Here is a 67,692-nt window from a genome sequence, read left to right as displayed (position 1 = left end):
CCTCCCCCTTTTCTGATGAAGGGTCTAGGCCCGAAACGTCAGCCTTTTTGCTCCTATGATGCTGCTTGGCCTGCTGTGTTCATCCAGCCCTGCACCTTGTTGTCTCGGATTCTCCAGCATCTGCAGTTCCTACTATCTCTGATTCACCAGGATGTTGCCTGGGCTGGAGCAATTCAGTAATGAAGCGACACTAGATAGGTTGGAGTTGTTACAATGCAGACAAGACTGAAGGGGCATCCGAGGTGTATAACTTGAATATACATTACAATAAAATCAAATTCTCATTTTCATTCTAAACAGATTTGATAGGTAGAGCAGTTAATAGCCAGCAATACAGATTTAGGGTAAGAAGCAGGAGGTTTAGAAGGGATTTGAGGAAAAATATTTTCACCCAGAGAGTGGTAGGTATGTGGATCTCACTGCCTAAAAAGGTGGTAGTGTCGGAACTCTCAAAGCATGAAGAAATATTTACGTGAGCACTTGAAGTGCCATGGCATACCAGGGTACAGGGCAAGTGCCGGAAAATGGGATTAGAATAGGTGGATACTTGATGACCAGTGCCGACACGATGGGCCAAAGGGCCTATTTCTTTCCTGTAAAAACTCTATGACTCTAAGACTGGAAGTGAATAAGAGAGAAAAGGAGGGAAGTATATCTCTCTTGATTTTGATGAAATGGAATGCCAAATTGCTGCTGTATGTTTAACAGAATCATTCAAAATCAAATTACCTCCAATGAATATTTTTGCACATGGACATTGCATATTAGTAAAACACTTGTGTCACTATATGATGTAAATATGAACAGGATCAGTACATTGACCCTGTTGCTCCTTCCAACTAGGTCATGACTAATCTGCATGTAACTTCATCTACTCATCTTCATTCTGTAACCCTTCATATCTTCATCTCACAAAAATCTACCAATTTCCTTTCTGAAGTCTTCGATCTACTTAGTTTCAATTTGTGTTTTTTTAGGGGAAAGAGTTTCAGATTTCCAGCAGCTTGTGTGTGAAAAGTTGCTTCTAATAACATCCCTGGAAGCCTGAGCTCCGGTGTTCAGGTTTTTGTTCAGACATTATCACAAAAATAGGTCACTTTAGTGTGGCCAGCTGACTTACAGATGCCAGGTATCCTTTTCTTTGGTTCAGGGCTATCATCAGCCGTTCCTTCCTTACCTTTTGACAGCATTTCATTCAGTGAGGTCTCATTTAAATTGGACACATGCCTGTAACATGGACCACATTTATTTTAACTTTGTAAAACTTCTTCAAAGAGGAGATTATTACTCCATATCCGAGGATGCCCTTGCACTGCCTAATGGAAAGCATTTGCCTGGGATTTCAGTATTGTCTGATTATATTATCTTCCCTGTGGCACAGGATGCTGAATACTAGTTAGATGCATAAATGTAATCTGATTTAAATGAATTTGCATAGCTTATATGAGCCCAAAGGAATGCTGATTTCATTTATGCTTCCATAAGGTAATACTATAAGACCCAAAATTTCTGTGGTTTCTTGGGCCTACCCCATTAGTTGATTTTTTGGAGGCAGGGGAGGTGCTAGAGCCCTCTTCATTTACAATCCATTCATATCTTGCACTGTATTCCTTTGAAAATGAGGAACGTTAAAGGGGCTCCTGCCCTGGCCAAGGTGCAGCCATGCAAATGATAGATTTATGGAGACATCATCTGTGTTCAGATCCATCATCACTGCTGTAGGATCATCCGTCAAATTCACGATGCAGTAAAACAATGGACCTAGGCTGCTGCAGGGAATTACATGTGAAATACAGATTCTAACAACTAGCCTCTTCTCATGTCACTTAGGTCTCAAGCCCTCCTTCCCACTGGTCTTCTGACCCCAAAGTTATGACCCCAAACTAAAACTGCATTGGATAATAAACACTATAAAGAAATTAGAGTTATTTGCTCTCAAGTTCAGACCATGTCAACATGAGCAAACAAAGAAGTATATTAAACTTCCTTCAATATCAAATACTTCAATTACTGTGGAAACTGTTTTTCAGATTTGTTCTAAGAGTATTATATGCAAATTCAAAAATCAAGCTGTAGTGGGTACAGAATAAAAATAGGAACATAAAAATAAATAACCAAATTTCTGAACAATGAAGTGTAATTAACCGAAGAATATAAATTGCTGTGGAGTCCCACGTTGTAAGAACATAAATTAACTGTTACAGAGCAATCTGCAGGTTTTTCCAAGTCACTAGCAATGTTCTTAAGTTAGCAAGTGAATCTTGCATTGAAAACTACCTTAAGGCAAAATTTCATCTTTATTTTTCAAAATCAGAGATGTACTTTGAAAGAATTGAGCTGGAATATTAGCCTCTCTAGTGGCATTTTCAGGGTTAATTCTGTTTGGCTTGTGATATAAGGGTTCAAAATTGGATAATTTAGGTTTCTAAGGGGGGGTTGTTTGCAGTGGAAGCCAATATGTCCTAAAATATCGCAGCTTACCTAAGGAGGGTATTAAAAACTATGGACATTCATTATACCTTTTACACAGTGGGGCAGGAGCATTGTGTTCATGCTACTTGCCATCCAGAGGCCTCTTTTTGTGGTCTGAAAGCATAAGTTCAAATCTTGCCAGAGCAGCCAGGGAATTAAAATCCAGTTCATTAATAATATTATTCTGGTTAATGGTCATTATCATAAAAACACATCTGGTTTACCTGGTTTACCTCCTCCTATCGCCCCTTGATCATGGCCCCACCCCCGATCACCAAAACATCATCTCCCAAACCATCCACAACCTCATCACTTCAGGGGACCTCCCACCCACAGCCTCCAACCTCATCATTCCCCAACCCCGCACCACCTGTTTCTATCTCCTTCCCAAAATCCACAAACCTGACTGCCCTGGTCGACCCATTGTCTCCGCCTGCTCCTGCCCCACCAACCTCATCTCCACATATCTCGACTCCATTTTCTCCTCCTTGGTCCAGGAATTCCCCACCTGTCCGTGACACCACCCACGCCCTTCACCTCCTCCAAAACTTCCGATTCCCTGGTCCCAAACACCTCATCTTTACCATGGACGTCCAGTCCCTATACACTTGCATTCCACATGCAGATGGCCTAAAGGTCCTCCGCTTCTTCCTGTCCCGCAGGCCCAACCAGTCCCCCTCCACTGACACCCTCATCCACTTAGCTGAACTCGTCCTCACCCTTAACAACTTCTCCTTCAATTCCTCTACTTCCTACAGACAAAGGGGGTGGCCATGGGTACCCGCATGGGCCCAAGCTATGCCTGCCTCTTTGTAGGATACATGGAACAATCCCTCTTCCGAAGCTATCCCCCACCTCTTCCTCTGTTACATCGATGACTGTATTGGCGCCGCCTTGTGCTCCCACGAGGAGCTCAAACAGATCATCCACTTCACTAACACCTTCCACCCCAACCTTAAGTTCACCTGGACCATCTCTAATACCTCTCTCTCCTTCCTGGACCTCTCTGTCTCCATCTCTGGCAACCACCTAGAAACCGATATCCATTTCAAGCCCACCGACTCCCACAGCTACCTAGAATACACCCCCTCCCATCACCTTCATGCAAAATTGCCATCTCCTATTCCCAATTCCTTTGCCTCCACCGCAGCTGCTCCCGAGATGAGGCATTCCACTCCCGGACATTCCAGATGTCCTCGTTTTTCAAGGACCGCAACTTCCCCTCCACAGTGGTCGAAAACGCCCTCGACCACGTCTCTCGCATTTCCCGCAACTCATCCCTCACACCCCCTCCCCGCAATAACAACCAAAACAGAATCCCCCTCGTCCTCACGTACCACCCCACCAACCTCCGATCCAACGCATCATCCTCCAGCACTTCCACTATCTGCAATCTGACCCCGCTACCAAAGACATTTTTCCCTCCCCACCCTTATCTGCTTTCCAGAGGGACCACTATCTCCGTGACTGCCTTGTCCGCTCCACACTCCCCTCCAGCCCCACCACACCCGGCACTTTTCCCTGCAACCGCAGGAAGTGCTACACCTGCCCCTACACATCCCCCCTCACCCCCATCCCAGGCCCCAAGATCTGTACCTGCACATTTGCTAATGTGGTATACTGTATCCGTTGTTCCCGTTGTGGCCTCCTCTACATCGGGGAAACCAAGCGGCGGCTTGGGGGCAGCTTTGTGGAACACCTACACTTGGTTCGCGACAAACGACTGCACCTCCCAGTCACGAACCATTTCAACTCCCCCTCCCACTCCTTGGACGACATGTCCATCCTGGGCCTCCTGCAGTGCCACAACGATGCCACCCGAAGGTTGCAGGAACAGCGCCTCATATTTCGCTTGGGAACACTGTAGCCCAATGGTATCAATACGGACTCCACAAGCTTCAAAATCTCCCCTCCCCCAGCCGCATCACAAAACCAGCCCAGCTCATCCCTGCCTCCCTAACCTGTCCTTCCTCCCACCTATCCCCTCCTCCCACCTCAAGCCCCACCTCCATTTCCTACCTATTAGCCTCATCCCGCTTCCTTGACCTGTCCTTCCTCCCTGGGCTGACCTATCCCCTCCCTAACTCCCCACCTACACTCACCTTTACTGGCTCCAACCCTGCCTCTTTGACCTGTCTGTCTCCTCTCCACCTATCTTCTCCTTTATCCATCTTCTATCCGCCTCCTCCTCTCTCCCTATTTATTTCAGAATCCCCTTCCCCGCCCCCATTTCTGAAGAAGGGTCTAGACCCGAAACGTCAGCTTTCCTGCTCCTCTGATGCTGCTTGGCCTGCTGTGTTCATCCAGCTCTACACCTTGTTATCTCAGATTCTCCAGCATCTGTAGTTCCTACTATCTCTGGTTTACCAGTGTTTTTTCGGGGAGCAAACCAGCCTCCAGGTATCTCTCGATCCACAGTGATACCTTAGATTCATCATTGCCCTCTGAAATGGCATAACTCACTTGTATCAAACCGCTACAGAAAAGAAATACTGTGACTGTGTCTGCAGCACATTCCTGGTCGGAATGGTAGGTTTCTCATTGTCTTTGAAAAGACTCTGCAGTAGTCTGTGTGCATTTTAACAATTACCTTTTATTTACACACCGACAATGTACACAGTCACAGGTTTACACATGCTCAGAGTGTCTCCTCAATGAATTCTCTCTCCAGCTCTCTCTTGGTGATACATCAGCATTGCTTCCTGATCTTGAAGGTGCATGTTGTAGACTTAATATTCCACACAGACTGCAGAAGTTCAGGAAGATAGCTTATTGCCACCCTCTCGAGAGTAATCATAGAGAAGCAAGAAAGCTTATCCTAAGCTCGCCTCACCAGTGTTGCTCACACCCCAAAAGATGATTTATTTTTAAATCCTGGACTGAGGTGATGGAGATTTTGAATAAGAAACACATGGTTGTCAAAATGCCACATTAAATATATATCCTCAAGTGCCCATTGTAGTGAAGTTACTAACCAGTAAAAACTAAATTAAAGAAAACCCCATGACTGTAGATACTCCAAAGGGCCAGAAGTGAAAGTTCCTGATGAGAACTTATATTGGGAGCAGAAGTCTGTGACTTTTTGTGCCAACCGTGCTGAGAATGCACTACAGGGTCAAGCACTGAAAAAATCTTCTCCTGTACCAGAGACATTCTATGACTCTTTGGAATGTACATATGATCAAAATGTTCTAGAACAGATGCTGTACCAATCCATGTTAGTACCCAAGCTCTGTACAGTTCTTGTGTGTTTTTAACTGCACACAACAAAAAAAAATTGGTCTGTTTGTTTCAGCTTCCAGCTCCCAGTGCTCCGTGTTGTTTATGAAACATATAACATAGAAAAACATGGAACAGTACAGCACAGTACAGGCCCTTTGGCCCACAATGTTGTGCCGACCTATTATCCTACTCTAAGATCAAACTACTCTGCATACCCTACATTTTACTATCATCAATGTGCCTATCTAAGGGTCGCTTAAATGTCACTAATGTACCAGGATTATCCCTATTCCTTTTCTTGAACAAGGGAATGACATTTGCCACCCTCCAATCATCTGGTACTACTCCAGTGGAAAGTGAGGATGCAAAGATCATCGCCAAAGGTGCATTAGTCTCTTCCCTTGCTTTCTGTAGGAACCTTGGGTATATCCACCTGGCCCAGGGGACTTATCTATCCTCATGTTTTTCAAAAGTTCTAGCACATCCTCCTTCCTGACATCAACTTGTTTGAGCATATCAGCCTACTTCACACTGTCTTCACAAACTACAAGGTCCCTCTCACTGGTGAGTACTGAAGCAAAGTATTCATTAAGGACATCCCTACCTCCTCCAACTCCACGCACAAGTTCCCTCCGCTATCCCTGATTGGCCCTACCCTCACTCTGGCCATCCTCTTGTTCCTCACATAAGTATAGAACGCCTTGGGGTTTTCCTTAATCCTACCTGCCAAGGTTTCTTCATATCCCCTTCTAGCTCTCCTAAGTCCATTCTTCAGTTCCTTCCTGGCTACCTTGGAACCCTCTAGAGCCCTGTCCGATCCTTGCTTCTTCAATCTTAAGTAAGCTTCCTTTTATGATGGGGAAGACTCCTGATTAAGGCAGAAACACAAAAGCAGCTGTACAGATGGAAACCTTGTCTATGCTCCTGGTTTCCAAAGCCATAGTTAGGATTATCAGTTCCTGGTTTCTGACCTAAGCTGGAGTCAGAGGAAGGTATACAGGAAGCTGCATAGCCCTGACTTTGATGTAATGTAAATGAGATGCATCAATATCTCTGGCAATATCTCAACAAGTGGAGCTTCTGCCATACTGCTGGAAGTAGCCAGTGGTTACAGAAGGTGCTGTCTGACGGTGACACACATCTGCACAGGTAGAAAATTCACATCTGCAATTACTGGCCTTGTTGCAGAGATAAACGCTGCTACATGTTACTGGGACTACTAAACATTAGCTCAATTATATCATAGCACTGCGATGAATAGCATCAGCCATTAGTCACATTGTACATATATGGTCAGTTGGTCAGCAACATTTATTCTTAATAAGAGAATAATTATTCAGAAGATGCAGTATGATTGGCTAGTCAAGCTGGTTTCTCTGGAAATACTTAAAGCACTCATATAATCTCAACTACTGCAGCTCAATAAGTTGTTAGACATAACATTTCAACTTTTTTTAGTGGAATAAAGACTTGAATTGATTAGAAGGCAATTAAGTGTATGAAAAATGAGGGACAAATCTATTTTTGTTTACAGATATGCATAAATCATTGGGAATTGCATCATTATTGTCATTTGTAAATGATAATATTATGAAAAAAGCGATACTTGGCCCTTTGATTTTTCACTCACTAAGGTTGAAAGGCTTTTTCAAACCATTGCATAAAAACGTTAAGGACAAAATCCTTGACCTTTCTGGTACATTGGAATTAGAGAATGATACAACACAGAAGGAGCTAATTCAGCCCATCCTGCTTACACTCGCTGGTGGAAAAAGCTATTTGATTACTCCCCTTCCCCATCAAATTTTAACCAGTTCCCTTTTGAATGTTTTAATTGAATCTTCTTCCAACCTCTATCCAGATTGTAACAACGATTTTTCCTTCACGTTGCCTTTGGTTCTTTTGGAAATAACATTAAATTTGTTTTTCACAATGCCCTTCAGCCTCTGAAATCAGTTACTCCTTAGTTACTCTATCAACTCCCGTTCATGATTTGAACACCTCTAACAAATCTCCCTTAACATCCTCTGCTCGATGGAGCATGGACGCATCTTCAATAGCTACATAAATATCATATTCTAGTAAATCTCCTCTGCGCCATCTCTAAGGTCGTGCAATCCTTCCTAAAGTCAGGTGCTAAATATTGTCTACAATACACCAGTTGGGGCCTAGCCAGTTTTTCCCTGTATATAAAAGTTTGATTTATCTTATTTGCTTTAGTTTATGTTTCAAATTATAAATCCAAGGATTCCTTTTGTGTTTTTTTAAACAGCTTTTTCAACATGAAAACTTCAAAAGGCAAATTCTTAGTCTCCTAGATCTCTTTTCATCCCCTTTAAAATGATACACTTAACTTGCATTGTCTCCAGGCATCCTTCTTACTAAAATGAATCTCTTCACAGTTCTCCATATCAAATCTTATCTGTCGTATCACTCCATTTTCATCATATTATTCTCCTCACTACTTACTAGCTTTAAAACTTTTAAGATTGCAGTTTTTCAATGTTAAAAACCAAAAGAACTGCAGATGCTGTCAGTCAGAAACAGAAACAGAAATTGTGGAAAAGCCTAATATGTCTGGCAGCATCTGTGGAGAGAAATCTATGATGTTGTCAGATTGGCTGAGCTTTTACAGCAATTTCTGTTTCTCCAATGTTTTTTAAAGTCCCTTCTAGAATTTAAACTTTGTATTACAGCAATACTGATATAACACAGTGTGGAGCTGGAAGAACACAACAGGCCAGGCAGCATCATAGGAACAGGAAAATAACACAGTGTGGAGCTGGAGGAACACAACAGGCCAGGCAGCATCAGAGGAGCAGGAAAATCTGAAGAAGGGTCCAGACCCGAAACGTCAACTTTCCTGTTCCTCTGATGCTGCCTGGCCTGTTGTGTTCTTCCAGCTCCACACTGTGTTATCTCTAACTCCAGCATCTGCAGTTCTTACTATTTCATTATAGCGATACTGTCTTGTTTTCCTCTAATATAGTTTCATTTCTGTTTAAAGCAATCCTGTACCCCTCCACCTCTTGCTGGGGGTTGCAAAGTGTGATTGCTGTGGGCGTGCTCCTGCTTTTTGTATCATCAAGATGGTGGTTCCCTACCTTCTGCAGGCAAATGAAAGATTTCCTGGTTTTTCCAGCCAAGATGTTGTTTTCCCACTTCTTCTCCAGTATAAAGGATTCTTTCCCATCTTTCATGGCCTAATATTTTAAGAATGTCCCTGTTCTCAGCTTCCAATTAGAGTTCTGTGGCTATGGCAAAATAAATCTTCCCACAAAATGCACGGTTTAAAAGACATTTCTGCTGATGTTATGAAAGTCTTAAAATTCTTCCAGTTTCCTTCTTTTGGTAGATCCCATCTTCTAAATCTTTTGAATTGCCACTTTATTGACCTAAACCTGCTCCTGATGCTGCAGGCTCAGTATAAATTAATTTAATGGTCTTTTAATCTGCTACTTGCAGCCGTGCTGAGTGGTGTGCGTTCGCTGTGGTGTTGACTATCTCCTTTTTGCCTCTATCCCTCCCAGCTTAGTCCTGTGCAACATTAATTTAAAGATTTTACCCTATGCCTCCGGCATCCTCTCCAAAGCAGTTGTTTCCCAGTCAAACCTCAAATCAGGAATGCCACCTCAGACCCTGCTTCTCAATTGAACTCTTGCTGTCAAGTATGACCATTTGTTTATTTTTCTAGCCCCATATTGTCTTTCCTAGACCACTTGCCAGCTCACAAGCTTTTTTCCTGCTCTTTTATCCACAAATTCTGTAAACTGCTTTTCTGTTCAAAAACTTACAGTTACTGTCTGAGCCTTCTTAAAATGCTAATGCTCTTAAAGTGAAAAACTCACTTAACTTCTGAATTTACAAGGAGCAGCGTGTGATTGGGGTAGAGTGCTGTTGCCAATCCCTCTTTATAGAGAAAAACCGAAAGAATTGCAGATGCCCGAAATCAGAAATTGTTGGGGGAATTGTTGGGAGAATTGCTGAGGGAAGGGTGACTGAACCTGCAACATTCACTCTGATAAAAACCAAAAGAACTGCGGATGCTGTAAATCAGGAGCAAAAACAAAGTTGCTGGAAAAGCTCAGCAAATCTGGCAGCATCTGTGAAGGAGAAAACTGAGTTAACGTTTCGGATCCGGTTCTGAGGAAGGGTCACTGGACCTGAAATGTTAACTCTGTTTTCTCCTTCACAGATGCTGCCAGACCTACTGAGCTTTTCCAGCAACTTTGTTTTTGTTCCTAACATTCACTCTGATTTCGATCGACGGATGCTGCCAGGCCTGCTGAGAAATTTCTGTTTTTGCTTCTTTATGGACATTTTTGTTCAGAGATGTTAGGTCACGCCTCTGGAGCAGGTGGGACTTGAACCTGGGTCTCCTGGCCCAAAAGTGAGGGCACTACCAATGCACCACAAGTGCCTGAAACCTCCCTATATGTACTGGTCTCACGGTGTGTTCGGTTAACTCTATCAGAGGATGACGCTCTAGTGAGTTTTAAAAACAGAAGACACTCATCTTAAAAAGATGCAATGTGTTATATGATGGCAATAGTTACAAGTTGCATTGGTCAGTAGACATAATTATTCAGGCTATCAACAGCTAGAAATGCTACATCGTGATCTAAAGGTGGACTCCCTGATTTTCCGCCATGGACTATGTGATATCACTAATGCAATCTCCAGCATTAACTATTTCAGAACCATTTTTTTTTCCTGATTGAGCTCACCTTGGAGTTCAGATCTAGGTTGTGGCCCTAAGATGTTAAAATCCTATTTATTCAGCTTCCTCCATATATAAAAAAAGAGTCCTAGGAGGCATTGCAGCTAGATTTCTGAATGAATTTGGTGTGGGGGCTGATGAAGGACTTCTCGATCTGCCTACTGTATTGTGGGTGGCATGTGTCTTAGTTAGGGAAGGATAAAGCCCAGCCTATTGCATTTCTGATAATTGTTCATGGGATGGGAGTATCACTGGCTAGTCCAGTATTTATTGCCTGTCCCTAACTCCCTTGAGAAAATGGTGCTGATCTGACTTCTTGAGGCACTGCAGTTCTTGGGGCATGGATAGATCAGTGTTTTAGGAGAGGAGTTCCATTGTCCTAGCTATATATAATTCTGAGTCAGGACATTGTGTGACTTGGTGGGAACTTATAGGTGGTGTTCCTATGTATTTAAATGGGCTGATGCTCCCACCAACAATCTCATTGATGTCTGTTCCAAAAATTACCATTGGGCAAATCCCAGAATTTATGAAAAGCTTAAAATTGCATGGCGTTACAGGGCTAGTGTTTCTTTAAATCAATTGGCTATGCTACTTGTTTTTAACTGCTGTATGCCAAGATTTTACATGCTGGAGCACTCATTGTAGCCATTTTAGGAAATTGTGATTAACTAGAGAATAATGATGTCAACAAAATCCTTTAGCTTGCACACAGACAAATTATAAAAGAGAGACAGGCAGAGCGCAAATAAACTGAGGAGAGCCAGCTGACACACACGGGTTCCTTTAACCAGCCAAAAGCAAATACAAAATAAGATCACAATTGAAGCTTGAAAAGTGATTCAAAGAGTGTAAAAATGTGCAGAAAGGGTCAAAGTTAATAGAGTGCATGGACGAAACTGCCCTTGGGAGCTGAGCTCAGCTTTTATATGAGAAAATGGGATGCAATTGTGTGCTGAACCAAAATAAAGGATGCTATACTTAAACTCTGCACAGAATTAAATGTATTCAAGGTCTTCATTTTCAAAAACAGTTTTATCAATAGTGCTGATGCTTATAAGTATAGGGGGAGGCTCCAAATTCAACGATGGTGTTATAATGGAAGATAGTCTAGCTATCAAACATCTAAGAAAATATAACTTCAACAACACGTCTGGCAGCATGTGTGGAGAGAGAAACAGAGTTAAATATTTTGAGTCCTCGGATCCTGCATCAAAACGGTGAAGGGCCACTGGACTCGAAACATTAACACTGTTTTTCACTCTCTACAAATACTGCCAGACCTGCTGAATTTCTCTAGCACTTTCTGTTTTTGTTTCGGATTTCCAGCATCTGCAGTTCTTTATTTTACTTTCAACACATTCTTTAAAATAAACTGATGGTGCTGAACTCTCAGTTAATTTGTTATTGTACTGCTTATACTCTGCCTTATTGCAGCACCATCTTGTTGCTTTGTCTGAGCAGAATAATGGCAACTGTCACTGTCCAGCATTTCAACAAACTGCAAAATGCTTCTCTGGATGTGTAGCCAAATCAGTATCAGCTAATTAACAAAATTAAAGATGCCTTTGTTATTTCTTCTGAAAAAAACATTGCTGCTCAGCTCTGAGTAAGGAAGGGTATTATGGAAATAATGTTGTCAGTGCACTCTGCCAGTGCTTACCTCATCTAGCAATCATAATGCAACAAAACAGGCAATTTACTCTTTACATCAATATAGCCCCATCAGATATGGCTGTCCTGTGCTATATCCTCCTTGTTTTTGTAGTTTTTTTGGAAAATGCCTTTAATGTAAATTTACACGAGTGCAATTACTTGGATCACCATTTAACTCAATCTCAACCCTAACTTGCTTTGCTAATGGAAAGAAGATGAGAATTACAAAAGTAAATCTCATGGGGATTCAGCATGGGATCTGATAGAATACAACTGAGCCATGTAGATCAGAGGCTGGATTTTGCTGTGAGCTCAGGAAGACATGATGTATTCAATTATATTCCTTCTGAAATTCACACAAACTCCTGTATCAGTGTGCCTGGGATATTGTTTGAAATAACTCCACAGGTGCCAGTATCCCATCACCAAGTCACCCTTTATTTACAAATGGAGAGTCCCTGACCCTGTTCCTGCTCCCCCAGAGCCAGCTCTCAGAGTGAACGGGATATCTGACACTCCTGTTCTTATCTGTCAGCCAGGGCTCCCTGATTGAACCAGATTAACAGCCCCAATCAGGGAACTCATATTCTATGAGGTCCACCTGGCAGACCTCATTATAATCATTACATTGTCGTTTCACACAATGGTCAGGTTAGGAGTTCAGCTTGTGAGCTGTGATGGAATGTGTGAAGAGTGTGAGTATGGTGAGCTGGTTAGAAAGCCCACCTCATTCTCCAACACAGCAGCCATGGTTCTAACAACATTTAAGGGACCCCTAAATCTTGTCCGTTTCCCCCCACCAGCACTCTCATATCGCCCCATGCTGCCTTACTCCATCCAACCTCATTCCACCCCATTCTCCCTGAAATCACAAATGCCACTCTCAACACCCCTTCACTCTATCTACACCTATGCCCCCTAAAAACAGCCTTGATGCCTTAATGCTGAACATGTGCTCCCTATTATCACTCAATTGCTATCCACTATATGGAGTCCTCAAATTCAACTGCTAACAATCTAAAATAAAATTCTACTGAAATTATATAATTCAAACCAACTATCACTGATATTGAAAAAACTACTCCAGTGTTAAAAGGATAATACTTTAAGTGTGCATTTGTAAATAAACAAGAAATAATATAAAATGCATATTCTATTTCACTACTTCTTACAAGGGTCAGTCATTCAGAATCCCTACAGTGTGGAAACAGGCCCTTAGACCCAACAAGTCCAAACCAACCCTTAAGACATCCCACCCAGACCCATCCCCTGTATAACCCACCTAATCTACACATCCCTGAACACTGTGGGAAAATTAGCATGGTCAATCCACTTAGCCTACACATCTTTGGACCGTGGCAGGAAACCCACACAGACAATGTGCAAACTCCACACAGACAGTCACCTGAGGGTGGAATTGAACCCAAGTCCCTGGTGATGTGAGGCAGCAGTGCTAACCACTCAGCCACCATGCCATCAAAATTTCTTCCTCAATTCTTTCTATCAATGCTGAGCTGAAGTCATTAACAGCTTTTGAAATTCACCGAGTATTTGTACTGGTTACAGCTACCGCAACATGTACATTACCTGAAATTGATGGAACAGAGTGGTATCTTACTTCCATTTCTAAGTATTAATCAATAGAAAGGAACAGGTGCAGAGTCGGTTTTCAAATTTCAACAGAAGTGTTATTTTTTAAACAGACAGAGCTATCAAATTTAAGCCACAACTCAAAACATGACACAAGTGGCAGACAGGACTTGTGTTTTACATTTTAATGTGTTATGGCACTTTCTTCTTGGAAATGGTACTGTACTTCATGACAATACAGCAAACTTTGTTTTAACTGGCACCTTATGAACCAGCACTCTCAATAAACCAGTAAAAACAAAAAAGCCTGAAATATCATGAAGTTTACTGCATTATCATGATCTTCACGATGGCTGAGCAGTCAATTGACAGTGGAGTGAGAAGGCTTTCTGCTAGTAAGTTTTATTTAAGGCAAAGTTACATTATTACTTAAGTGATTTATGCTGTAATTAAATACAACAGCGATGTGTATATCCCCTGTATTACGTTTCTATTAATACGTGTGTGTTTTTACATTGATTATGTGCACCTCTTGATTATCCAGAATATTTGATCACCCAGCACACTCCTGGTTCCAGAGGTGCCAGTTAATAAAAAGTTTGCTGTAACTGTATAATAGTGGCCAATGTGAAGGTCAACCTACCTTTTACAACGTAGATTCCTATGTAGGATTGTTGTGTTTAAAACACATCCATATTATAATTCAGTAATTAATAATGACATCTGAAGGTGTGAAAGCATTTTGCAGTTGCCTCTCAGATAGTCCCCTCAACAGGCTTCCCCCAGTGTTGAAGGACTCTTCAAGATGTGCTTTCTCTTGGGCTTCCAAAACCCACACCAGGACACAAAAATTGTGAGTAGAAGGAAATGCAATTTTTCTGTAGTCCTTACAATGGGGTCCACAACCTCAAAAGGAGAGCCATGTTCATTTTGCATCCAAGACCTTCCTGACCCATAGAACAGCCAGATGAGAGTGGGCTGGGATGGGACTGCAGAGGAAATGTGATTTCTCCAACAAAAAGAAAATTATGAAGTTCAGCATTTCATGAGACAATTCACACCTCCATTTAGAGATGAAAATCTGGTGCCTAAGGTTCTATATTTTATCCTCAAAGAAGAGGCATTGTTAACACCACCACCCCTCCACCTCTGCTCTGTATTAGCATTCCATCCCCTTCCATCTATTGCTCACAACTGTTCATTTCAAATAAGCCTGAGAACTGCATAGGAAGGATACAGAAAAGATTTAATTGATGCCTTGAACTTGAGTGATTGGTTCAACCAGATATGAGAGAGAAGCTTCTCGGTTTCTGTATCCTTTGAGCACTTTGTAAAATTGAAAACTAAACACATTTACACATGCGTTAATGAAAGGCACATGCCATTGACATTCATGTCTGTCTATTCCTATTTCTTTACTCATTTGCTACTTCCCTGTAACAGGATTTCCTAACCTAACTGTTCTTAACTTCTTTGAAGGGCAGACTTTACTAACTTTCTGAACCATAGTGAACAAATTCCCCCATCTATATGTAATGACAGAATCCATCACAGTCATTTTCTTTCTTCAGTCCTGGCTGGACTAGGAGGAGGATCAACAATGCCCCAGAAAAACGGTGGAAAGCCAGCTGAGGGGAGCTAATGTAGTCTAGGCCTCGTTCCCAGAGCTGCAGATGGGTTTCCAATATTCCTTGCTGCTGACCTAACCAGAATATGCTAAGCAGTAAATCAGAGGAGGGAAAGTTGTGAAGGAGAGTCCTTCACAGTAACCTCAGCTGGTGCATGAATTGAACCCAGGCTGTTAGTATCACTCTGCTACAAGCCAACTGAGCTAGCCAGTCCCAGAACTGCAAGACTGGAGAAAATTAATATTTAAGAAATCAAGCAATTGACTGACAGAGAGACACAAAAATCCTGTTCACCATTAAAAATAAATACCATCATAAAACATTTCAGAGTTAACCTTAACAAAGAAAGAGATTTGAGATATTAATAAATAATTCACATAGGTGGTTCATTTGTGCATGTACTTAGTTCTATCCAATGAAAGCTAGCACTCCACCTAGTGGTGTTTGTGGTGTTGCAGCATTTCAGTCCAGTGTCATTAATATTAACATGGGCCAATCTACTTTATTAGGATAAAGACAAAATACTGTGGATGCTGGATATCTGAAGTAAAAACAGGAAGTGCTGGAGTAACTCAGCACGTCTGGCAGCATATGTAGAGACTGAAAGTGAGTTAACATTTTAAGTCCAGTATGACTTCTTCAAAAGATCGCACCTCACACTGGACTCGAAATATTAACCCTGTTTGTCTCTCTCTTCAGATACTGCCAGACTGTAATGTTTCTCCATTACTTTCTGTTTCTATGCCCAATGTAAAAGGATTTGGTTTGTCTGCCATTTGCAGTCTTTGTTGGCAGATCTTTTCTCCTCCTCTTTACTCCTATTAATGATAAAATTGTATTTTATTTCAGTTCCAGATTTCCTAATATCAAAGTTTATAGGATCGTAGAATACACAAGAGGGCCTTCAGGTCATGGAGACTGCACTGACAAAAAACTATTCTAAATCTCCACTAGTCCCTCTTTTTAGCACTAAGCCCATAGCCTTGAATGACATTTCAAGTGCTCATCCAAGTACTTCTTAAAGGTTGTGTGGCTACTTGCCGAAGCTACCCTCCCAGGCAGTGCGTTCCAGATTCCCTTCACCTGCTGGGTGAAAATTATTTGTCCTCTGCCCATCTACCTATCGTTTTGATAGGATGTGTATCCTTGGATGTTTAGTTGCTAGGCCCGATCCCTTGACTCTGTGATACCCACAACATTGTAGTTAACTCGTTTAAAGTCCTTGTGACACCCTTTTTGGCCTTTCCTGTAGGGTCCAGTTCCCACATCAGTTCAGATGGAGCCTGTCCTGTTGGTACAGTTCCCCCCGTCTCGATACTGAAGCCAGTGCTCCACAAAATGGAATCCCTCTTTACCACACCACTCCTTTAGCCATGTGTTTACTTCCCTAATCTTGGTATCTCTTTGACACTTTGCACATATCTCTGGTAATAATTCAGAGATTATAACCTTTAAGATTTTGTTTTAATTTTGTTCCTAATTCTTGATATCCCCAAAACAAGACCTCTTGCCTACTCTCGCCTATGTTTTTGTGACCACCACAACTGGGTCATCCCCCTCCCTCTCCAGTATCCTTTCAAGCTGACTCGAGATGACTTCAACCTTAGCACCAGGTAGGCAACCATCGGGAAGAAGATTTAAAAGTTTGAACACACATATGAACAGATTCAAGAACAGCCTCTTCCCTGCTGTTATAAGACCTTCAACCAAACTCTCAAATGTTAATGTTGATCTCACTGTCTCTCTGCACCTTCTCTATGGTTTAACACTGTGTTCTGCATGCTGTTCTGCTACCCTGATGCACTTTGAATGGTACGATCTGCCTGTATAGCACGCAAAACAATACTTCTCACTGTATCTGGGTGCATGTGACAACAATAAATCATACTCAAACTCAAACAGCATGCAGGGCTCTCAATCCTGTTCACAAAGGACACAATGTGTCCGCCTATTTATAGAATCTCTTACCATTATCACTTTTCTTTGTGTTCCCCTCACTTGAATGGCTTCCTGGACCACAATGCCATGGGGTGGCTCAGTGGTTAGTACTGCTGCCTCACAGCACCAGGGACCTGGGTTCAATTCCACCCTTAGTCTGTGTGGAGTTTGCATATTCTCCCTGTGCCTGTGTGGTCTGCATTGTGCTATTATGTCAACCATTGAAACTTCAATAGGGCAGAAGAAGACATCACACATGCCTGCACATGAAGGTGTCCATGGTCCAGAGGATTTTGTAATGTCCTTTGCAAAATGAGACTAACATTACAGTCAAGGTCCAGCTTCGTAATTTCGTAGCATATTTACTACAGGCATCAGAGCTTTATCTATCTCTCTGAAACTTTCACTTTAAACATTTTCTCAACATGTATTTGAAACAAACTATTAAAAGTAATGCATTACAAATTCACCTCAACCATGCTGCCTTACATAGTGCAGCAGCTCTGTAAGATCTGAAGGAGTTTTAAGGTCAAAGATAATCTTAATAAAATGTTACAAAGCCCCTGATATTTTCACTTTCCAAGCACAGTTCCTGCTGTTTAAATAACTTCTAACCTTTTTTTTAAAATGGGCTTTCTAAATCTTCGACTCAAATTCATATATGTGTGGGATTGAGACAAAGTTTACCATTGTATATTAATTGGACAGGTAGCCCTTTAAATCTCAGTAATCGATGCAGGTTTGGAAGCTTCAAATTGTAACATGGAACCTTTGAGTGTGCTTGTGCACGCTCTTCCTCTGAAGTTTTTTGCACATTGTCAGACGTACACTGACAATGTGACCTAGACAGAAAGGAAAATCCACCCCTACATTGGCATTCCTTCACTATACTTCAACCAAATCCTGGAATTGGCTCCCTAGCAGGACTATGAGTATACATGTACTGCATGGATGGCAGCAGCTCAAGGAGGTGGCTCACCTTGAAAAGAGCACTTAGGAATGGACAACAAGAGTTAGACTTACCAATGGTATCTCCATCCAATGAAAGTCAGTTTACCTTCAATGATGAGAAGCTGTTAAACAATATATTAAAAGTTTGAAATCTTCCCAGCTACTGAAAGTTAAGAGAATCACATGATATCAGCAGTATATCACGATGTCAATAGTAAAAGTCTCTTTTTCTCAACCAAATATTGAATAGCGAGGTGAGATTCTCTCTTTTGAGTGCGAGAGGACTACTTCCATGTATCCTCATTATTATGTCATCTCATCTCATTGGTATGCAGTTTCTGATTCTCCCACACACTGAATAGGAACTAGGCAGAGACAGTCCCTAACACGAAAGTCAGGTAATAACCTGGTGACTGTAGCTCATCACTCGCTCCTCCTACCCTCCATCCTGGACACCCAACACCAAAATCTCAGGTCACACTCCATGGGCTGTTACCATCCATCACGCTCTCCTGACCCTGTTATCAAAGTTGAGTACCAATTTTCCTTTGTCTGACCTGTCCGGGCCAGGAAATGTGCAGAGCAGCTACAGACAGTCAGCGCTTGACCAGGAGCATGGCAGAGCTTTAATTTTAGCATCAATGCTAGGAATCACAGGACAACCTGTCAGCAACAATACTTCTATCTGTGGCAACAGGGAGAAAGTGAGAAGCTGGACACGCCCAAGAGTAGGTAATGAGCAAGTTTGGCAAGATAGCGCGACAAAAAAAATCACAAGCGCTTCCAGAGAGAAACCCTCCATGAAACTCATCAAAAATATCACACAGCTGATTTCTGGTTAGATTCAATCCAAAGAGAAATAACAGACTTTTGGTTCCATGTGGGTTAATTAAGCCAGTATGGATTTGTTAGCTAATGTGTTTAACTAATTGGTGATGTAAAAGGGAGAGGTGATAATGATGATGTGGTTACTGTAGTGTACTGTATTGACTTCCATGAGGCTCTTTCAGAACTGTGTAACAGGTGAATCAAGAAAATTAAAGCCTATGGAATAAAAAGGGAGCACAAATAGCGTCATATGCTATAATTGCAAGGATGCAATGTTGAACTTGCATAAGACATTAGTTAGACCTCAATTGGATTTTTGTCTGCAATTGTGCACACTATAACTAATCATTGATGGACTGGACAGAATCGTTAAGGAGAAACTGCTCCCACTCATAAAATATTCAAGAATGGGAGGGCATGAATATAAAGTAATTTGCAAAAGAAGCAAATGTGATGCAATGAAAGAAGCATTTTCACACAGCAGGTAGTAAAGGTCTGGACACACTGCCTGCAATTGTAATGGAAGCAGTAAGAGCAGATGAAATTTGATGTAAAAACTCTTGAAGAGATATGCTTTGATCATCGGAATGAATACCAATGCAAACTACACTGTCCAATTCTAAACTGGGTGCAGGAATATGGAGAGACCTGGGAGTCTACTACACAATTCATTGAAGGTGGCAACTGATGGAGAAAGTGGTTACAAAGGGATGGGAAATCATGGGCATTATAAACAGAAGCAAACAGTAAAAAAGTCAGGGTTTATCATGAACATTTATGATGTTACGATAATACATTGGCCCAGCCTCACTTAGAGTATTACATCCCATTTGGATGCTGTGGGTTTTAGAATGCTGTAGAAGTTTTCAAGAAGGTTCAGAACAGAATTATAAGATTGGTTCCAGGGACAAGGGTCTTCTACTACATGGATAGATTGGATAGTACCCAAAAGCATGAGGAGTCTAGAAAGAATAGGTAGAAGCAGTTTCCTTTGTTGGGATGATTCAGAAACTGAGAAGACCAATTTATGCTAATTGGTGCACAGAGTGGTTAGTTCTGGAATGCAATTCCTGTGAGTATGATGGAGGCAGATTCAATCACGGCTTTCAGAAGAGAGTTGGTTAATTACCTGAAAATAAGACATTTCCAGGTTTGTAGGGAAAAGCAGGAGAGTGGGACAGACTGAAGTATTCTTGCAGGGAGCTGGTGTTAATATAGCGGGCAGAATGGCATTCTTCTACAATTCTGTAAGATCCACTGTGCTCAGATAATTGGTCAAATGGACATCTTCTGTTTTTAAAAATCTTTAACAAGTTCTATGATTGGAAATAAAAAAAGTCATAAAAAAATTTCTTTTCTTTATTTCACATTTGGCTTTACTGATGCGTTATTATAACTACTTACATTATATTGATTGACTATCTGGCTATATTATACTAAAATGTAACTCTGTCTCAAAAGTTCTATTCATTGTACTTCAGGTCCCAGAGCTACACATGGATATCTCAATACTACAGCTTAAATTCCCAGAAAAAGGAATTTTATTCATGCTAGGCATTCTAATTTCCCCAGTACGGTCTTGCAATCCAAGTTTTTAGTACTAATGGAACACGCAAAGTTATTCTATCTGCAGCAGGACAGCAATGGGATGTTTGCTATATTTTATAGATCTTTCATAACACCTCACCACTGGCTCTCAGTGAGCAGTGCTATGAACATTAACCATTATATGACTATAATTGAAAAGGTTTGGACAACATCGAAGATGGTAAGTGTTATTGTTCGAATGGAACCTGACAACCACCGGTGTGATTAACACAATCGACTGAATTTTTCCTTCATGGCAGAAGTTCCAACATTGCACAGGTGATCCAGCCTCCACCTATGCGAGTCCTTGGGGATTTCTGTGGCTGAAGGGGCAGCAGTTCCTGGGAGTCTGAAAGCAGAAAGTTAAAAGGAGAAGAGATAACAACGTGTAGAGCTGGATAAACACAGCAGGCCAAACAGCATCAGAGGAGCAGGAAGGCTGATGTTTCGGGTCTGGACCCTTCTTCAGAAATGGGGGAGGGGAAGGGGATTCTGAAATAAATAGAGAGAGGGGGGGAGGTGGACAGAAGATGGATAAAGGAGCAGATAGGTGGAGAGGAGACAGACAGGTCAAGGAAGTGGGGATGGAGCCAGTAAAGGTGAGTGTAGATGGGGAGTTAGGGTGGGGATAGGTCAGTCCAGGGAAGACGGACAGGTCAAGGAGGCGAGGATGAGGCTGGTAGGTAGGAGGTGGGGGTGGGGGTTGAGGTGGAGGAGTGGATAGGTGGGAGAAAGGACAGACAGGTTAGGGAGGCGGGGACGAGCTGGGCTGGTTTTGGGATGCGGTAAGGGGAGGGGAGATTTTGAAGCTTGTGAAGTCCACATTGTTACTATTGGGCTGCAGGGTTCCCAAGTGAAATATGAGGTATGAAATATCGGTTAAAAGGAGAAGGTTGTGGTTAGGGAAGTCTGGGGAGATTGATGGGAGGTAGAAAGCAAGAGCTGAACGGTCAGGCCAGCAGCAGCTTTCACATTATTGCAGAATGTGGAATAAGCCATCATCCTAAACATTCTTTGTGATTTCAAATGCCATTATTTCTGTAATAGTTGATGCTATGATGCAAAGAATCACCCCATTCATTGAGCACAGCAGATGCTGACGTCCTGATCCCCCACCAATTGTGCTCTGCTCCCAGCACTTGTAGGCAACTGTTCTCCAAACAAGATGAAAGAATGTTAATGATTATAAAGGACATTGTGTGAGTGATGTGCCTGCCTCTAACATGCATTGTCACACTGTCTTCCAGCATAGAATGTGGGCTAGGCTGCATTGAATGTTAAATTACTCTTATTATTTAGGCTACTTTTGATTAATTCAGCTATATCTAGCATTGCATCTGACTGAAATTTGAGTCAGGTCCTACTCTTAAGTAGCGAGAGACATCAGAAAGCAATGGGACAAGGGAATGAAGGTGAGATGGAATATCTGCATGTTGGACATGAATTCTGAGCTCTAGGAACTCCTGATGGGTGAGTGATGAAGGTATGTTTGCTAGAGCACTGGGTAGGGAATGGCTTGCGAAGATACATTCGCTGACATTGAGCCTCATGTGAATGTCTCCATGGACATCTGCTTCTATTTCTCTGAAGGTTTTCCTTGAGGGATGCCTGCCCAGCTGCCCTTCATATCTCCTTCCACACCGTGAAACCATGTCTTCTCTCTTCCAACACTTTTAAAGTTTCAAGGAGCTGTGAGCCCAGGAACTCTCTCTGTTCTCTGGGTATCTATTTGAGCAGCTCACATTTCTAGCCAGTGTCAATACAGGCAGTCTATAACAGCTGTATTCTAATAAGTGCAGTTCTACTTTAAGAGGGACAGACTATCTTTAATACGAGCAAGCTGTTTTCACATGTGATAACTACATTAACTATTTAGCCCCTTGCTGAGCATTCAGAACTCTGGGCCCCATTTAGACCAACATTACCAACATCAGATCAATGAAAAGGCAGCATTAAAGTCCTGTGCTACCTGCCTCAATGCTATTGGATATAGGAGCATGAAAAATCACTTCAGTGGACAGTCAGTGAATTTAATTACTATGTGCTGAATATAAGAAGCAAAATCCAATACCACCATTTTGCAGCATTACCAGAATTTAATTATTCCAATCATTGGAATTCTATCAGAATGTTGTTGCTTCTCTTCCTGAGAGTTTTGGCATTTTCTGTTTTAATTTCCAATTTCCAGCATCCACAGAATTTTGCTTTTGTTAATTATGTGAAATTACTTCTGGTACAATTTGTCACACTGTCTTCCAGGATTGTATGTGGTCTGGTTTACATTGAATTATTATTTAAACTACTTTTGATTAATTCAGCTGTCTCCAGCACAGATCAAAACGTGACTCAGATCCTACTTTCAAGAAAAGGACAGGTATTATGTTGGATTTACTCAAAGAATCTTTTGCTTTTTTTATACGTTTAACTGGTACTTAATTAAACATCAGAAGGCAGTCAAAATGTGCAGATGAATTCATACTTACAATTTTCTTCTAAATTATTTGAAAATGACTATTTCCTGATCCAGAATAGGGAAGACACCATTTATTTGAACTATAATCACCAGCACTTATTCAAAATGTATGCCAATAAAAAAGGGATCTTCCTTCAACATTTCTTTTCTAGTATCTCCTCTGATTTTTGCTCTATGGCCTTTCTCTTGAGGCAGTGACAAGTGTTCACAATATAAATGAACTTCTATTGTCTTGCATAAATGATCCTTCTCTATGTAAATTTCAACAAGATTCTCTCTGATCAGCCAGGCATCATTACTAAATCTGATCATGTCATTTTCTGACACTCATACATAATCCTGTCAATAACATTGTCAATGCATAGAATTAAATGAAGTCTTGTTGCAAAGAGAGAGAGAAAAAAGAAAGGTAAAGTAAGAAACAAAAATTAAAGCTTAAATTTTACATTTTCAAGAGCACATTTATGCTGCTGAGGCATCAAGTTCTGGGTTCAAGTCCCACTCCAGAACCTGTTGGCAATGGAATGTGTGTTCAAAAAAAGGTCAAACATGTTGAATATTAACAAGTAATTCTTCCAATGTGAATGGCAGGCAATAAGAACAGGAGTGATTCCTAGTCATCCCTGTTATGGAAAGAAATTGGAGCCTCTACTATCACCACCCTTAGCTTCAGGCATTTGAATGCATACGTTGCGACAGTAATTTGGACTGCTTTGGGGAGTTACCTGGATGGTTTTTATGGAACATGTTGGTGCCAACAGCTTAGAATTCAGTTCCTGTTCTGGACTGAGTGGGTTTGGGACCTGCCTCCTTCCCCTACCTCTGATGGAGATCAGGTGCTATGGATCAGACCCATCTTCGAAGTGAGAATTGAAGATGAAGAAGATTACATTGTTAGCTATTGGGACAGACAAAGCAAAATAAGTCTGAAATGTTCTTGATGGCTGACCTCTGCAATCCATATTACTAATGGGCAAATAACTCTGTACACTAAAACAGGAGCAGAATGAAGAAAAATGGTTAACGCTCACAAAACTGCCAGTTGAAGGGACGGTCTCCTGCTCTTGTCAGGTTGCCATAGGAACATGTGTAGTGTCAGCCCATTTACAGGCCATGAGCGCATTAATTGTTGACTGATGCCGTGTTTGCCAGAGCCAGCACTCTCCTCACAGGTAATGAAAACAACTTCCTTGAGTATTTTTAAGTCAGAGTAGATAGATTCTTGATAAGCAAAGGAGTGAACCATTATCTGTGATAGGCTGGAATATAGAATAATCAGATCGCCTTGATCTAATTGAATCGCAGAGGAAGCTCAAGGGGACAAGCAGCCTAGTCCTGCTCTAACTCATCTGTTTGTACATTTGTATTCCTGATGGAAAATCAACAGCAGTAGAAGGAAAAGTCAGGAGGATATGAATGAATTAAGCAGCACTGGCTGTGTATGTCTTTCTACGATGTCGATGCATTTTCCAAAGAGTTAATTTTTTGCACTTACCAATCTGCCATTGATAGACTCTGAAAAGAGGCAATGTTGCTTTCCCAGAAGAGAGTCACCAACTGTATTTCAGCCTGAGCTGCTGTTTTTTGCGGTTGTGCTTTTGTCTTGCAAGGAATCTTTTGTTGTTTCTTGATCGTTCACTAACTTCAGATATTGTCACTGTTAATTATTTGTTCTATTAATGATCGGGAAATATAAATCTTCACATCAAAAGTAATGTGACGGGAGGCTTTTAGTGAGAAATTGGAATACATCAGTTTTCATTCTGCATATATATTGAAAACTGCCTTTCAGATGTTTTGAATATTTTACAGCATGGAGCAGAGGCTCATTTTAAAAAGTCAAGTGATTTACTTCAGATAATCAATTCTGATAGTCCCACTTATTACGGATGTGGCCTGATTTGATGGGCCACATCTTGCAGGAACAGGGCAGCTGCCAGGAAACATGACACAGAATTGTGTGACGTGCTGATAGTTATCACACCCCATTTTCACAATAGCTGAGTGGAAACCTGTAATTGTGTGCCCAGTGAGTCAGGGGATGTAGGGGGAGGTTGAGGCCAGTGTCGGAGGAATGGTTTAGGTCTGGTCCAGTGGGGTGGTTGAGTTTGACCTGGCCTGGTGGGGTGAAGCAGGTCAGGCGTGGAGTGGGAAAAGAGGGCAGTATTTCAGGAGGTGGGGGGAACAATAGAGGGGACGGTGTTTGAGCTCGAAGTTGTGTCAAGTCAAAGCCTGAGGGCTGTAAACAATATGAGGGAGGTGTAGTTTGGGGTATGTGAGATAAGTATATGTTCAGTTGAATAGTTACTCCAGAGTTAGACCATGTATTTAAGAGCCTAACCTTTCCCAATTAACTACTTATTTTCTTTAGAACCCTCCAAATTCTCCAATTTAAAAGGACACTTTCAAATGGTTTCAGGCATAGAGGAACTGCTCAATGCAATCTTTAATTTCCTGGACAATTCCTTTGGAGCCTCGTACAAAGGGGATTCTGCAGGGTCCCCAAGTGTAATTCACATCTACATTGGAAATACATCTGTCTGACCTTTGGAAGATCCAGGCCAATATGATTTTTTTTTGCAGGATGAAAGGCAACAGTTAGGTCCCAGAATTTAATTCATTTCTATTCTTCATTCACAGGATGTGGGCATCACTGCCTAGGCCAGCATTTACTGTGCATTCCTACTTACCCAGAGGGCAGTTAAGAATCAATCATATTTCTGTGGGTCTGGAGTCACTGATATGCCAACCTAGGCAAGGACAGCAGATATCCTTCTATAAAGGACAGGGAAAATTTTGGGAAATTGAATGAAGGAAATATTGTCAAGCATGCTAAGCCAACATTAAGTAACCAGACTTTTGAATAACCAATCCCAGGCTTTGTGAATAATTAATTCTAGACCTCAGTAACTCAAACAAAAGACTTAATATTTATTGAATACACATTAACGTCAGCTGAGAGAAAAATTAACTAACTTGGTAAACTGAGTAATATCTATGCTTTAAACCCAGAACATTTGTTTTCGGTCCCCGTTCACAGAAAAGATAGACAGAGAAACAAACAAGCAAACACAGTTAAGGGATAAATAAAAGAAAATAACAAAACTGCCCAGTTTACTCAAATGGCTTTCATGATGCATTGTTTTTCATGTATAGATGTGGACTCCTTAATTATTTTTCTGGAAGTGCCAATTAGAATCACTTTCCCAGTTCACTCAGATTTGGTAGTAATACTTCTAACTCAGCTTTCTACTCTTTAGGCTTTTGGAAGCTGGTGTGAGTTGGTAAGCAGAGAGCTTTCAAATCTTCATGCTATGTTTTCAGCAGCCAAACTCAACTCCACTCAAAACATAGTTCAATAAAAACAACTTCAGCTATGATCCCACCCTAGTAGACAGACCATGCCTTTCCTCAACATCTGCCATCTTCTTGAACAGAAAGATTCTTCCAGACTTTCAGGAACCAATTCCGAGGTACTAATTTTGCTAAAAGCCAACTTCTGCTATCTTTAAACACAATGTTCTTCCTGGGATCGCTGGGTCTGTAAGACAAGACTGAACCTGCAATTAGGCTCCAGGCCTGGTGACACAAACAAGCAAAACTGTTCTTTTCCTTTTACCACAAACTATTTCGTAATGTTGATAAATTATCTTCAGCTCCAAACTAAAATTGATAAAAGAAAGAAAAATGAAAATAATGAAAAAACAGTGAGGTTTCTAACTATTGGTACCGGACTTTATAGAGCACAAAACTCATTTTTGTGATAGACAGAACACCTTTTTAGCTAGATGGTGGCATTCTGATGTAGCAAACAACTCTTGTGTTTACCTGCCAGTATAGTGTCTGGTATGTAGGCTGTATATCCCAAAAACTGGCAGATCATATCAAACAACCTATCCCTTTGTCTTTTCACAACAAGCAAGGGATTGACCATAACCAAACAGCCTGTGCTTGTGAAACGTATGACACAATGTTCATCCTTGGATGTTATTCTGCAATTTGACAATATTTGCTGAATAATCCTGAATATGTGAGTAACTATGTTGAGAAGATTTTAGCATTTAGAATTGTAAATTGGGCTGGCAATATGGTGCACTTGTGTGTACTGGACACTACACATATGAATACACAAGCCCAGTGTTCATTGCAGCCAGAGAGAACGTGCACACACACTGTGCCTGCTTCAACAAATAGTAACTGACATTTATCATTTTCTGGGGCAATGCCCTGGCCAATCAGAGTTTGGATCTTGCCTTTATAAACAAGGCCTGGTTGTGAAATGTCAATTATTTTTAATAGGTATATTCTCCGTCGCAAGACCTCAATTAATCACACTCCACTTTCCAATCAATCAGCACTGTCCTCTCATGCAGTGGAAATGTTGGTTTACCTTTAAACTTGATATTCTTGCATGTTGTCCTGATGAGTGCAAGACTGACACCTCTCCAAACATACTCGATACATATCAGACTGAAAGCCACCTGCACATAAGACCATAAGAAATAGGAACAGGAGTGGGCAGTTCAGCTACTGAGCCTGTGCCACCATTTGGTAGGATTATGGCTGATCTGACATTCCTCACATCCACTTTCCTGCCTTTTCTTTGATATCCTTTATTCCTCTACTGACCAAGACTCTATCTATTTCAGCCTTACACACAAGGACACAAACCCCACAGGTTTCTGTGGTAAACAGTTCCTAAGACTCACAACCCGGTGAGAGAAGAAAGTCCTCCTTATCTCAGTCTTAAATATTCTGAGACAATGCCCTCAGGTTCTAGACTCTGTGAGAGGATATATCCTTTGAAACCTTATCCTTTTTATTTTTAAGAACAAAGAATTATTGGTCAAACCTCTTTTTCCCCAATATGGATCTCTGCAGAAATAATTCATTTCCCCTCCTTGCCCTTTGCACATGCATGTGTTTTTTGGGTTGTTTAGAAGGGTAAACATTTATATTTTCATGATTCAAATGACCTATGTTAACTAGTTTTGCATTTTTGTTAATAATAATTATTATAAACTTACGTAAAACTTTAATAAGTTTTGTTTTATAATAAAGCAATAATGTTGTACTTATTAAAGAAATCCTGTTAATGGATCTTTTATTTTCATTCTAATGTAGAGGCAGCATATCATGAGCCATATTAAGAACCAGGTAAACCATTTGTATTCACATTGTGGCCTGTGGAGTAGGGGATAAGCGAAAAATAGTGCCCTCCTCACATCTCAGTCTTTACAAAAGTTGATATTATGAATCTCTATTTCTCCAGACAATATGCTGTTGAGATCAACACCAAAGATTAATTGAAAATTAATTATTTAATTATTCAATTAATTATTTCCTCACTTAGTCTCACTGCAAAGGCCCTTGAGAAAGTTCTACACATTGTTGAATGAGGTATAAATTTAGTTTAAAAGTGTACTAAATCTATAATTACTGGTAAACTGCATCACTTAGCCTTAAACAGTAATGTTATATTTGTTGAATGTCAAATTTCTCCATTTTAGAAACAATTGTCACTTATTTTTAAAATGTACAATTTTAAATCTTTGTTTATAATATTTTTCTCCTAACTTAATCCTATGTCTTTATCCCAGTCATTATTGTACTATTTAAAGTAAAGCTAAAAGTGAAGGAATTCTGTGGTCTTTACTTTCAGATTTCCTGTGATAATACTTCAGTGTGATTGACTACTTACTCTGCTTGTTAAATCACCACTATCTGATAATCCCTTAGTTTGAAGTCAGTGGAACCTTCTTACTCTATAAGGTAGATAGTATTCTTGCAACTAAGCACCTGTGCATGTTTTCTGCCTGCCATTAGTAGGTTAATGATAAAAGTAGAAATTGCTGGAAAATCTCAGCAGGTCTGACAACATCTATGGAGAGAAATAAGAGTCAATGTTTCGGGTTGAGTGACCTTTCCTCAAAACTTCACTGACCTCTACATTGCAGAGGCTGAGCGCCAGCTCTCAGATCATTGATTATATTTAAGATGGGGATAGATGGGTTCTTGATTGTCAAGGGGGTCAAGGGTTATGGGGAAAAAGTGGGAGAATGGGGTTGAGAAACTTATCAGCCATGATTGAATGGCAGAGCAGTCTCGATGGGCTGAATGGCCTAATTTCTGCTCCAATGTCTTATGGTCTTTATACCTCCTTCTACCTGTCCCGGACCATGACCCCACGATGGAACATCAGGCCATTTTGTCTACTACGGTCACCAACACCATTTCAGCTGGTGATCTCCCCCATTGCCTCCAAACTGATCATCCCCTAGCCCCACACAGCTCGCTTCTACCTCCTTCCTAAAATCCACAAACAGGACTGCCTAGGCAGGCCCATTGTTTCTGCCTGCTCCTGCCCCACGGATCCCATCTCTTCCTACCTTGACTTGATCTTTTCTCTCCTGGTCCAGTCCCTGCCCACATACATTCACGATTCCTCTGATGCTTTATGCCAGTTTCACAATTTCCAGTTTGCGGGCTCCAGCGGCTTCCTCTTCAGTTCTGAGGAAGGGTCACTCAACCTGAAATATTAACTCTGATCTCTCTCCACAGAAGCTGCCATTTCTATTTTTGTCTCTGATTTACAGCATCTGCAGTTCTTTCGGTTTTTATAAGTAGGTTAATGCCTGACTAGAAGAAACTCTTTTACACTACCAGTGTTGACGGTCAGAAATACATGACCTGGGAGTGTTGTGGAGGCAGTTTCAACTGTGGCTTTCTGTAATAGCTGGAAAAGCACCCAAAGAGGAAATAGGTCTTGACCTATGGAGAAAGGGCAGTGGAATGGAACTAGCTGAGTTCCTCCTGCACAAAATGTGCAAAATTGCCTGTTTTTCTGTTGTAATCATTCTGCAATTAATGCAATTATTAAGGCTGCACATTCAGCTCTGTTAAACCTTTGGCCCTGCCTCAGCTGCTGAAACATTGATTCATGTAAAAACCGAAAGAGCTACAGATGCTGTAGGTCAGAAACAAAAACAGAAGTTGCTGGAAAAGCTCAGCTGGTCTAGCAACATCTGTGAAGAGAAATCAGAGTTAATGTTTCAGGTCCAGTGACCCTTCCTTGGAACCTCAGAGCAATTTATGTTTTTGACCCTGGTTCATGTGTTTGTTACCTCTAGATTTGACTATTCCAATGCGCTCCTGAATGATCCCCCACATTCTGATCTCTGTGACTTCAGGCCATCTGAAACTCTGCTGGCTTATTCTTACTTACATCTTTCATGCACTCCCTTCATCCTTTTTGTTGGCTATTTTCTCTCAGTCAAGTGACACTTTGATTTTAATATTATCACCCTTGCTGTCAAGATGCTATCAAAATGCAAATTATTGTTGTTTGTTTTAAAAATACAAAAACAAGGAAAAGGCCAAATTCTAGTAAGCTCTGGTCTTCATGAGACTGCCTCTGAGTATCATGGCAACCATTGCCCTCAATCTGAATTGCTCAATGGTGCCTGGTGATGCAAAACAAGAACATTCAGTAACTTAAGCCATTCAAATAGCAATCAAGTCTGAGCTTCTGACAGATGGCTTTTGTTGTTTTCAATGATGTGAATGATAACATTGAAACAAAGCAACACTGTAGGACGTTAGATTTTATTTAAACAGCTTTCAATTGTCAGCATCTTGTTTTACTGATAAGCTGAACCACTGCAACACTGCTTCTCAGAATAAATATATGACTGGGCTTACTGCATATCACACAAGAGCTCCACGCAAAGCAAATTTAAATGTTTAATGTACTGTCAGAGGTTTGGCAGAAATAAACTGAAGCACTCAAATAAAAAAATGAAATGTAATCATTTAAGTCATTTTAGTGATCAATGTTTTGCAAAGCATATATTGTCCTTATCATATTGAATATTAGCAAGGTGCAGTAATATCTTTTTTGGCATCTGATATCTTCCTTTCTATTATTCCACAATATTTATAATTGCATGGATGTTGCATCAAAACTTTCATTTTTTAAAATTCATTCAAGGGATGTAGATGTCACTGGCTAAGCATTTATTGTCATTCCCTAATTGGCCACAGCTAGTTATGAGTCAACTGGTCACCGGACCCAAAATGTTAACTCTGATTTTTCTTCACAGATGCTACCAGACCTGATGAGCTTTTCCAGCAGCTTCTGTTTTTGTATGTGTAAGTCAACCACATTGCCATTGTTCTGGAGTCACATATCAGCGAGAACAGGAAAGGATGGCAGATCTCCTTCCTCAGACGACATTAGTGAACCAAATTTTCTGACAATTGATGACATTTCATGGTCGTCATTAGACTCTTAATACCAGACTTTTACTGACGACAAATTCCACCATCTGCCAAGGTAGGATTTGAACCCAGGACCATAGGGCATTACCTGGGTCTCTGGCCTGTGCACTTCAGAGACCTAACTTGTTTAATAAATCCTTTAAGCTACCAGTGATTGATAGCAGCATTCTTGGATAATCCTGGTTTGTCCACCAAAAGTAAGTTTGTAAAATTTTGTTTTTGAAACCACCCTCAAATTGATCCAAATCAGCTGTGTGGACTGAGGTACATGTAAACTTAACACAGTCCTCTTGAATTAAACCATTTCCAAACCTTCTCTATTCCAAAGGACACTCTTATCGGTTTCACTCTGCTTATCTGTCAGCCATATAAGTCCTCTGTACTGCCCGCCTTTTACTGCTAAATGAATGAAGCTTTGTAGAAATGTTGGAATTCTGTTGCTGCCTGAATATTATTTAATATTTGCCATGTATTTGTTTTTAATGTCTGCTTCCACTGTACTGGCCTCCTTAACAGTCAGAGATAACAAGATGTAGAGCTGGATGAACACAGCAGGCCAAGCAGCATCAGAGGAGCAGGAAGGCTGACGTTTCGGGTCTAGCCCCTCCTTAACAGTCAGTGTTGGTTGTGGGACAATATCCATTCTGATGTTTCTTGTTGGGTAACATCCTGTAGCTGGAGACTGTGAAGCATTGGTTTGTACATGGTAGCTCTTAATTGTGATGTGGCTTTTCACTTATGTGAATACAAAATGGAGACAATTCAATTACAGCTACAAGCGAGAACTGAACTTCTCCTTTGTTGTAGTTGGGACAGGGATATGTTGGGAGAGTATGAATGTGCTCTCATTGGGCAAAGATTCAATACCAATCACTTCCATTTCTGTTTCTGTTCAACTCCATTTGTAAGTAAGTTTGCATGAAGATGGCAATCAGAAATTGACAGCAGTGAAACTGAATGCTTAAATCCGGAATTTGATAAATGAAGGTGTTTAATGGGTCGATTTCTTTCTAAAGGTTGGTCAGGTTTGTACGCACCATTTGACCCAACTGTAATAATAAGTTGTTTTTTTCAGTTTAAGTTTGTGATAAACAACCTCATTGCTAGGGGTACCTGTAATTTGTTAACTAGATTACCAGTGTGAATGATTTTTTACCTGGAAGCAGTACAGTAGTGAAAATTTGTAATCTCTTTACACAAATGTGGAATTTGCTTTTATTTAATACTTGAAAACAGCTTTGAAATTTTTTACTTGGCCTATTTTCCCATCAACCTGTTCAGAGCTGCTATTACACAGCTATGGAGCAGGTAGGACAAGTGGGACCTGAACGTGGGCCTCTCGGTCCAGAGTTGATACACTACCACTGCACACAAGAAGGCCCTGTATATGAAACACTTCAAAGACTCACAGTGAGACTTGAACTCATGATCCTGGTTTACAAACCAGTGCTTTAACCACTGAACTATGGAGGCTGAGACAGAAAGGAGCTTTGAAGTATTTCATCAATTGCATCAATTGTAATATTTTAGGTAACTTGGTTAGTCAGTAAAATGTGATAATAAGACATGGCATTCCTTGTACTGACACTGTAGTATTTGGAATGAGGGCCAGTTGGATCCACTGACTGTGAGATCCTTGACTGGGGTTGTTAACCTCAGACAATCAGGGATCTCATAGTCAATGAGATCCACCTAGTCCTCATTCCAATCACTACAGACACATTCCTAGAACAAATAATACATGTTTCTACAAGAACATACAAAGAAACGGAGCAGAGAAAGTGAGTGACTGGAAACTAGTAATGGGATGCGAGAAAATGGCAAAAGTCTGAATAAGTTCCTTCTATCTGTTTTCATTGTAGAAGACATAATGAACATCCTAAAAATAGTAGAAAAGCATGAGGCAAAAGGACAGAGAAATTTAAAATGATCACAATCACCAGACAAAATGTATAAAAGGAAAACACAAGGGACTAAAGGCTGACAATTCTGCTGAACCTGATAGCCTGCACCTTGGGCGTTAAGAGTCTGTAGAGCTACAAATATATTAGGTGTAGCTTCCAAAATTCCCCAGACTCCATAAAGGTCCCAGTGACTGTGAAACTGAAAAAGTAACACTGTTATTCAAGAAAGGAAGGAGACAGAAAGCCAGAAACTATCGGTCAGTTAGTTTAACACCTGAAGTTAGAAAATGCTATAATACATTATTAAGGAGGTCGCAGTGGGATATTTTTAAAAAACCGTAATACAATCAGGCCAAGTCAACATCATTCTGTGAAAGCAAAAGTATGTTTGACAAATTTATTAGAACTCTTGAAGGGTGTAACATGCAGGATGAATGAAAAGGAACCAGTAGATGTAATTATTTGAACTGCCAAAAGGCCTTCAATAAGGTGACATAGAAAAGGTTTTGATAGAAAATGAGAACATATGGTGTTGGGGGTGATATGGTTACAATTCTAAAGGGGATGCAGGAACAGAGGGAACTAGAGCGGCGTATGTGGGGCGGCACGGTGGCTCAGTGGTTAGCACTGCTGCCTCACAGCACCAGGGACCCGGGTTCGATTCCAGCCTCGGGCGACTGTCTGTGTGGAGTTTGCACATTCGCCCCGTGTCTGCATGGGCCGGTTTCCTCCCACAGTCCAAAGATATGCAGGTTAGGTGGTTTGACCATGCTAAATTGCCTGTAGTGTTCAGGGATGTGTAGATTAGGTGGGTTATAGGGGGATGGGTCTGGGTGGGATGCTCTGAGGTTCGTTGTGGACTTGTTGGACCGAAGGGCCTGTTTCCACACTGTAGGGATTCTATGATTCTAAGATGTGTGTACAGATCATTGAATGTGGCAGGACAGGTGGAGAGAGCAGCAAATACAGCATGCAGTGTTCTTGGCTTTAATAGGGGCATCACATAAGAGCAAGGAGGTGTTGTCAACTGGTATAAGACACTGTTAAACATTAGCTGGAGTATTATGTACAGTTGTGGGCACCAGCATGTAGGAACAATATGAATGCATTGGAGAGAGTGCAGAAGCAATTTACTGGAATGATTCCAGGAATGAGAAACTTCAGCTATGAGAACAGATTGAAGAAGTTGGGACTGCTTCCCTGGAGAGAAGAGGCTGAGAGGAGACTTGATTGAGTTCTCAAAATCATGAGTGGGCTGGACAATGTAGAGAGGGAGAAGCTTTTTCTGCTTGTAAAAGAAACAAAAATGAGAGGGCATAGATTTAAAATAATGTGCAAATGAAGCAAAGGTGATGTGAGAAAAAACTTGTTCACTTAGCGAGGTGTTAGAGTATGGAACACGCAGCCTGGAAATGAAATGGGGTAAGTTCAATTGAGACATTCAAGAGGGCATTGAATGTGTTTTTGGATAGTATTACTGTGTTGGGATATGGGGGTAAGAGGCAGAAGATTGACATTAGATAATAGAGCCAGACTAGATAACACAAGCACAATGGGCAAATGTCCTCGTTCTGCATCGTGACCATTCTGGGATTCTGTGAATTACCACTGGCACTGGTACTTATGACAATGGCACATTTGACTGGGGAAAGGAATAATAAAACTAGAACTGTCACTGGAGCTTCGATGATAAAAACACAGTGCACCAAAATAAATGTTATGGGAAGAAAATAAAAATGTTCCACACAATAAACCTTTGAGTGGAGCAGGAAGGTACCTCTGATGGCAGCAGACATGCCCTTTGCTCTATGATTTTGTGGCACACTGTGCTGTCATTGTGCCATCTGGCACCTGCCTGCAAGCAGCACTAAAGATGTTGCCAGTGAGATTCAGATAGCGGAGGATTGAGCTACTGTGCAACCTCAAATGTCAATGGGAGTGATATTATCAGCTTAATCAGGTGGAGCTGCCAAATAATAATATTCTCTCTTTGAAGGAGGTGATTAACTAGAGACCTGAGATGCTCACATTACATTTTCTTCTTTCAAAATCATTTTCAATCACTGTTTTGTTTTATTATGTCTTCATCGGGTTTCTTTTCAAACAGTAATCAGTTAACAATTGTGAAGTACTTTATGGAAGGAAACTGCAGTCCTTACCTTGTCTGGCCCTACATGTGATTCCAGACCCCTAGCGATGTGGTTGACTCTTAACTGCCTCCTGGACAATTCAAGATGGGCAATAAATTAAAGAGTGGCTCGGTGGTTATCACTGCTGCCTCATGGCACCAAGGATCCAGGTTCAATTCCACCCCAGGTAACTGTCTGTGTGGAGTTTGCACATTCCCCCCGTGTCTGCGTGGGTTTTTACCAGATGTTCCAGTTTCCACCTGCCCCCCACTGTTTAGGCTAGCGGGGTTAGCCATGGGAAATTCAGGGTTACAGGGATAGAGTGGGGTGCTGGGTTTGAGTAGGATGCTCTTTGGAGGAGTGGTGTGGATTTGAAGGGCCAAATGGCTTTTACCTGCACGGCAGGGATTCTACGATCAGCAAATTGCTCAGAAATTCAGTTGGCATGTATGTCAGTGAAACTTATATAGCCACACTGATATAAAGTGATAAGAGATACCGCTCCGTTTTCAGGACACATTCATTTCATTCCTGCTGTGGTCAAGGCATCAAAATCTTCCTGTGAAGCTTCTCACTCCTGTTTCAGCTTGTGCTGGAAGCTGCTGCATCTTACAAGTCTCAGCCTCAGTTACCTGGAGTACAAGAACTGTGTGGACTCAAGGAATCCACAATTAGCTCTTACTCATACATGCCAATGAGGTCAGAGTGGATTAGAAAGCTCAATCACAAAACTTCTCAAAAGCCAAGAGAATTATTTGTTAACATGCAAGTGACAGTTAGAAACAACTTCCAGCAGCAATTCCTTATTTAACTCAAAGTTCAAACACCAGCTCTACACTGAAAGCAATGAGAATATTCATCCTTGTTTCTGGATTATGCTTTAGCAATGGGTGGAATTTAAAGCCCTCCAGGTGATGTCCTTGGTCACAGGATAGGATTACGCTCAATGGAAGATAGGTGGCTGGTGATCCCACAATCTTCCTGCTCCACCTCAAATCAATCAGTGTCAACAAGGTCCATGGATGGCCTTTCTGCCCCACTGCCCATTGATACCAAACACCCAAGTAGTATTCACTCAGCAGAGGAGGGGGTTACTTGTGGGAAACACAAAAGACAAACCTGAGCAGGGCTTCCCAGGGTGTGTCGCTCAATCAGCGCCTGTCTGCACGACCAATTTTAGGAAGGGGGTGCTGCTGACTACCAGCCCCTACGCTTGCTGCTGAGAACCACATCCCTATCCATGATCCACCTCCTTCCATCACTCCTGACTGTGCATGGGATCCCACATTCAATAGAGCCACCAGCCTCTGACTTTTCACTCCAACAGCCAGAATGTCCAGTCCCCTGGTCCTTGATCCCAGGAGAAGTCCATAGTTAGGTCAACCCAGCAATGGGCCTTCCCTAAAAGATACAAGGTGGGGCTTTCAGCAGATCTCCAACTGGTGACCAAAAGCCCTTACTGCCTCCATGGAATACCACCTCATATTTCAAATCACTTATCAAAACTTGTCTCCTGGACTTCAATGTTGTAGGACTATTTGAAATGCAAAAAGTAACTGTTCGCTTCAGTATCCGCTACACCTGCCATATTATGATACTGTAAAGCTTGATCAATTGTTGTGATTGAGTCTCACTTCAATTCTCAAGCTTTAGCCAAGTAGACTCAAAGGGCTGAATGGCCTACTGCTGTTCATATGTTCAAAAGCAGCCCCTTCACTTGGGAGTGCAAAGATTTTGTCAGGACAGACATTAGCCTTAAGGTGGAGGGCACAAACAAAGCATGGCCTTATGATTTTTTTAGATACACAATGACCCAAAAGCAGGTCCTCTTTCCTTAGGTGGGAGATATGTGCTGCGGAAAATTGGCTGGCAACAGTGAAGAGAAACCACTGAGCAGGCCATTGTGAGTAGCAATGTCCTTGGACCTAGTCACCATAGGGGAAGTAACTTCATGACTAAACCAGGATTGTCAAGTGAGATTCCTCTTCATATCCAGAACATTGTCTGCATAGCTCTGCAGCAACAGGTCCAGGCCTTCGAATCTGAATAGGACACTTCACTGCACTTCTGTATCTTCTCACACATATGAGGATCGCAACACTTATGAATTTCGCAACTTAGCCTTGTTTACTTGCCTTTCTCTCAAGATCCATACTATATCCAATTCATCTACACAACTTGTGCCAGTTTTTCATGAAGTTCCCATATGCCCACAGTTCGACTATTTGTACTGTCTAAAAACTCTGAATGGACTCAAGGGTTCAATCTGATCAGTGAATTGCTGAGCCACAAACTGATAGCATAAGTAGTTCAGCAATGAGAGTGGAATGTATTACCATCTCACAGAAGATACCACATCTGCACCTTCACCGTCCCTTCAACCTTTGCCTGCCCTGGTGCCCATGTCAATTGTTCTGTTACCTCTGAGATGCTGCAGCTTGCAGTTGGTCTGAGACCCATGTTTACAAGTGCTATTAACCCCAATCATAACATGCAGAAGCCAATGGTGACTTACTTTTTAGAAGTGGTAGAAGTTGTTAAGACATCACTTAAAGAGGAGGTAACCATTGCGTAAAGCAGGAGAACAAAAAGCTTTTTTTAAAAAAAAATCTTAGTGGGCAGAATGTTCTGGCTATGCTAGATGACCCTTCAAGGTCAGATGACAGGAATACTTATATTTGGGTGGATGTAGTTTATGCGAGGGAGCAAGGACTGTGTGACAAATGTTGGATTAACCGATAATGCAGGCAGACGGAGACTGTGCAGCTGGAGGCTATGCAATGAGCTGCTGCCAAAGAGCTTGGGCTGCAGGCTGGTGCTTGAACATTTCCAATGTTGTCCCAATTGCTGTCCCTTCAGTGTCATCAACAACTTGCTCAAAGATTGACAGATAAGGACAACTCCAATGTTGTCCCAATTGCTGTGCAGTATTCTGCAGCATACAGCAAAGCACTAACAGACCATAGTGCTATGGTCTGGCTAGTCCTTCTGGCTAGTCTGGCCTGTGAAACAGTTTTAAGACTCCAGTGGCCTGCTTGATAAAGGCTCCGATTCAGATTCTGACGAGGTTCATGAGCCAAGGTCTAAAGTAATTCTATTTTAAAAATCTCCAATATTGATTAAAACTTGGACAAATGAGACACCACAATAATTTTTTAAAATACATTTTTAATGTCAAAGAGGTTGTTTGGCGTAAAGTCTTATCACACCTGACATTAATCCACAGAGACTGGTATCCTGTCACCAAGTCACCCTTTATTTACATGAGGACAGTCCTTGACACTGATTCAGCTTTCTCAGAGCAAGCTCTCAGAATGATCAGAACTTCTCACACTCCAGTTTATATCTGTCAGCCAGGGCTCCCTGACTGGACCAGATTAACAGGCCCAAATCAAGGAACTCATATCCCACGAGGTTGATCTTTATGACCACGTTACAGGCAGTACAACGCCACTAAAAACATTAATCAAATTGGAATGGACAAGCCCAACTTAGTAGGTAAATATCAAGTAGGTACAACAATTTCACACCATTTCTTGTATTTCAAAGTTGAGTCCCTTGGTGAAATATTAGTATGACAAACATTCTTGAAGTGTAGAATAACTGGATAATAAATTCCTGATTTCTGCATGTCACTGTGCATGTGCAGTCAGAAGAAGCAGATATTTGATTTGTGCCTTCAGAATAGTTAGCTTTGATTTATTCTCTTCTGTTTTAATTACAAGATCTGAGCCATTGATGTCTTTGAATGTTTTTATATTAGATGAGAGTGAGCCAGTGATAAGAATTTCAGAGCAGAGACAGCTCTGGCTGCAGGATGCAGTGTTGTGGTACCTGTGGCAGTGAGTTAAAAGTCATGATCCAAGAAGTTACACAGCTTTAACACAGCCCCCTTCCAGAAGTAGAAAGAATATACAATGTAAGAAGAGACCATTGACCAAACCAGTCCCTGGCGTTGGTTATGAGCCACTCAAATCTCCTCCCATTCTTCCTTATCTAATTCTATCAAAGTAAGCCCAATTCCCTTTGATTTGTCTGCTTATTTATTTTTCCCTTATATGTTCCAAAGAGATCCTTTTTTATTCATTCATGAGTTTTGGGCATCACTGGCTATGCCAGAATTTATTCCCCATCCCTAGTTGCCATTAAGAAAGTGGTGGTGAGCTGCCTTTTTGAACCACTGCAATCTATTTGCTGTAGGTAGATAAACAATGCCATTAGGGAGATAATTCCAGGATTTTGACCCACAGCAGCACAAAAGCAATGGTGATATTTTTCCAAGTCTAGATGGGTGTGCAGGTAGTGGTGTTTCCATATATCTGCTGCCCTTGTCCTTCCAATTGAAAGTGGTCATGAGTTTGGAAAGTGCTGTCTCAGGAACTTAGATGAATTTCTACAGTGCATCTTGTAGACGGTACCCATTGCTGCCACTGAGCGTTGGTGATCAAGGGAGTGGATGTTTATAGATGTGGTGTCAATTAAGCGGGCTGCTTCATCCTGGATGGTGTCAAGCTTCTTGAGAGTTGTTGGAACTGTACCCGTCCAGGCAAGTGGGGAGTATTCCATCACACTCCTGACTTGTGCCTTGTGGATGGTGAACAAGCTCTGTGGAATCAGAAGGTGAGTCACTTGCTGCTGTATTCCAACATCTGACCTGCTCTTGTAGCCATAGTATTTATAAGGCTAATCCAGTTCAGTTTCTGGCCAATGGTAACCATGAAGATATTGATAGTGGAGGATTCAGTGATGGCAGTGTCATTGAATGTCAAGGGGTGGTGGTTAAGTTCTGTCTTCTTGAAGATGGTATTTGCTTGGAACTTGTGTGGTCTGAAAGTTTGAAGAGCCTTAGTGAATTTCTGCAGTACATCTTATACATGGTACACACCCTACTCTGTTCACCATCAGCTGTACAGGGAGAAAATGTTTATGGATGTGATGCTGGTCATGTGGTGTTTTGCTCTTGATGGTGTCACATTTATTTAGTGTGTTTGGAGCTGCACTCGTCCAAGCAAGTGGGAGTATTCCATCGCACTCCTGACTTGTGTCTTGTAGATGGTCAACAGGCTTTGGGGAGTCAGGAGGTGAGTTACTTGCTGCAGAATTCTTAGACTCTGACTTGCTCTCATAGTAGCTGTATTTATATGGCAAGTCCAGTTCAGTTTTTGGCCAATGATAACTCCCAAGATACTGGTGATAAGGAATTCAGTGATGGTAGTGCCATTGAATGTCAAGGAGCGATAGTTAGGTTCTCTGTTTATGGTGATAGCCATTTCCTGGCACTCAATAAAAGCAAAATTGAATTGATGCTAGAAGGCATTTACGTGGTATGAATGTTTCTTCCTGTATATTATCCAGGTTTTGTTGAATTTGGACATGCACTGTTTCACTATTTGAGGAGCCACGATAGGTGCTGAACATTGTGCAATCATCAGTGAATATCCCACTGCTGAACTTATGATGAAGGTAAGCTTTGCCTCTCCATTCGCTGTGATAGTGAGTTCCAATTTCTAACCACACTCTTAATAAAGGCATTTCTGTTTGAATTCCTATTTGATAACTTGGTGAATATCATATAATGATGGCATCTATATTTTGATTTTAGTGGAAATGTACTGCCTGTATTAGATCAGCAAGGTAGATTGCCACCACCTTCTCAAGCGCAACTAGTGATGAATAATAAATACAGACCCAGCCAGTGACACCCACATCCTATGAATGAATTAAAGAAAAATGTGATGGATGCAGCTCATTGAATACTTTTAAAATTATATTTTAAATTTTAAATTTAAAATATTGACTAATAAGGGAGTCATAGCTTATCTGGGCTGGGTTGGAAAGTATACTTGGGACCACAATTGTATCAGCCATAGTCTCACTAAATAACAGAGCAAGTTTGAGTATCCAAATAGCATCCCAACTCAAAATTACTCATTTCAAAAATACACTTGTACACAAATACAGAAAAGGCCAGTTGCAACCTAAGAACGTTGACTGGAAAATGTCACTTAAACTTCTAACAGAACATTATCACTTCACTTACCAACGGTTTCTTTCCAGATTAATAAATTACACATAAGCTCTTGTAACATGTTTCAACAGAATATTAGATATCAAACAAAATAAATTTCTCTTATTGCAGAGATAACTACTTGGATAAATAAGAAGCAGGTATCATCACTGGTAATACGATGATCAATTGCAATTACTACGTCAAATCTGTTCCACTGTTGATTATGAAACATTTCTTTTGTCTTCAGAAAAGATGCAGTGTGTAATTGCTGAGCAACCTGTTAAGTAATGATGCATAAGTGATTTCTTCTGTGGTTGAGCAGATGTAGATTTAGGGAACTTATTTATCATTGTATATTTTCTGTTCTGTTACACAGACATGACTCTTTTTTAACTCTTCAAGAAACTTCATGGGGCTCCAGTCTGCTCTTGGAATCCAGAATCACATGAAAAGATATCTTCAGTCTCTTTGATCCACATATGACTTCTGAAGATGGAAGATATAACTGCTTTTAAGTTCAGCTCAGTTATTGAATGCCTTTTAAAAGCTGACATTTATTTGTTGGATAGTGTTTTCTTACAGTATAATGAACTTTCATGTATTTCATAGAAATGTTTAGTTAAAAATAATAAACTGCAAGTTTCAATCCAAACTTGAAATGTTTGTTTGGAATTTTTCTCATTACATTGTGTACTACCCACTGATGGCTGTGCTATTTGTTGAATGTCAAAAAATTCTCCCAAGCTTCAAATAAAAACAGAAAATACTGATCACAATGCGGTCTCCTCTTTATCGGGGCAATCAAACCCATATTGGGTAATTGCTTTGCAGCTCACTGCAGTTCAGTCTGCAAACCTGACCCTTAGACCTTGGTTATCTGTCATTTGAATTCTCACTCTGACGTCTCTATCCTTGGCCTATTAAGCTGTTCCACTGAAGATCAACATAAGCTTGAAGAATAGTCGCTAATTTTACATTTGGGCATTTTACATCCTCTGAACTTGACAGTAAATTCAACAATCTTTTATGATAAACTCTGCCCCCATTTTGTTTTGTGCTTCTTTAATGTTGATTTTGTTCATTTTTCTCATTTCACTTTTATTTCCTTTATTTCACATTCACTTGGCAGCTATCGTGCTCCTCATACCTACTCCAGATGCATCTTTTGTTTCTTTAGTTGTCACATTACTGCCTTCTTCAGTCTTGCGCCATGACCTGTTTATCATTTAATCGCTCCTGCCTCTCTCCATCTCTGACTTTCCCTTCTGTTCTTCTTCTTGCCTGTTTTCCCTTTTACTTTTTCAAAACAAGTTACATTTCTAATTTCTCTCAGATCTGATGAAAGGTCACCAGCTTGAAATGCTAGTTTTATTTTTGCCTCTAAGCAGATAAAAGATCAACTGTATATATTTCATAATCAAGACTATTTCTAGGTAATTTCAACCAATTCTGATAGGTTATGATACACATCTGGAGTAGGCAGGAACTTCAGTGTTCACACATGCACATATTTTGGAAGCAATCAGGACTAAGAAGCAAGCCAACATTGTCCATCCTCGAACGAAGGACCGTACAGGCAGTGTGGTGCTTTTAGAGATGAGTTTAGGAATCAGACATGGGGTGTTGATGCTATGTATGAATCTATGTGCACCCTGCATTGCAATTAAACACTGAACTATCAAGAGCACAAATATTTCTGGATATTAATTGTTATTCTCTAATACAGTCCATATATAAAAGCTGAGTAACGTCTTGAGGTGTACTATGCTTTCAATTTTGCTACTTTACATATATATTGGGCTTTACTATTGGTGCTGTGACAAACATACATTGTAAAATGGAAAGATAACAAACTTAAACTGAGCCTAAATTAAATGATTTCTCAGAATCCCTTTTTCTATCAGACAGCAAGTCTATAGAACGATGATGGAAAATCTAGACTAAACTGTTGATGTTAAGTGTGTGGATGAAAATGAGAACTATAATCACTGAAAGCATTATTTTGACAGAAAGTATTCATTCCTTTTCAATGTATAATGATTTCTTCAAACTTGCTGAATAATTTATCAGTGGTTGATAGTTCTTTGAGACTTGCCTATTTTAATTTGTTATGCCTTGCAGACTATAAAAGTTTGATTCACTGCATAGTTAATAGAGTAATATAAACTAATGTGTGCTTAAGGGTGAAGTCAGATGTTAAATTATCATCGCCATCAAGGTGAAATACTAGACACTAAAACTAACTCCTGGTTCTTGGAACCATAGAATTTATACAGCACAGCAGGAGCCATTAGGCCTACTGTGTCTGTGCTAGCTCTTTGCAGAAGCATCTAGATGTGTTAAACTTAAGAGGGTGCAGAAAAGAGTTACAAGGATGTTGCCAGGACTAGAGGGTTTGAGTTATAGAGAGAAGCTGAATAGGCTGGCGCTATTTTCCCTGGAGCATCGGAGGCTGAGGGATGACTTACAGAGGTTTATAAAATCATGAGGGGCATGGATAGGATGAATAGCCAGTCTTTTTCCCAGCATAGGGGAGTCTAAATCTAGAGGGCATAGGTTTAAAGGTGAGATGGGAAAGATTTAAAAAAGACCTGAGGAGTAACTTTTCACACTGGGTTGTTGTGTGTATGGAACAAACTGCCAGAGGAAGTGTTGGAGGCGGGTACAATTACAACATTTAAAAGGAATCTGGATGGGTATATGAAAAGGAAGGGTTTATAGGGATATGGGCTAAATGCTGACAAATGGGACTAGGTCAGATTGGAACATCTGGTTGCTTTGGACGAGTTGGACTGAAAGGCATGTTTCTGTGCTGTGTGACTCTGTGACTCTATTTCACTCCCCCTAACTTCTCTCTGTAATCCTGTAATTTCTCTCTTCAGTAAATTAACCATTATCTTTTGGGTACAATAATTGAAATTGCTGCCACAGCACACTCTCAAGTAGTGCATTCCAGGTCCTAAGCATTTGCTGCAAGAAAATATTTGTCCTCGTATTATTGTCAATTCTTTTGCCAGTCAGTGTAAATCAAGTCCTCTGATTCTCTAAACATGCACCAACGGCAGTAGTTTCTCTTTATCTATTCTGTAGACCTCTTATTTGAACATTGCTATCAGATCTCCATCAAATCATTCAACCTCTCTTCTTGAATGAAAGTAATGACAGATCTCTAATCTGTCCACATACATGAAGTCCCTCAGCTCTAGAACCACTTCAAAAATTATTTCTCTCTATGCCTTCATATCCTTCCTAAAGTGCTGAGTCTAGTTTTGGACATGAACGTTTAGTTGAGGGTGAACCACTGTTTTATAAGGGCTCCTCTTAGTTTCCATTCTTTTGTACTCTATGCTCCATGAATGGTACGTGACTATTTAAACTCTTCTCAGCCCGTCCTGACACCTACAGTGATTTGTCCATGGATGCTGCCAGGTATCTCTGTTCCTGCAACCATTTCAGAACAGTACCATTATTTTATGTTGTCTCTTTTCTCTTGCTCTTTCTAACAAAATGTTATCTGTTCATACTTCTCTACATGAAATTTCAGCTGACAATCTTTTGCCCTTTTCACCGACCTGTTTATGCCCTCTCAAAGTCTGTCACAATCCTTCTTACAATTCCCAACATTCCTAAGTTTTCTTCCGTTTGCAAATTTCAAAATTGCATCTGATACACTCAGTAATGTGTGCAAATCTAAAGTAATGATCATCGCAGTTGATCAAGAAAAGCAGTGGTCCCTGGTACAGCCCACTGTATACCTTTTTCTAGCTTTGTGCAGTGAGAGACTGAGACCTATCCACTGGCTGTAAGTATGGTGAAGACAGGTAATCTGTCACTCAGCCACTTTATCAAGTACCTCTTAGAAGCCTATGTATTTCTCATTCAATACATCACTCCACTGCTCATCACTGTTACCTCTTCACGAAACTCGATCAGGTTAATTAAACATGAATTGTGTTCAACAAGCCTGTGCTGACATTCCTTAATTAATTTACATAAGGCCAAATAACTGTTAATCTTGTCCCAGATAATGAATTTTCATCGCTGAAGTTAAACTGATGCGTCTGTTGTTTCTAGTTAAATGACTGACATTTCTTGGTGCACATTAATGTTCTAGGTTCACACTTATAGAGCACAATTCCAAGATTTGTAGGTATCACAGAACTCGGAAGTATTGTGTACTATGAGAAAGATAATGATAACTTCAAGCCATCATAGATTGCCTGCTGGTGGTGGCAAACACATGGCAGAAATTTCATGCAGAGAAGTGTGAAGTGATGCATTTTGATAAGAAGAACAAAGAAAGAAATAAAGGATATAATTCTAAAGAGGTTGCAGCAGTAGAGGAATCTGGGGATACATGCACACAAATCATTGAAAACAGTAAGACAAGTTGAAAAACCAATCAATCAAGCAAACAGAATGCTGGGTTTTATAGAGACATAGAGTAAAAAGTAAGAAAGTTATGATGAACATTTACATAGAAGGCAGATCAAGTAGGGGCACAAAAGATTGACGAGAATGGTTCCAGGGATGAGGAACTTCAGTTGCACAAACATATTGGAGAAACTGGAGATTTTTGTTGTCCATAAAATAAAGTTCTGAGGATATTTAATAGGTATTTTAAAACCATGATCGCTTAGACAGCGTAGATAGAAAGAAGTTGTTCCCTTGGACAGCAAGGTTGAGAATCAACAGAAACTATATTAAGGTCAATGCTACAAGAGCTAATGGCAACATAGTGAAAATATTTTTGTGTTCAGCAATTACTTAGGATCTGGAAGGCACTCCCTGAGAGTGTGATCGAGGCAAAATCAATCTAGGCCTTCAAAAGAGAATTTGGATAATTGTATGGAGAGGCAATAGCCTAGTGGTATTATCGTTGGACTGTTAATCCAGAGACCCTGATAACGTTCTGGGGACCTGGGTTCAAATCCTGCCACAGCAGTTGGTGGAATTTGAATTCAATAAAATATCTGGAATTAAGGATCTAATGATGACCATCTATCCATTGTCAATTGTTGGGGAAAAACCCATCTGGTTCACTAATGTCCTTTAGGGAAGGAAATCTGTCATCCTTACCTGGTCTGGCCTACATGTGACTCCAGACCCACACCAATGTGGTTGACTCTTAACTGCCCTCTGGGTAATTTGAGATGGGCAATAAATGCTGTCTAGCAACGATGCCCTCATCCCATGAATGAATAAAGAGAAAAAATTATATGCCATTCTTTGATTCAATTAAATGACCAAATTGTCATTGGTTCTGTTCCTTTGCTTTTTTAGCCATGCTTTCTATTTGCAGAAAAGTGACAATGTGCTTCCAAGTACATCCATTTGTTTATTACATTGTGCGAGATCAGTTGACACATTGTGATTAATAATCATTAGCATCAGAAACTATCAGAGTGAAAAATCATTAACAAACACTGGTTTCCAATAACATGCGCATTGCAATTCTTTTAACAGTGGTTGAGAATGTTGTGTTATTCAACAACAAGTTAAGCACTCAACTTGAAATGAAAGATTGAAGATGAAAGTTTGAGTTACGTAGCAACAACACACCAACCTCATAATGAGAGCAAGTTTGTATTGTAGAGACAGACTGAAGTAAGAATTTGTTTCGTGCCCTATCTTTTTGTCACAGCATCCTGCCACAGGTGTTTTTTTTTAAACCAAGCACTTGCATGCTTTGCTGAGATTAAAGGATATTGCGAAAGAAACAGAATATTATTGATTTCCTGACACCTCTTAGGCATTCAGCTTTGCAGTGATAGCCTGCAGAAAGTGAAATATTGAAATCAGCCTTGTATATGTTAAAGACGAAAGCCTTGATTTTAACTGTGCATAGGGAAAGCGGTTGTGGGGGTTAAAATGTGCAGGGATTCATCCGCTCCTTAACCCATCCTAACAGCAGAGTGTGAGGCTCAGTACTTTTACCTCTAGGGCCTCATTAGCATCCTTCAGTACTGACTCCTGCCTGTAGCTAATGTGGATGATGACATATTTAACAAAGAAAAGAAAAAGTAAGACTTGCATTTATATTTTGCTTTACATGACCACAGAATGTCTTAAAATTGTTTCACAGCCAAGCAAGTAATTGCTATCCTGTAGGAAACATAGAAGTCTATCAGTGCACTGCAAGTTACCACAAGCCACAAAATGATAGTGACCAGAAAACATGGTTGGGTGATGTTGAATAAGGGATACTGTCTATATATTGGCCTGCACTTAATGGAATTCCAATTCTCTCTTCAAAGTAGTAACAAGGCATCTGTTATGTTCACCAGGAAGCCTCAGTTTAATATGTGATCCAAACTATATCTTTATAAATAGTACAACACTCCTTCAGTGCTGCTTTGGAGTGTCAGCCTTCATTTTCTTCACACCAGAGTGACACTTGAAGTGGGACCTCAGAAGCAAGAATACTAGATTCTGAGCCACAGTTAACACTCAGCAGGTAAAGGTTGACAATTAGAAAGGTTTCAAGTTTTTAACAGGGGCCTGTGAATCAATTCCCAGGAATTGGGGAAAAAAATCTGAGGTGCGGACATCTAAGTATGGGGCTAGGGTTCCCATTCATGTGCTTTGCATAGTTGCGACAAGCAATGGAAAATGCTAGACAAGAAAAGACCACAGATCGGTTTGTATTCTAACATCAAGTAGATCAGTTAACATGACAACATTCCAGGATCAATGGGGCCCTGAGATTTTAGCACATAATTAACTCTAACACTTCAGTGAAGTGCTGACAGAAAACTGGATTGTTGGATTTTCCTTGTTAAATCAAGGCCCCATTATCACTGTATGTTATATTAAGATCAGAGGGGAGATCTCAGAGTGTCCTGACCTAAAGTTTTCCCTCAAATAGCATTGAAAACAGTTGGATTTGGTCATTTAATTTGTAAATGGTGGAGGAATCATCCTGCTCACAAATTGGTTGTTGTGCTTTTGAGATTATAATAATAACCACATTTCAAAAGTGTTCAATTAATGGTCAAGAACTTTAAACCATCCTAAGGTTGTTAACGCTTAACGTAAATGTGAGGTTTTGCTTTTTAATCATAACAATAAAGCTCATTCAATTGGCCTATGACAGACAACAAGAGAAAATATCAAAGGTTATAGTAAGAGATGCAGATGCTGGGAGTCTGAGATAACACAGTGTGGAGCTGGAGGAACACAGCAGGCCAGGCAGCATCTGAGAGGCAGGAAAGTTGATGTTTCAGGTCGGGACCCGAAACGTCAACTTTCCTACTTTCCTGCTCCTCTGATGCTGCCTGGCCTGCTATGTTTCTCCAGCTCCACACTGTGTTATCTATAAAATCAAATGTGAACAACTTTGGGAATTAGAAAAACAAAGTTACATTCATCCCCTAAGCATGTGTGTCAGCTGTGGCTCTGTTGACAGTGTACATTGCTGTAAATCTTCAGGCTTGAGTCCCACTCCTGTAGTGGGGAATGAAAATCAAGGCTCAAACTCCAGTGCAGTACTGACTGCTCTAATGGATGTTCTGGCACCATTTAGAAGAGAAGCAGCAGAGTTACCTACAAGATGCTGCACAATAATTAACCATCAATGAACATCACCAAAAGTAAAGAATGGCAGGTACTGGAAATCAGAAACAAAAATTGAAATTGCTGGGAATATCTGCGTAAAGGAGGCAAGAGTTATAGAAGGTCACTGGACCTGAAATGTTAACTCTGTCATCACCAAAAGTATGTCATTATCACAATGCTGAATATTGGAGGTTTTCTGAGCTCACATGAGCTGCTGTGTTTGTGACATTAGAACAATGACTGCACTTCAAAAGCACTTTACTGGCTGTAAAATGCTTCAAGACTTAGACGATAGTGAAAAGTGATATAAAATGCAATTTATTTTAAAATGTTCCATATCATGTCTCAAAAGCTGCAGGGCACAGATGTTACAGTACTCCATGGAATCTTTGTACATAATCATGTACAAATCAATTTTAAAGTAGTTTGTCCACATAAGACCTTGAAGCTGCTTCCGCTGCTGTAACTTAGCTGAAAACCTGGTGACAACTCTAATTCAGTGGCCATAAGCAGGGTTCCTGCTGCACTTCTGGTCAGGCTGCTGAGGAGCAGTGACATGGAGAAATTTTATGGCAGACATTCTGAAGTGCAAAAGCTTTTCAGTAACAACACAACAGAATAGAAAGCAGGTAATAACTAACTGTAGTTAAGATGCTATGAACCAGGTAAGATCGGATATGATCCCGTTGAATTACAAATCAAGATTGAGGATCTGAATGCCTAGTTCAGATCTTATTTTATTATTGAAGATCTTTCCAATATTGAGCAAAGTGCTTGGAATTGGGTAGGGTAGGGGAAACTTAATCACTTTCTTAAATTCTAATTTTGTTTGCATCTCGTATTTGACATTTGACTGAAATTTATCGTACCGTTTCTAAGTTGCATCCAGGTTTAATCTGGAATGGACAAGCTTTCTGTTCAAGTTAGGTAGTTATTGCCCAATCTAAATGCCCTGCAGAAGCTGGTAGTGAGCTGCCTTCTTTAGCTGCTACAGTCCTTGGAATGTTGGTATACCTACCGTGCTGTTAGAAAGGGAATGCCAGGATTTAACGATAGTGGAGGAACAATGATATAGTTCCATGCCAGGATGGCTTGTTGCTAATGAACATACACTCAACGAACAGGCTGAGGCCATTGGGATCCTTGAGCCTGCTGTACCATAATATCTGTTTGTAATCTCAAATCAGTTTGTGCTTATACGGACAGCATTCCATCATCTTGCTTAACCGAATCTGTCTACCTTTACCTTAAAATCATTCAAAGACTCTGCTTCCGCGATTTTTGTGGGGAGCTCCAAATACTCATGATACTCTGATAGAAAGAAATCTTAGCCTTATTCCTGTTATAAATTGGTGAACATTCATTTTCAAATACTGATCCTTAGTTATGGATTCTTCTGTGAAAGAAAACATCCTTTCCACATCTACCATGTTGAAGCACCTGAATATCTTAAATGTTGTATTCAAGTCACCTCTTTGTTTTCTAAATTCCTGCAGATGCAAGCTTAGCCTATCAAACCTTTCCTCATAAGATAACCCACCTATTCCAGGTATTCATCTAAGAAACATTCTTTGAAATTCTTCCATTGCATTTACAATCTTCCTTAAGTAAGGAGACTAGTATTTACACCATGCTCCAGATGGGATCTAACAGCACCCTGGTATAACTGAAGCATGATTTCCCTATGTCTGTATCTAATTCTCCTTGCAATAACTGATAATATTCTATTAGCTTTCCTACTTGCTTGCTGTACTTGTATATTAACTTTTGTAATTCATGTACGAGGGCACCCAAATCCCTCTACATATCAGAGCTCTGTGATCTTTCATCATTTAGATAATATGCTTCTTTTTTTTAATTCTTCCTGCCAATATGGACAATTTCACATTTTCTCAATTATACTCCTTTTTCCACATCTTTGTCACACTTTTCCACACTTACCTATGTAGATCTTTTTGTAAAGTCCTCCTGTCCTCTTCACAACTTGCTTTCTTACATAACTTTGTGTCACCACCAAATTTGACAATCTAACCTCGTCCTTTGATAAAGTTATTTACATAAATTGCATCCAATTGAGTTCTCAGTACTGATTCCTGTAGCACAACACCCATCACATTTCGCTAACGTGAAAAAGACCAGTTTATGCATACTTTCTACTTCCTGTTAGACAGCTACTCCTCCATCCTTGTCGACATGCTACCTGCTACACCATGAGCTTTTATTTTCCTCAATAACCTTTGACGCAGCACTTCATCAAAAGTGTTCTGGAAACCTAAACAAAATACATCAGTCAGTTCCTCTTTACATACGGAACACGTTACTTCCTCAAAGAACTTTAACAGATTGGTTCAACATGATTTACCTTTCACAAAATCACATTGACTCTACCTGATTATCTTGGTTGGCTGTAGAGACATGTGGTCCTCAGCAGCATGTGGTCCTGATACTAATCTAGCTAAAGTATCCACCAAGGTGTCAGCATCTGAGTTGGTGGAGAGTATATGAATCAGCTTTGCTGGTGCTTCCCTGAGGTTATCTGTATCCGTCTTCTCAGCATTGACCGAAGGGGCTGGTCTCTTGAAGGTGGAAGCTGTGTGGATGTTGTTAATGCCTGCAGAGAGAATAAGTTGCGAAATAAATGTAGGCATTTGGCCATGTTAAGAATATGTACACATGGGCGAGCAACCTAGGATATTACAATCAATCTTATGAAAGCAAAATGCTGCAAGTGCTGGAAATCTTAAATAAAAACTGAAACTTAGCCGCTCTATCGGCATTTCAGAGAGAGAAACAGAGTTAATGTTGCAAGTCCAGTTTGGCTCTTCTTTGGAATCATTAGTTAGGGCACAATTTTAGCACTGTATACAATTCCGATCACTTCATTACTGAAAGAATGTAAATGAACTGCAAAGGGTGCCAAGGAGCTTTATGATGATGTTGTCAAGACTAGTAAATTAAGCCAAGTGGGTAGTTTGGCTGAGGTTGTTCTCCTTAGAACAGAGGAGGCTAAGGGGAGCTTTGATGGAAGTGTACAAAATTGTGACGGAACTACATAAAGTAAATGGGAAGGGCCTATTTATCTTAAAAAAAAGACAGTGACTATGAGGCATTAATTGAAAGTGGTGCATATAAATATTAAAGGGGAGTTGAGGGAAAGATTTTGTTCACACAAAGGGTAGTAGGGCCTGGGTCTCACTGCCTGAAAGAGGAGTTAAGGGGTCTTGCCTCTACTACTTTAGAAAGTGTTTGATATGGTAGCTGAAGTCCTGTAACCTCTAAGACTTTGAAGCAAATGCTGGAAAGTTGGGTTTGATTCCTTTCTGGCAGGTGCAGACATAACAGACCAAATGACCTCATTCTGTGGCATAAACGTTCTATGGTACTATGAAGTGCTTTTTAAGATGGCCTATGTGATCAAGCTTTCGGATTGAGATACAACCTTGTGTTTATACTGTAACTCCCTTGAACATTTAAGAAATTGATATGTTCTTCCCTTAGTAAAAGAAAAATCTAAAAAGTGAGGTTCTTCTTCCCGCATCATGTACCAACCAGAGAAATAAAAGAAACTGAATAATTTGTGCCATTCTATAAGTCCTTGATAGAGTCAGAGGCCTGAATAACATATGAAACAGCATACAACAGTAAACGAGGTCATTTCAAAGAGCTTGATGGAAAACACTCTTCATCCCTCTGGGAACAATTGTTCAACCAACCAGTTTCCAGTATCCATCTTCCTGTGACACTTTCAATGAAACACATTACACTTGAGGAAATTGGGCTGAAGAGACTGAAAGAGTCTTAATATATCTACTATCCACTGTCTAGCTGAGACATTTCTGTTTCATAACAGGAGCTACAATAGGTTATGGTTTTGCCTACTAATAGAGCTAGAAAGCCACATAATCCCTGATGTGTCCGAAAACTGAGATACGAAAAATGTCATTTTCATCAGAGATACAGTCTCCTTGAAGAAACCTCGGCTTTTGTATCTATTCTGGTGAATTTACTAGTTCATATATTTTCAAAAGGTGACCTTAAGGTGAATGCTCTGAGAGATAATGAGGAAATATGCAAGGAATTATTAGATATGACAACATATGGCTCCACTTGGAGGCACAACAGGTCATTACCAACCAATAATAAGCATTACAGAATTATAGGGGTCACCACCTTGCAATTACCTCAATTTATTCAAGTATTTCTCCAAGCAGCAGGCAGCGACCAGTAAGGTACTGCAGGGATCAGTACTTAGACTCCAGCTATTCACAATATATGCTAATGATTTATTTGAGGAAACTAAATGTAGTGTCTTCAAGTTTGCAGATGACACAAAGCTGGGTGGGAAGGTAAACTGTGAGGAGGATGCAGAAGTGCTTCAGTGTGGTTTGGACTAGGTGAGTGAGTGGACAAACGCATGGCAGGTTGATAAATGTGAGGTTATCCACTTTGGGAGCAAAAACAAGAAAGCAGTTTATTATCTGAATGGTGATAGATTGGCAAAGGGGGAGGTACAATGAGACCTTAGTGCTCGTATACATTGCTGAAAGTAAGCATTCAGGTGCAGCAGATAGTGAGGAAGCCAAATGATATATTGGCTTTCACAGTGAAAGGATTTGAATAGAGGAGCAGGAATATCTTCAACTGTACAGGGTAGTGTTGGTACTCTTTGGAGTTTAGAAGAATGAAAGGAGACCTTATTGAATCATATAAGATTCTAAGGGAACTTGACAGAGTTGATGCTGAGAGCTTGTTTCCCCTTATGAGAGAGCCGAGGACCAAAGGGCGTAAGCTCAGAGTAAGGGATTGCCTGTTTAAGACAGTGATGAGGAGGAATTTCTTCTCTCAGATGACAGTAATCTTTGGGCTTCTTTATTGCAGAGGGCCAGTGAGGCTAGATTGTTAAGTAAATTCAAGGCTGAGATAGACAGATTTTTGATTGGTAAGGGTATCAAATGTCATAGGGAAAAGACAGGAAAGTAGAGTTGAGGATTTCAGATCAGCTGTAATCTCATTGAATAGCAGAGCAGTCTCAATGCCTACGTCTGCTCCAAAGTCTAATGGTCTTGTACTGTCATATAATTAGAGTTGAAGTTTTGCATTTTTGACCTTTTGGGTCATAATATTATTTGAAAGCAGCTGTAAGCAGATATCGACTTTCACACTGGAAAATAAAGCAACTCCTTATAAGCAATAAACTTCAGATTTATTTGTGAAAATAATTAAAGTAACTGTTGTGTCCAAATATTTTCATAAAACACAATGATGTTAAAAAGTTGGCTGGTGTCATTAGTTTCATACTTGGCTTCTTTGCCCCTTCGAGCCTCATTTAGAAGTGTTCTGCTGGTAACTAAATGTATGCTCTATGTTATTGCAGACTATCAGCACAGAGAGGATATTGCTTGTGGTAAGCCATCCAGACAGCTGTGTACGCTTTGTAAGAATCAAAAGCATGCAAATGTTTTAGCACATTACTGTGTTTAACACCAATTTAGAAAGTGGTCATTGGGTAGGTAATTAATTATTGGAATTGAGTCTAAATTCAGAAAACTTGTATAAAATTGATATTAGAGTGTCAGCCATAGTACAGCTGAAAGCACTGTTGTTTCTGAATTATAAGACTTTGGGTTCAAATCCCAAGTTTTAAGCACAAAATTCAAAGCTGATATTCTAGCCCTCTACCAAGGAATTACTGCATTTCTGGAGGTGCTGTCTTTCAGGCTAAACATTAAACTGAGATTCCATCCGTCTGCTCAGATACATGTAGAAACATCTGGTATTGTTAAAATGATGATCCAGGGAGTTATCTTTCGTGTCCTGACCAATATGCATCACTCATTCAACATGCAAAAATAGGGTATCTGATCATTATCACATTGCCAATTTTGGGAACTTGCTTTGTGGAAATTGTTGTTTATTACACTATGAAACTAATTCATAAGTTGCAAAGTACTTTGAAAGCTTTTATAACAGTAAAAAATGGCACAAAAATCTAAGGGGGGAGGCAATGGCCTAGTGATAGTATCACCAGACAATTAAGCTGCAGATCCATGTAATGTTCCAGCTATGAATCCTGCCATGGCAAATGAAAGATTCTGAATTCAACAACAACAAAATCAGGAGTTAAATGGTTAATGATCCTCGTGAAACCATGGTTGATTTTCAGAAAAATCTATCTTGTTTAATAGCTTTTTCTGTGCAGGGGAAAGAAATCAATCACATTTCCCTGGTCTTGTTTACATGTGACTCCAGTCCCACAGCAGTGCTTGCTGACACATAACTGCCCTCTGAAGTGGCTGAAGCAAGCCATTCTATTGTAGCAATCACTGTGAAGTCTAAAAACAGAAATAAAACCAATAGAGCACTTAACGTCGATCTGGGCACCGAAAATAACAACAGCAAACACAGCCCTGTGGACCCTGCAATGTCCCCCTTACTAAACTTTGGGGATCAATGCCAAAATTGGGAGATCTACCTCACAGACTAGTTAAGCAATAGCCTGACATAGTCACACTCGCAGAATCATACCTTGCAGACAATGTCGCAGACACCACCATCATCATCCCTGGCTATGTCCTGTCCCAACACAGGACTGGCCCAGCAGAGGTGCGCGACACTGTAATACATAGTCAGGAAGGAGTTGCTCTGGAAGTCGTCAACATTGATATCAGCCGCCAGGTCAAACATGAGAAGGAATCACCCTGCTAATTACCATCTACATCCCCCATCCCCCCATCCCCAGCTATAGCTTTGGCGGATGGTTCAGTGCTCCTCCATATTGAACAGTACTTATAGGAAGCACTGAGGGTAACAAGGGTGCAGAAGGTACTCTAAGTGGGGCATTGCAATATCCACCAGCAACAGCACTACCGATCGAGCTGGTCAGACCCTACAGGACATTGCTGTTAGATTATGTCCGTGGCATGTGGTGAGAGAACCAACAAAAGGAGGAAACATACTAGACCTCATTTTGGTTCTGGTAGGAAGATTGGTGAGGATAAGGTCAAGAATGTTTCTCTCTCTTGTTGGTTCCCTCAACACCTGCTGCTGATGCATTTGTCCATGAATATCAGTAAGAGTGACCACCACACAATCCTTGTGGAGACAATTTCCCACCTTACAAAGATAATACCTTATATCATGTTGTGTGGTGCTATCTCTGTGTTAAATATACAGACCTCAAACAGATCTAGCAATCTGGCATTCTGTGGGCCATCAGCAGCAGCAGAATTATATTCTAACACAATCTGCAACCTCATGGCCTGACATATCCACCCCTCCATCCTTACCATCAAGCCAGGGGATCAACCATATTTCAATGGAGAGTGCAGGAAGGCATTACAGGAGCAGCACCAGGCATACCTAAAAATGTGGTGCAAACTTAGTGAAGCTAAAATACAGAGCTACTTTTGTACAAATAGTATAAGCAGCAAGCAAATGGGAGGTCAGGTTCATTTCTATGAGCAGAGCGGATGAGTTCTGCAGAGCAGTCACTCAGTCTGTGCATGGGAAGGAGAACACATTGTGAGCAGAGAATGCAGTAGACTGAACAGAAAAATGTGCAATCAAAATTCTACTTCACCAGGAAAGCGTTTTTACTGCCTTAGATACTGAGGAGGGAGGAAGTGAATGAGCAAGTGTTACAACTTCTATGATTGCATAGGAAGGTGCCGTGGGGATTGAGGAAGCATTAGGTCTGATGGACGAATGGACCAGGGTGTCATGAGGGAACAGTCTTGTGGTATGCTGACAGTGGGGAGGGGAAGATGTGTCTGTTAATGGCATCCTGCCAGAGGTTGAGGTGGATGATCCTATGAATGTAGAGATGGAAAGTAAGGACAATGGGAACCATATCACTGTTCTGTGAAGGAGAGAAAGAGCTGAGCGCAGAAGTGCAGAAAACTGGTCAGACATGGTTGAAAGCCCTGTCAACCCCAATAGGAGAAACCCTTGGTCGAGAACAAAGAAGATCATGTTTGTGGTAGCCCAGTGGAAAGTGGAATCATCAGAATAGGAGCGACAGAGAAACTGGAAGAACGGAATCCGGAATCCATGTGGTAAGCAGGGCATGAGGAGCTGTAGTCGATATAACTGTGGGAGGTAGTGGACTTTTAATGGATATTGGTAGACAATCTATCCTCAGAAATGGAAACAGTGAAGTCATAGAAGGGAAGAGAAGGGAAGAGTCCAAGATGGACCAGGAGAAGGTGAAACAAGGATGGAAACTGGCAACAGAACTGATTCATTCTTTCCAACTCTGGATTAAAACTGAAAGCAGCATTGACAACCTCATCGATGTAGCAGAGAAAATGTTGTGCGTGGGGTCCTGGGTAGCACTGGAACAAGGAACATTCCACATGCCCCTCAAAGAGACAGGCATAGCTGGGACTCATGCACATACTAATGGATATACCTTTGACTTGGAGAAAATGAGATCAATTGAAGGAGAAGTTGTTCAAAGTGAGAACAAGCTCAGCCAGGATGAAGGAGGATGGTGGTGGTCGGAGACTGTGGAGACCTCTTTTCCAGGAAGAAACAGAGAGACTTCAGACTATCCTGATGGGGAATGTGGAGAGATTGCATGCTCACAGTGAAGTGGAGGTGGCTGGGTCCAGAAAACTGGGAATTGTGGAACTGATATAAGGCATCAAAAGAATCACAAACGTAAGTAAGATGAGACTTAACAAGAGGGAAGAAAATAAAATCAAAATAGGAAGAAATAAGTTCAGTAAGGCTGCCAGGGCTGTCCTATTTGTGGATTTTGGGAATGATATAGAAGCAGGTAGTGCAGGACTGGGGACACTATGAGGTGAGATGCTGTAGAGGGGAGATCTTCAAATGAGATTTGGGTTTTGCCAAGGCCACTCAAATCTGACCTCATTATTAGCCTGTTCTAAAAGTGGACAAAACAGCTGTATTCTAGAGATGAGGTGAGAGTGACTGCCCATGATATCAAGGCAGCATTTGACCAAGCATGGCATTGAGGAGCCTGAGCAAAACTGGAGTCAATGGGAATCGAGGGCAAACTCTCTGCTGGATGGAGTCACACCTGGCACATAGAAAGATGGTTGTGGTTGTTGGCAATCAGTTATCTCAGCTCCAGGACATCTCTGCAGGAATTCCTCAGCGTAGTGTTCTAGGCCCAATCATATCCAGCTGTTTCATCAATGACCTTCCCTCCATCATAAGGTCAGGATTGAGAATGTTTGCCAATGATTGCACCATGTTAAGCACCATTTGTGACTCTTCGGTCACTGAAGCAGTCCATGAGCAAATGCAGCAGGAGCTGGACAATATCCAGGCTTGGGGATTAAAAAGTGATAAGTAACGTTTCTACCTCACAAATGGCAGGCAATGACAATCTCCAACAAGAGAGAATCTGACCATCGTTCTTTGACATTAAATGGCATTACTGAAAGTGAATCTCTTACTATTAACATCCTGAGAGTTATCATTGACAAGAAACTCAACCGGACTTGCCACATAAATGCAGTGGCTGTGAGACAAGATCAGAGCCATGCATCCTACAGCAGTTAACTCACCTCCTGATTCCTCCAAGCCTGTCCACCATCTACAAGGCACAACTCAGGAATGTGATGCAATAATCTGCACTTGACTGGATGAGCGCAGCTCCAACAACAGTCAAAAAGCTTGATACCATCCAATATAAAGCAGCGCATTTGATTGGCACAACATTCACAAACATCCATTCCCTCCACCACTAAAGCTCAGTAGCAGCAGTGTGTACTATCTACAAGATGCATTGCAGAAATTCACCAAGGATCCTTAGACAGCACCTTCCAAACCCACGACCACTTCCATCCAGAAGCTCAAGGACAGCAGATACATGGGAACATAACCACCTGCAAGTTCCCCTCTGAGCTGGTCACCATCCTGATTTGGAAATATATCGCTGTTCCTTCATTATTACTGGATCAAAATCCTGGAACTCTCTCCATAATGGCACTATGGGTCTACTTACAGTAAATGGACTGCAGCGGTTCAAGAAGACAACTCACAACCACCTTCTCAAGGACGGTTAGGGATGAGCAATAAATGTTGGCCCAGCCAATGTTGGCTGCATTCCATGAATGAATTTTTTTTGACTTTGTTTTAGTATAACATCTAGATTAGTTGGAGAATGCCCAATTAGCCTTCACATTGGGAAGCTGATCTCGTTAGGACTCTCAATTTTATTATCTCAATGGTTTCTTTTTTTTTTATGGATTGCTGTGTTTTACTTTACAACACAAAAATGTTCTGGCTTAAAATTCATATATTCATCCCTACGTTTCAAAACTGCATGTTTAGAATAACTAGAGGGAATCTAATAACTAAAATATATTTTAAAAAAACAACAAAGAACAATATAAGTTTACATTTAGCTAGCATTTTATTATGCTTCACAGTGCTTCATATACAATAATTTATTTTGAAGTAAAGCAATTTATTAGATGGGCAAATGCAGACAATACTTAATGCACCCAATAAGATTGCTATTTGTGGCAGAAAGAGAAGCCAGACCATTCGAAGAACTTTGTGTTCTTCTTTTCATCCGATAGTGCCTGAAGATCTTTATTGTTTACTGAAATGAGTGGAACAGAAAAATAGGGAACAAAAACAGACCAAGGGGGTGGCCATGGGAATCTGCATGGGCCCAAACTATGCCTGCCTCTTTGTAGGATACGTGGAACAGTCCCTCTTCTGCAGTTACACTGGCCCCATCACCCACCTCTTCCTCCGCTACATCGATGACTGTTTCGGCACCAAGGAGTTTGAACAGTTCATCAACTTTACTAACACCTTTCACCCCAAGCTCAAATTCATCTAGACCATCTCTGATACCTCCCTCTCCTTCCTGGACCTCTCTGTCTCCATCTCTGGTGACCACCTCGAAACTGATGTTTATTTCAAGCCCAAGAACTCCCACAGCTACCTAGAACATACCTCCTCTCACCCACCTTCCTGCAAGAATGCGATCCCCTAATCCCAATTGCTCCGCCTCCGCCGCATCTCTTCCCAAGATGAAGCATTCCTCACCCAAACATCCTAAATGTCCTCGTATTTCCAGGACCACAACTTCCCCCCTTCAGTGGTCGAAAACGCTCCCAACGGCATCTCTTGCGTTTCCCGCACCTCAGCCCTCACACCCCCTCCCCGCAACAAAAACAAAGACAGAATTCCCCTTGTCCTCAGGTATCACCCCATCAACCTCCAGATTCAACGCATCATTCTCTGCCACTTACGCCACCTACAATCTGACCCCACTATGAAGGATATATTTCCCTCCCCACCCCTATCTGTTTTCCAAAGGGACCGCTCTCTCTGTGGTCTCCCTCGTCTGCTCCACACTCCCCACTAGCCCCATCACCCCCAGCACCTTTCCCTGCAACCGCAGGAAGTGCTACATCTGCCCCTACACCTCCCCCCTCACCCCCATCCCAGGCCCCAAAAAAACCTTCCACATCAGACAGATGTTCACCTGCACGTCCGCTAATGTGGTCTATTGCATCCGCTGCTCCCGATGTGGCCTCCTCTACATCGGTGAGACCAAGCGGAGGCTCAGAGACCACTTTGTAGAGCACCTGCACTCTGTTCACGACAAATGACAACACCTTCCAGTCGCGAACCACTTTAACTTCCCCTCCCACTTCCTGGGTGACATGTCCATCCTGGGCCTCCTCCAGTGTCACAACGATGCCACCCGGAAACTGGAGGAACAGCACCTCATATTCCACCTTGGAAGCCTACAACCCAACGGCATCAATGTGAACTTTACTAGCTTCAAAATCTCCCCACCCCCGGCCTTATCCCATGACCAACCCTATCTCTCATCCCCCCCTCCTTGACCTGACACAACCTATCCACCTTCTCTCTGCTCCTCCCAACTCACTGACCAATCCCCACCACTGCCTACCTGCACTCACCTAACACCATCCAACCTACCTTCCCCAGCCCCACCCCTCCTCTCTCTATTTATTTCAGAGCCCCCTTCCCCCTCCCCCATTTCTGAAGAAGGGCCCCGATCTAAAACGTCAGCTTCCCTGCTCCTCTGATGCTGCCTGGCCTGCTGTGTTCCTCCAGCTCCACACTATGTTACCTCAGACTCCAGCATCCACAGCTCTTACTATCTCTGAACAAAATCAGAGTTGCTGGAAAAACTCAGCAGGGCTGGCAGCATTAAAAAAAATCAGAGTTAACGTTTTGCGTCCAGTGACCCTTCCTCAGAACTGTTCTGACCCGAAATGTTAACTCTAATTTTTTTCTTCACAGATGCTGCCAGACCTGCTGAGCTTTTCCAGCAACATCTGTTTTTGTCATTTACAGCATCCGCCGTTCTTTTCATTTTTTTCAGAAAAATAGGGCTTTGGTTGAATATTTTATCCTAAACGTAGCCATTTCAGTGATGATGTGGTTATGTAAGCAGTCGTCAGTCTAATTTCACCAGTGTTGCAAAAGTGTTGGAAGTCTCGCGGGACCCCCCCCCAAAGCCAACTGCAGCAAGGCACCCCACAGGGCATGCCAAATTTGGGCTTTAGTCAGGAATCCTCTATCATCAGGAAGATCCCTGCGGAGGTTCCACTGAGCCTTACGTGGGCACCTAATAATGCAGAGAGACTACCCACTGCAATTGGCTGGTGCCATCAACTGGCTCCAGGAAGATTGCCTGGAGGTGGTAATATGTTGGCCCAGTCACTCAACATTTTTATCTCGGACATTCGTTCTGATCTCACCTTCAACTCTGGGGAGACTCCATCCTTGGACTTCCACCGAGCTCTAACTTGAACCAAACATGACGACGTTATAGGATGCGTAAGTGAAAGCAGTGAAATAAATAACCTAGCAATGGGGAGGCCTGCTTCTTCTGATTATGTGAAGAACATTGCAAATATGACAGGAAGAACCATGTGCGTTACTTCACTTGAAATACAAACACGTTTTAGAAGAATTGGTTTATGAGCTGGCCGGGGGGTAAAATCAGTGGCCATACAGAGAATGGATAAAATCATCCACAAATTAATCTTAATGCGATGACAATCTTTGTAAGAGTTTTAGAAAACTATATTTTCTTGTTTGATTTCATCAAACTGTTCTTAGGCTTTGCTGAGATTGGATAAGTTGCAAATGAGAACAACCAAGTTTGTTCCATCTCAGTATTGACCTTGAAGCTGAAATGCAGTGCCTTCCTCCAGCTATCCTGGCATCTGCAATTTCAGTCAAACAATTACAGAACTGTGACAGTTGTTTCTGATATAATTTCCATCCAGGCATGTAGCTTGTTGTAATGCTGCATGCTCTGAGTGAATGCAGAGTTTACTCATTAAAATTATAAATTGACCATATGAGACAGCAACCAACATTAGTATGAATTGATATTACAATTATGAAGTGGTTATCAGATGCTTGTGATGGGATAACTAATATATGTCCAACTTCACTATAGCTGTAGAAATGAGCTATACATTCACTTCCACGACATTAGGTCAATCTTCATACCCTTGCGAGAAATGGGCATGTTGTGCTCTACACTGCTTTTAAAGATTTGTTAAATTGACTGATTGTTGATGTTCCATTAACTAAAATGTGCACATTCTCTTGAGGATTCACTATTGGGCATTTTATTACAATGCATAAAATTACATTCTTGGCATGCTATTTTATTTGGGCATGGTTAATGCTCGTTGGCTTTTCTCCCACAAAACAATGAACTCTTGAGTATGTTAGTTACTGTTGGAATCACTTGGGATGACTTGGGTAGATTCATTGCCATCAATCTTTCTTGCTGATAATTGTCTAAGCTACAGATACCTTGTGGGGAAAGATGCCCATAACAAACTTCTCAGCAGAAGATGGGATCAACTTTGATAAACAATAAGTAGGCTATTTGGTAGCTAGTTACATTACCTCTGAAATACATGATAGTCTCTCCTGACACTACCAGGCTCAGTTTATGATTAAGTAACTGTTGCTAAATTAGCGACCTTTACTAAGAACCATCACTGAAGTACTATGCACCCTCTGGTGAACACATTCAGAACTTGTAGGACACACAGAGAACTCTAATTAGCTCCTCCCAAGAATTGACCTTTATGTCCTGGTGTGCAAAGCTCATTTTGTGATGTCAGTTAACCCTTTCAGGTAATAACTGCATTGTACAACACAAACCTCTGGAATTTGGCACTGACTAGTGAGTGGCTACTGGCTCTCTGCAAGCCTTGCACTCAAGCTGGGACTGGTGCTGAACTGGGGCAGAGATTGCGTCATAAAGAAGATAAGTGTCTTTATTCATAGCACTTGTCCATGAGACTACCTACACTGGTATCAATTGTCTCGATGCACCAAAGCAAAAGTTTCTAAAGGATTTTGTTTTCCTTTGTGGTGACCCAGTTGGTACCACACTTGCCTCAGAATCAAAAGGTTCCAGGTTCACATCCCACTCCAGAACCAATTCATGAGGATGATAAGCAAGGCTGAGGCTTCAGTGCAGTACTGAGGAGCAACACACTGTTGGAAGTAATGTGTTCCAGATGAAACATTGCCTGCTCGGATAGGTATAATACATCCAATGGCACTAGAACAAAGAAGAATAGGGGACTTATACTTGACATTCTGGACAATATTATCCTTTAATCAGATTTTCTGATCATCATCACATTGCTGAGTGCAAGTTTTTTTGCTGCTTTTTCTGCATTTCAACAGTGACTACACACACATTCCAGCATACGACTGGAAGGGGAAACGGTATGCTGATGAGTTAGCTTGGTCAACTCCCAACTTTACTCATTGCCTTGAATGACGTTCCAGAATTCAGGGTCTATTGTCTGAATTAACATTTTGCAACGCTCGAAAGAGGCTAAAGGTTGATCTCAATATGTCCTCAGTGATGACGCTGGGTGTGTTGTGTAACTTACAGATAACAGGACATTTTGAGAAATTGTCAGAACCATGAAATCATCTCCATGTATATTCAGGAAATCAGTTGCAATTCTAGTTCATGGATTTGTGTGTACTTGGTTAAGAAATAACAATGCTTTATGGTGACTGGACATCTAGGCTTGGCATAGCTCATTTTTCCTGATGGTTGTTTCAACATATTGATTCATCCCTGACCAGTTTACTGTTTCTCTAGCCAGTCTCCTGATTCGATTAATCATAACATACATCTGCTAGGCTGTGAAGTCAAATGGATTCTGGTGCAAGGAGTCACTTTTCTCCTGAAGGTTACACGTTGGAATGTATCAACTCTATAAGGTTGAAATGTTATTTGAGCCTCTGGAACATGCTGGAAAGTTGTCAACCAAGGTCTTCTATTGTTGTTGCAATTTAAAATCATTGGACATTTCTTGTTGCAGTTACAGACATTTATCTGCTCAGGAATCATGAGATCAATAAATAGGATGTATTCCATTTCACAATCAATAAGATCTAGTTACAGATCTGAGGAAATATCTGCAGTGTTAGACAAGTTGGAGAAATGACTAAAAGTATCAAATGTGAACATGGAATTTGTAGCTTGTGTCATAGCCTTGTATTTTGAGAAGCAGGCATCGGGTGGTGTACAAGGTAATGGTTTAGGCCAGGTTATCTTGAACCATGCTGAGTTTTATGGCATTTTGGAAAGCAAATGGCCAGGGGTCACTTTCAAGTTCAGAACAGTCATGTTTCAGCTCAGAAGAACAGTATCATCCTAGCAGAAGGGCATTTATGTTATGCTGAAAACACCAGACTGTGAGAGTTTGTAGAAGTCTCCTGGCTGTCTGCACTGACTGCAAAGGAATGCAGACCCCCGGAACTGAAAAGGATTCTCCTGGCCTTCCAAACTGGAAAGAGTCAGTTAAAGTAAGAAATTACAAAGTTACGATAGGAGCCATACTTGGTTGGATTGAATATATGGAAAGATATTGCTGGAAGAAGTGTTGAATCTTTGGTTTTGTTGTTTATGTTGAGCTCTTGCATGAGACAACTTTGGTAGCCTCATGTGAACACACTCAGTGACTAACCACCACGGTAACCCAAAACTGCAAAAATAAAACTTATGATCTATTGAACTGGCTTTCACTCCAGGATCTGATGAGTCCAGTATTACCATCTGATGAGGTCATAACAATAGTTGGAAACAGTTAATTCCAAAACCCTTGATTAATGTTTTCCAATCAAAATATCAAATAGATTGGACATGGATTGGTTATACTCTTGATAGCAAAAGCAAAATACCTCCTTCTTTGTAGGAAGCATAGTCCAAGATGTTGTGGTCATGTGTTGACTTGCAGAGTAGCTCTTTGTGTTGGGTTGTAGAGCTGAAATGTGAAGGTCTTATAGTCGATGACTTTTTGATCTCAAGCGAGTGTTGCTGATTTGCCCGCCAGTCAAATGGTACTTCATTTTTCAGAAAGCTCTCAAGAAAACAAAATTCTGAACAAAATTTGCTTTGTAAAGTGAAAGGAGAATATGAATTAACCTAAGCAACATTGAAGATCTTTTGTATTTTGCGGGTTGGACATTGCACTAATGTCATCCAAGTTAGAGGTCATATGACACCAGATCATATACCAACAGGTTTATTTGAAATCACAAGCTTTTGGACACTTCACCTAATGAAGGAGCAGCTCTCTGAAAGCTTGTGATACATCTGAACTCTAGGATTATTACTGTCTTCGACCTGATGATCTGATTAGTATTTATATCACATCTATCACAACTGCCTTCCCTTGGCTAATTTCAGATGGAATGGATTATTGGAACTGTTGATAGATAAAGTTGTCTTGCAATTTTTTTTTAGCAGTTATTCTTTTAGGGTTTCAAGAGGGCAGTGTGATGTTCCAATGTAGTTGAACTGAAAGGTGGACTACTGTGAGCTGTGATTCACTCACAAACAGATCATCCACATCTATTGTCAGACTACATTTGGAGTACTGTGTTCAGTTCTGGGTACCTTATTTAATGAAGGATACTGAAGACCCAGACCGAGTTCAGAGGACATTTACTAGAATGATACCAAGAATGAAGGATTTTAGATACAAGGAAAGATTAGAAGATTGGACTTATTCTCCTTGGTGCGTAGAAGATTATGAGGTGACCTAATTCGGGTCTTCAATTTTGACAGGGTAAAGAAAGATATTTTGTTTCCACTAGTTGATATGTCATTAACCAGGGGTTACAATTTCAAGATTGTCAGCAAAAGAGCTGGAAGTGAGACAGGAAGAAACTTCTTTAGTCAGTGAGTTGTAAGGATTTTATAGGCACTGCCTGGGAGAGTAGTGGAGGCAGATTCCATAGGAAGTTTCAAAAGAGAGAACTGGATATATATTGTGAAAGTAATGAATTTAGAGGGCTACAAAGATAGGGCTGGAGAATGGAACTAGCTGGGTACCTCTTTCAGGAGCCAGTACGGACACGATGGGTCGAATGGCATCCTCCTGTACTGTAAAATTCCATGATTTTATGATTCTAATCCAACCCAGGTACAATATTATTTCCTCAGCTTTCTCCCTATGCTGTTTTGCCACCTCTTCCTCCCCAGTTACTCCCAAAGGCCTGGTGCTAAGAAGAAGATAATGGAGGATGAAATAGATCACTAAAAGCTTGGAAACAGACAGCAGCGAGTACTGGAGGGTTCCACCCCTCGCAGTCCAGGTGGCAGATCCATTGTTTTCAAAAATTGATAGTTTTCTCCATGCTTTGCTGTTTGTTACTCAGCATTCATTCTCATTGGGTGGTGAATGGAAGACATCAGTCAGGGTTATGCTTTTCCCCAAAGCAGCCACCCCCTTCCAGAATAAAGAAGGCTGACTGTCACAGCATGATGGCATTGTGGTTGCTGTCAAGTTAGCAGGCATTCATCAAGGAGGCTCTTCTATGAATGGTTGCACATCAGAAAGACACTGACAGAATGAAAGTGCTCATAGTTATAGAGAAACACCTCGTTAACATGTGGGACTTCCAGAACTATGATTGTGCAGTTGATTGCACTCAGCACCAGTGGAAATCTTGCTGGCCTGGCAATGTCATGTGCTCTCTCTGTCTCTGTTCATATCTCTCTCTAGTCAGTCCCCTATGAAGTCTGTTCTCCTACTCAGAGATTCTGTCACCTCCTTGTTGGATAAGCAGGGAGTGAACTGTGACATGTTTCTCCCTGCTTTGGCCTGCATGGAAATTGAGCATTGTGGGGACCTTGACGCTCTCTGATAGCACCATACTGTCACTGCATGTCAGCTCAGGCAAGCTGGCACAGTTTAGACAATGTCTCCTTTTGTGTGTTAAGCTTGTCTCACACACCACTTCTGAGGGATATGGAGGCAGGGGAAGTGCTGTTTGAGGATCCTAAGTGAACTTTCTACTAGCCTTATATTGTGAGCCTTTCTAATCCTCCCTTGTCATGCAGTTTCCCCTATCAGTTCCACGCACTCCATCGCAAAATCATACTGCTTCCCAAAGGGAGTATGTCTATAGCCCCCATCTCCTAACAGATTTCCTCTGACTTCCTTGTCATTATACAATGCTATTCCTTGCAAAACCTGTTATGGAGAAGCCACATGTAGTGTTCCAGATAAATCTGTAGATGTTATAGGCCCTCCTACCCCGCAACCTGAGCTATATGCCTCCAAAGCATTCCATTTTTCTTTCTTAGGTAGCATGCTCAAAAAAGTATTTGTAGCCTTAGATTACTCATATTATATTCATATTAAAGCACAAGTTATAGAAGTCTGAGGGAAGCATCTTGTGGGAATTGTTCAACACAAGGTTATATCA

At 41.0% G+C, this 67,692-nt stretch overlaps 1 long non-coding RNA gene across 2 annotated transcripts; it reads left to right on the top strand.

Annotated features, from left to right (window-relative positions):
• The first annotated feature begins 24,174 nt into the window (after positions 1 to 24,174).
• On the top strand, positions 24,175 to 42,074 carry LOC125483361. Of its 2 annotated transcripts, XR_007262320.1 has the most exons (6): positions 24,204 to 24,237; positions 26,390 to 26,538; positions 28,190 to 28,222; positions 31,168 to 31,216; positions 40,734 to 40,841; positions 41,765 to 42,074. It is a non-coding gene; the product is annotated as an uncharacterized LOC125483361 (long non-coding RNA). The 2 variants fall into 2 exon arrangements; XR_007262319.1 differs by lacking the exons at positions 26,390 to 26,538; positions 28,190 to 28,222; positions 31,168 to 31,216 and having other exon boundaries at positions 24,175 to 24,237; positions 41,765 to 42,064.
• The last annotated feature ends 25,618 nt before the right edge of the window (positions 42,075 to 67,692 follow it).

This window comes from Rhincodon typus, chromosome 6, assembly GCF_021869965.1.
Source record: "Rhincodon typus isolate 14 chromosome 6, sRhiTyp1.1, whole genome shotgun sequence".
Classification (NCBI taxonomy): domain Eukaryota; kingdom Metazoa; phylum Chordata; class Chondrichthyes; order Orectolobiformes; family Rhincodontidae; genus Rhincodon; species Rhincodon typus.
Note: the sequence above shows the minus strand (reverse complement) of the source record. Positions and strands in the feature narration are given on the sequence as shown.